The 72,089-nt window shown below is 40.2% G+C and overlaps 1 protein-coding gene across 1 annotated transcript; it reads right to left on the bottom strand.

The window, feature by feature from the left end:
- Window positions 1-21,276: 21,276 nt before the first annotated feature.
- On the bottom strand, window positions 21,277-68,878 carry LOC118808693 (ubiquinol-cytochrome-c reductase complex assembly factor 1). Its single transcript, XM_036571567.1, has 9 exons — window positions 68,651-68,878; window positions 66,053-66,160; window positions 61,559-61,666; window positions 59,833-59,905; window positions 59,333-59,390; window positions 53,241-53,349; window positions 31,803-31,880; window positions 29,401-29,514; window positions 21,277-21,942 (listed from the first exon to the last, which is right to left on the bottom strand). The coding sequence occupies exons 1-9, from the start codon at window positions 68,726-68,728 to the stop codon at window positions 21,808-21,810; spliced, it is 861 nt and encodes a 286-aa protein (XP_036427460.1). The 5' UTR covers window positions 68,729-68,878; the 3' UTR covers window positions 21,277-21,807.
- Between the last annotated feature and the right edge of the window lie 3,211 nt (window positions 68,879-72,089).

The following is a 72,089-nucleotide window of genomic DNA, read 5'->3' as shown; positions in this document are numbered from 1 at the left end:
AAACAGCCTGTTTTGGTGCTTGTTTTCCATACATGGACTGTGTTCACTGCTGAGTCAATGCCACATTTCAGCCCAATCCCATTTCTTATTTTTATCCCTACCCCTTGTATTCGAGTGTCACCCTAACCCCTTTGGAACTGAGTCACAGGGTAGTGGTCTTCCCTCTGAAATGGGACCCTCAAATAAAAAGAGCATCACTTCATTAACAGCTACCAGCGCTGCTCTGTAGGCGACCCTGCCAGTCTGCAGTGACAGCAGAGGAGGGTAAAGTTCAGCTCCTCACTGCTGGGCTTTAGTTACATTTAGGGACTCATATGCCTTCAAAGAGGGGGGCAATTATTTATTATCACCCACCCCTAATTCTTCAGTGATATGAAGCTGAAGTCAGATATTCACCAGCTTCTCAGATTTTCCCGTTCCACCTTAAATGGTGTAGCAGTTACATTCTGGCACTTCAGGCAACAGAACTGCTGGACTATTTAAGGTGGAACGGGAAAGTTAGCTAGCTAGCTACCGAGACATCAGCACTATTAGCTATTTTTTACGCTTGTTATGAAGAAAATGACCACAATACACTGAAATGACATTAAACTAAGATAATACAGTGATTATTGTATTTTTAACAGAGAAAATTCTCACATTTGTGTATTTCTTTGGTCTCTTGTTCTCCATCTTGCTGGTTTTTCTTTTTTTCTCATATCTCTCTGTTTGGAGTCTCTGAAAAACCGCGAGGGGTGAAATGGGACAGGGCCTTACATGCTACTTCAAACTCTTATTTACAAAAAGTGAAGGAAAGTCCATTTTCCCTGATTTTGGTCCTTTAAGCAACAATTCAGGAAATTCTCCTATTATGTTTGATGTCAGTATCAGCTAACTTTGACATGCAAATGAGACCCGTTACATGGAATAAGACATGATAATATACAAACCATTCCTTACTAGTCAAACTCGATTGTATGCAAACATCTCCATATAGTTCCAGTCTCGTCTGCTCCATCTCCTCCCACAGCGCAGCTAAATTAGCATTGCTAACTAAGCTGCTAAGATTTACACCACTGTTCTGTTCTGCACTCTCAGCCTGGCAGGACAGTTTTGCTTCGTGATGATCACAGGATGGTGTGTAGACACATGACTCACTCACCACAGTTGCCTTTTTTAACGCGCTAAAGGATTTCACAACATTGAGAAAGTCATTTGAGGAGCTTATTTTATGAGCTCATTTTTTTCAATACGTTGTTTCTGTCTAAAGACCAGTGTTACTTTCAGCACCTCACTTACCTGCCTTATTACCCCACTGATCTGACTGTTACCTCACTTACCTGTCTTATTACCCCACTTATCTGTCTGTTACCTCACTTACCTGTCTTATTACCCCACTTATCTGACTGTTAGCTCACTTACCTGTCTTATTACCCTACTGATCTGACTGTTACCCCACTTACCTGCCTTATTACCCCACTTATCTGACAGTTACCTCACTTACCTGTCTTATTACCCTACTGATCTGACTGTTACCTCACTCACCTGTCTTATTACCCCACTTATCTGACAGTTACCTCACTTACCTGTCTTATTACCCCACTTATCTGACTGTTACCTCACTTACCTGCCTTATAACCCCACTTATCTGACTGTTACCTCACATACCTGCCTTATTACCCCACTTATCTGACTGTTACCCCACTTACCTGCCTTATTACTCCACTTATCTGACTGTTACCTCACTTACCTGCCTTATTACTCCACTTATCTGACTGTTACCTCACTTACCTGCCTTATTACTCCACTTATCTGACTGTTACCTCACTTACCTGCCTTATTACCCCACTTATCTGTCTGTTAGCTCACTTACCTGCCTTATTACTCCACGTATCTGATTGTTACCCCACTTATCTGACTGTTACCTCACTTACCTGCCTTATTACCCCACTTATCTGACTGTTACCTCACTTACCTGCCTTATTACCCCACTTATCTGACTGTTACCTCACTTACCTGCCTTATTACCCCACTTATCTGTCTGTTACCTCACTTACCTGCCTTATTACCCCACTTATCTGACTGTTAGCTCACTTACCTGCCTTATTACCCCACTTATCTGTCTGTTACCTCACTTACCTGCCTTATTACCCCACTTATCTGTCTGTTACCTCACTTACCTGCCTTATTACCCCACTTATCTGTCTGTTACCTCACTTACCTGCCTTATTACCCCACTTATCTGACTGTTAGCTCACTTACCTGCCTTATTACTCCACTTACCTGTCTGGTACCTCACTTACCTGCCTTATTACTCCACTTACCTGTCTGTTACCTCACTTACCTGCCTTATTACCCCACTGATCTGTCTGTTACCTCACTTACCTGCCTTATTACCCCACTGATCTGTCTGTTACCTCACTTACCTGCCTTATTACCCCACTTATCTGACTGTTAGCTCACTTACCTGCCTTATTACCCCACTTATCTGACTGTTAGCTCACTTACCTGCCTTATTACTCCACTTACCTGTCTGTTACCTTACTTACCTGCCTTATTACCCCACTTATCTGTCTGTTACCTTACTTACCTGCCTTATTACCCCACTTATCTGACTGTTACCCCACTTACCTGCCTTATTACCCTACTTATCTGTTACCTCACTTACCTGCCTTATTACCCCACTTACCTGTCTGTTACCTCACTCATCCCTCTTTTTGCCACTATATACACTTTAACTGCTGCTGCACTCAGCACTTTAATATAAGACACATTCTTTGCACATTGTAAGGTTTACATGTATGACTGTGTGTGTGTGTGTGTGTGTGTGTGTGTGTGTGTGTGTGTATGAGTGAGTGATGGTAGGAATGCATGTTTTATTTAATTTAATTTAATTTTATTCACTACATGTAATTGTTTGTCTGGTACTCTGCACTGTGAGCTCCTGTATCCAAAACCAAATTCCTTGTTTGTGTAAGCAAACCTGGCCAATAAAGCTTGATTCTCCATCAATCTGAAGAACACTTTCACGCAAAGTGTTCTTTGAGTGGTAAAACTGGCTCAGAAGAGTACACACTTAAAAATGATGGCACTCCAAGGGTTCTTTAGTAAAGAAAGGGTTCTATATAGAACCATGAACACTCAAAGAACCCTTTGCATGGTTAAACGGTTCTTTTCATCGTGAAATGGTTCTTCATATTGATGGTGAATGTACTATAGATGATTCCGTATATGATGTCAGGCTTGTTACAATAGATGAACTCTTTTTGGTGCTATATAGAACCCTTTTCAAAAAGGTGCCAAGTAGAACCATTTCATGATGTAAAGAACTCTTTAATCATGCAAAGGGCTCTTTGAGTGTTCATGGTTCTACTGTTAGTATTTTTTGGACAAATAAATACTGACTTTCAGGAGCCTCAGCAGCTAAAAGCAATGTCACATGTCTGAGTATCACTCTCTCCCTTTATTCCAGCTTCGACTCTCTTCAGGAGCCTCACTTTCAGCTCCTCAAAGAATCTGCAGACACACCTCCAAAGTTCAGTCTTAGAAGCTGGTTATACTTCATGTTTCTCATGGTCTTTGTAATCCAAGACTCTGTATTTTGGACTCATTCTGACGTTACTGTTGTTTTTAAATGAATAAATATTTACCACCCAGAAAAGCAGCTTTACGGATCATTTTCTCAGACGGCTCAAGACTTTGCCTCAGCCACACAGTGCCAGCTCTGCCAGCTTCAGCGCTGCCAGCAACTCAGAGTCTCTGAGCCGCTGACAATACAGCAGCCGCGCTGTCGGTTCCACATGACTAAAGCTAAAGTACGGCCATCAAAGAGACTGTGGTCAGTGAGGCGTACTGTCCAGCAGCTCGTCCTCTATAGAGCAGGGCCGTTCTGAAACAATACTGTCTTTTACAGGAGTTCATTGCAGTGTCAGCCTCATCAGCTAAAGTTCAGAAGCACAGGCCTGGTGCACGTTCTCACTCGTTCACTTTCAGAGGAAGAAGAGGAGGAACACTGTGGAATACGCGCTCAGCACGGCTCTGCATGTTACAGTGGCCTGAATCCCTTCCAGTAATATTGGGCCTCATTCAATAACCGTTCTTCCTAAAGAAGAAACTCCTTCTTAAACCCACTCATGAAGAGTCTGATTCACCAGTGTTCTCTTATCTGGGATTCGTTCTCAGGTGAGAACAGAATCTACACACACTCAAGAGCACAAAGGTGAGAACAGTTCTGCGCTTTAAGAACACGGCATGAATCTGATGTTGACTTTTTCTTAGAACCTTTCTCGAGAACGCACTTTAAGAACAGACTTATCATCACAAAACAAAAGACAAGTATCATCTTTTGAGCCCAAGAGAAAAGTAATACATTCTAAAGTATAGTTTAGTAATACACACTTAAAAATGATGGTTCTTCAAGGGTTCTTCAGTAAAGAAAATGGTTCCATATAGAACCAGGAACACCCAAAGAAGCCTTTGCATGATTAAAGCGTTCTTCGCACCGTGAAATGGTTCTTCAGATTGATGGAGAATGTGCTGTAGATGGTTCTATATAGAACCTTTTTGAAAAGGGTTCTATGTAGCACCAAAAAGGGTTCTTCTATTGTAACAAGCTTGGCATCGTAACAATAGAAGAACCCCTTTTGGTGCTATACAGACCCCTTTTCAAAAAGGTTCTATATAGAACCAGGAACACCCAAAGAAGCCTTTGCATGATTAAAGCGTTCTTCGCATCGTGAAATGGTTCTTCAGATTGATGGAGAATGTGCTGTAAGATGGTTCTATATAGAACCTTTTTGAAAAGGGCTCTATATAGCACCAAAGGCTTCTTTGGGTGTTCCTGGTTCTATATAGAACCTTTTTGAAAAGGGGTCTGTATAGCACCAAAAGGGGTTCTTCTATTGTAACAAGCCTGGTATCGTAATGATAGAAGAACCTTTTTGGTGCTATACTCATACCTTTTCAAAAAGGTACTATATAGAACCATCTACAACACACTCTCCATCAATCTGTAGAACGCTTTCACGATGCAAAGATTTGAGTGTTCATGGCTCTATATAGAACCATTTTTTTTTACTAAAGAACCCTTGAAGAACCATAATTTTTGTGTGTATTAATAAACTATACTTTAGGCTCTTGGAGTACTACTTTCTCTTGGACTCAAAATATTATATTTGACATGTGATGATAAGTTTGTTCTTAAATGGGTTCTTAAGAAAAAGTTCTAAGAAAAAGTTCACATCAGATTCATGACGTGTTCTTAAAGCGCAGAACCGTTCTCACCTTTGTGCTCTTGACTGTAGTCTTCCGTGACGATTTCATCCACAAAAATTCTGCACTAGAAATAATGATCAATAACTGAAAATACAGGCAAACCATTTCAGGTTGTCAAAAAATGAATGTCCAAATCTGAAACGTTCAACTTCCATATGTTTTCTGAGCTTTGAGCTTTGAGCATTAAACCAGCTGAGCACTAAACCACATGGCTGAAAAGTGAACTATCATCTCATTTGTCATATTACCCATCTTTTGGCCACACAGATTGATTTTTCTTTTTAAATATTAATTTTATTGAACTTTTGAAGTTAATTCAAAAGACAATTAAAAAAGGGCGAAAATGACTAAACAGACTGAAAACATACACCGATCCTTGTTTCTACGCTCATTGTCCATTTTATCAGCTCCACTTACTATATAGGTGCACTTTGTAGTTCTACAGTTACAGACTGTAGTCCATCTGTTTCTCTGATACTTTGTTAGCCCCCTTTTACCCTGTTCTTCAGTGGTCAGGACCCCCATGGACCCTCACAGAGCAGGTACTATTTGGGTGGTGGATCATTCTCAGCACTGCAGTAACACTGACGTGGTGGTGGTGTGTTAGTGTGTGTTGTGCTGGTGTGAGTGGATCAGACACAGCAGTGCTGCTGGAGTTTTTAAACACCTCAGTGTCGCTGCTGGACTGAGAATAGTCCACCAACCAAAAACATCCAGCCAACAGCGTCCTCTGACCACTGATGAAGGACTAGAGGATGACCAACACAAACTGTGCAGCAGCAGATGAGCTATCATCTCTGACTTTACATCTACAAAGTGGACCGACAAGGTAGGTGAGGGCAGAGTCTGATGTGTGAATCATGTCGCTGTTTTAACCCTTTGTTGGAATATGAAGGCCAAACGGCAGAGCAATAATATCAGGATTTTAGGTGATGTTCTGAGCTGAATTACTCACTGTTGCTGATGTCATAGATAATGTATATTGATTGGAAATAAAAGTATGACAATCTGTATGTAATAAAAAAAAAATCAAATGGACATCCAAGATGTTCATCCAAACTATAACTATACAAAAGCCTATCACTTTAAACCAATCAGAACAGTTCCTGCAACATTTTCCTCACCACACTAAATTTAGTGGCTGTTGACATGAATGGGTTAAACTGAACGCCCGCCATCCACAGCCAGAGGCGTTTCTGAGGAAACAGCCCAGCAAACAAAAAACTGCGCCGGCCCTGTACACAAGCTTCAAACTTTAACCTTTATACAGCAGATCATGGGCAAAACACTCACAGGCTGAAATCCAAAAGGGCGCCCTCTAGTGTGTCTGCACTGTACTGCAAAAACGTGCACAAGCTTTCCCACTAACGTCCTTTTACACCAACTCTACACCACGTCTACAAGAAAGCTTGACCTCAAATATAAAACCTGTGCCTCTGAATGAGGCCGACTCATTTCAGCACACTGTGAAAATGACTGTTTTAGTGTAAAAAGCAACCAGGCCGCTTTAAAGGGCCCACATCATGGAAAATTTCCATTTTCAAACTTTCATGGGGGCAGTCGTGGGCTGGAGGTTGGGGAACCAGCCTTGTGACCAGAAGGTCGTGGGTTTGATCCCCTGAGCTGACAGTACGTGACTGAAGAGCCCTTGAGCAAGACACCAAACCCCCAACTGCCCCCCAGGTGCCGTAGATAGGGCTGCCCACCGCTCCGGGTGGGTGTGCTCACTGCCCCCTAGTGTGCGTGTTCACTAGTGTGTATGTGGTGTTTCACTGCACGGATGGGTTAAAGGCAGAGGTAAAATTTCCCTGTTGTGGGACTAATAAGGGTCACTTAATCTAAGAAACACGGCTAAAGTCTCAAACTCAACACTATTCACTCCTCAGTCCAGATATAGAAACTAAGCCTGTTCTAAATTCACTGTTTTTGTGATGTCACACAAACCATCACATTTACATAAATCTGCCCATTCACACAGAAGCTTTAAGGAGTGTTTCAGCCTGGACTGCTTATTAAATGAGGTACAATACTTGTTTATTTATTTATTTATTCATTCATTCATTCATTCATTCATTTATTTCATTGGTCAGCAAGGGTATGCCAGTCACAACAGACCTCATTTACATATATCATACGTCTTAAAGGGACAGTAACAAAACCAGTCTGGTTAATTCTAAGGGATAAACTGGTAATGTAAAATGTAAATGGTCATACAAAAATGAATTATGATGTTTGTGGTACACCAACCACTATTCACCAGAGGTGTGTAGAACAGCCCGAACCCATAATGAAATACTGTTACCTCCATGAAATTAATGACTGCAGCAAAAAAAGTACAAAAGTTAAGTCTCAGTAAATTTAATAAATGAACACAACAGCTATCAGTAAATTTAATTATGCAGAAAATTTTGAAGCATCAGTGGAATTTCCCTTTAAAGTCGTATTCAGGTCTATTTTTTTTCTTATTTTTGTGTTATTGTCAGAGCGTGAGGTGTATGTGTGTGTGTGTGGGCAGATAGTACCATTCACTAATGCCACTTCAAACAAACAGTATCACAGCACAGACTGTAGTAATTTATCCTGTTACATTTCTTTTGTATCATAATTGTTTATGAGTCAGTCAGAAAAGCGTCTGGAATGTTGTCGTGTTATGTTCCTTAAGTCTCTTACGCATTTTGCCTCTCGCAGTATCTCAGCGCTGTGTAAAGAAGGAATGTCAGCACATCTAGAACCAGTTCCCACAATGCAAAGCGTATTCCTGGAGAACGTTTTTAGAAATCAAAGTCACTAAATGCTTCCTGGACTGGATCTAAAGCTCTACCTTTAAAGGGGGGGATTCTAATGATTTATCAGTTCAACAGTTGAGATGTAAGCAGAGTCATTCAGAGTGGTTTGGTGTGAAATGGTTCATTCTAGAGCAACTAGAAGAGTCCGAATTGTTCACAGTGGTGGTGATAGGAACCAGACGTCACTTCTAGACGCTCCCTCGGGACTCTCGTGTAGGTTCACTGGTGGTTTTGGATGGTAAATAAAATGTCTATATTTGTGTTGTAGTCATGGCGACCCCTGGTTCCTGAGCCATTTCACACCAAACCACACTGAATCACTCTGTTTACATCTCAAACACTATTAAAAATGATTGGAATGCCTCTGTAATTGGTATAACATATTAATTAGCATGTTATTACAAAGTTTGTTCTTTAAAGAACCACCCATTTAAAGTTTCTGGAGAAGTAAACTTGGTAACTTGGCACTTTTATGAAGAGTTATATCAATATCATGTGAGGGTGGGTGGGGGGGGGGTTCAAAATGATTATGATGTTTGTGGTACACCAACCACGACTCACCAGTAGAACAGCCCGAACTCATAATGAAATATTGTTACACCCATGAAATTAATGACTGCAGCAAAACAAAGTACAAAAGTTAAGTCTCAGTAAACATAACAGCTAAAAATACTTAAGTACTGAGTAACTTAGGCCCAATCCCACTTCACCCCTTGTCCCTACCACTGAGCCCTTAGCCCTCCGTTTTGCATGTTCATGTCTAGGGGTAGGGTGTCCCGATTCTTGTTGAGATAGAGGGGTAGGGTGAAGTGTTAGGACTACATGGCCCTCCAAACGGAGGTTTTTCAGACACTAAAAATATGAGAAATAAAGAAAAACCAGCAAGATGGCCACATGAGTGACCAAAGAAACCCACGAATGTGAATATTTTCCCCATTAAATGTTATGATAACCACTGTATTAACTAAATTTAATGGCATTTCAATGTATTATGATCCTTTTCTTCATAACAGGGATAAAAAAATCGCTGGTAGTGTGCTGATGTCTCGGTAGCTAGCTAGCTGAATTTCCTGTTCCACCTTAAATGGCCTCAGGTGTCAGAACTGCTGCATCATTTAAGGTGGAATGCTAAATTTCAACCAAGAAGCTGGCGAATAGCTGATTCAGCTTCATATCTCTGAAGAACTATTTACCCTCCTCTGCTGTCACTGCAGACTGGCAGGGTCACCTACAGAGCAGCGCTGGTAGCTGTTAATGAAGTGATGCTCTTTTTATTTGAGGGTCCCATTTCAGAGGGAAGATTTCAACCAATACCCCCCATAACTCAGTTCCAAGGGGCAAGGAGACACTCAAAAAACAAGGGGCAGGGGTAAAAATACGATATGCGATTGGGCCTTACTTAAATTAACTGCAGCGGAACATCTTACTGCATCCAGCATCCATCGGCAAAGGGAATGAAGTTTGTTAGACTCCGTTCTTCTCTTTTTGGAAAGCTAAACCAGTACAGCTGCCAAAACTATTGTAACAGAATTAAAGTAAACCCCAAAAACAGAATCAGGAGGTAAATGTTAACGACTGAACTGGAACAGAGTTAAAAACAGATTACTCACTTATATATGTGAGTAGAAGCAGCAGTAGAATATAATGATTTAAAAATGATCAGAAAAGTACAAAATCAATCAGATTATTTCTTAAGTAAAGGTAACGAGTTACTGCCCATCTGAAACATCAATATAGGACTATAAAAAGCTTCTGAAATACAGTTAGTGCTGCTATATGAGGCCTGTTCTGAACTCTGACCTCTCATGTTCCAAACAAATGTTCATACCATCTATCCTGAAAGTCTTCGGACACGCTGTTCTCCGAGTTCAGCCCTCTCATGTGCAGTACGGTTACTAACAGCATGTCCAGACCAGGGATGGATTACTGACCAGGCCAGTGGGGCCAGTGCCTTCTGACTGCCTGGGGCCTTGGGCGGCTGCAGAACACAATGCCCAAGGGCGCCGTCCGCTGCAGATGCAAAAATTAGAATAGCCCTTAAACATATAATGAGTAAATACACCAATCAGGCATAACATTATGACCACCTCCTTGTTTCTACGCTCATTGTCCATTTTATCAGCTCCACTTACTATATAGGTGCACTTTGTAGTTCTACAGTTACAGACTGTAGTCCATCTGTTTCTCTGATACTTTGTTAGCCCCCTTTTACCCTGTTCTTCAGCGGTCAGGACCCCCATGGACCCTCACAGAGCAGGTACTATTTGGGTGGTGGATCATTCTCAGCACTGCAGTAACACTGACGTGGTGGTGGTGTGTTAGTGTGTGTTGCGCTGGTCTGAGTGGATCAGACACAGCAGTGCTGCTGGAGTTTTTAAACACCTCAATGTCACTGCTGGACTGAGAATAGTCCACCTAACAAAAATATCCAGCCAACAGCGTCCTGTGGGCAGCGTCCTGTGACCACTGATGAAGGACTAGAGGATGACCAACACAAACTGTGCAGCAGGAGATGAGCTATCGTCTCTGACTTTACATCTACAAGGTGGACTGACAAGGTAGGAGTGTCTAATAGAGTGGACAGTGGGTGGACACAGTGTTTAAAAACTCCAGCAGCACTGCTGTGTCTGATCCACTTGCACCAGCACAACACAGATAGTACCATTCACTAATACAAACAGTATCACAGCACAGACTGTGGTAATTTATCCTGTTACATTTCTTTTGTATCATAATTGTTTATGAGTCAGTCAGAAAAGCGTCTGGAATGTTGTCGTGTTATGTTCCTTAAGTCTCTTACGCATTTTGCCTCTCGCAGTATCTCAGCGCTCTGTGTAAAGAAGGAATGTCAGCACATCTAGAACAGTTCCCACAATGCAAAGCGTATTCCTGGAGAACGTTTTTAGAAATCAAAGTCACTAAATGCTTCCTGGACTGGATCTAAAGCTCTACCTTTAAAGGGGGGATTCTAATGATTTATCAGTTCAACAGTTGAGATGTAAGCAGAGTCATTCAGAGTGGTTTGGTGTGAAATGGTTCATTCTAGAGCAACTAGAAGAGTCCAAATTGTTCACAGTGGTGCTGATAGGAACCAGACGTCACTTCTAGACGCTCCCTCGGGACTCTCGTGTAGGTTCACTGGTGGTTTTGGATAGTAAATAAAATGTCTCTATTTGTGATGTAGTCATGGTGACCCCTGGTTCCTGAGCCATTTCACACCAAACCACACTGAATCACTCTGTTTACATCTCAAACACTATTAAAAATGATTGGAATGCCTCTGTAATTGGTATAACATATTAATTAGCATGTTATTACAAAGTTTGTTCTTTAAAGAACCACCCATTTAAAGTTTCTGGAGAAGTAAACTTGGTAACTTGGCACCTTACCTAATTGGTATATTTATTAGTATGTTATTACAAAGATTGCTCTTTAAAGCACCACCCAATTTCTGGAGAAGAAAACGTGGTAACTTGGCACCTTTATGTAGAGTTATATCAATATCATGTGAGGGGTGGAGGGGGGGGGCAAAAGCCATCATGTGACAGGATGCACCACTGGATCACCTCCAAGGATGATGACATCTCATAATTCTTATGACAACCGAAAGACTCTCAGGCAAAGTCCAGGTAAACCTAAACGCTCACTGATCTAGGAGTAACTCCTTAAACCTGGAACAACAACAAACAGCACAAGAGCAAATACAGAACTGCTCTCTGATCAGTGAAAAGGGACCCAGTGATCTAAACTAACGCGCTCATCTGCTTGTCTGTACAAAGGAATGATCTGCTGTACAAATCCAAACGTTAAGCTCCGTCAGAGACGACAGAAAAACCCTCCAGTCAGCAGCCAAAGCAAACGAAGCAGCACCATAAAGAGGCACATGACACGAGCCGTCCCGTTCGCCTGTATGTGAACAGTCAACAGTCCTACCTCCTCAGGCTAATGTCAACAGGATCATGATGACAATGCTGCGCCTGTCTAGAAGGTGATACCAAACATCTAGACGTGCAGGACAAGCGCGGCCCGAGACTCGAGACTGATTACACTCTCAGAAAGTACTGACGTTATGTTCCCTTATCGTCTGGAACTTCTGAGTGGAAAACGCTGAACGAGAAGGAGATTCACCTTCCAGTATGCGTGTATCAGTACAGGTGCTTATTGGGTTCTTTCCAGCCAAAGAACCTTACAATAGCCGGTTCTTTCAGGGACTGCTCCAGTGTTCTTTCTCCATTTGTTATCTCCATTTGTGTCATTTTTCAGTTTTTGACATAATTTGAAAATACCTGCTTCCCTTTACACTGTGTGTCATTTTTATAATGAACGGACCAGAAACGGCCCAAAATGACTTCTGGTTCCATTGACTTACAATTAAAGTGAAGTATGTTTTTTCCTTCTCCTGTAAAGTTACCATTTTGGAGATACGAGGTTTTTTTCCGACAGCAGAGATATGGACATTTACAATCAACAACAATGCGGATGTTTTTCCCTGAACAGCAAAACCTGCTGATTTAAAACACCCTGTCCACTGGTTTCTATTCTATTCTACAGCCATATGCAAAAGTTTTAGCACCCCCGTCCTCTACAGGGAACTTAAATATGACACTTTACTGCAAACTTCAGTGCTGTTTCTATTTGCAATGTAGAATCCAAACCCTCTTCAAATCAGGAGTCTGGCCTTGTGTCAGGAGAATCATCCTTTAGAGAGACTCTTTCAGTTATTCTGCTTCTAAACTGTGGAACTCAATTCCACCTTTTATTAGACAGTCAAGCTCAGTGCTCAGTTTTAAGAAGCATCTAAAACCGTATCTCTTTAACTCAGCATTTAATTAAAACTCTACGTCTCGTGGTTTTTATCTTCTAATTTGATCTTTTTCATTTTCTTCTGATTCTAAATAAATACTAATGATTCCTTGTATAACTATGTTTTATCACCTGTCTGTAAAGCACTTTGAGCTGCCATGCAGGGATCTAGACATTTAGCCAGCCTGCTAAGCTTTGGGCTGTCACATTTATATAAGCTGGACTGCTGGACTTGAGGAGGCTATCAATATATCATCTATGTATTTAAGTACCGTACTAGTCATTATAGGAGCTTCAGATGAGGCTGGATGTTTACATAGAGTTTGATAATAAAGAGAGGTACAAGAATTGCATGATGAGCTAGTTACACTGTTGTAAATAAAGGTTCTGTTCAGGTACATTTCTTGTTCATCAAGGTACAAACAATGTAAATGTTCCCTCAAAGGCACAACAGTGGTTTTAAGGTCTGATTGTGAACCTTAAATAAGTGTTTCCAGGTGAAAAGTTCGTATTTGTACCTTTTCATAACCGAATGTTTTAAACAGAACAGTAAAATAAAAGCCTGGAGACGAGACGGGGTGTGTGGAGTCAGTACAGCTTAGAACATATCATTTCAGTGGATTATGGTACAGTTATGTTCCCTGACTAAAGGTACTGAGATGGAGCCTTGAGGGTCCCACCCCAGTGACGAGAGGGGGACTGACCCAGAGACAGTTTAGTACCTTTATTTCTGAGAGTGTGTGGATGAAAATAGTATGTTAGAAGAGCATATGAAACTTTAATTAAAGTCATTGGGTCAGATGATACTTCCTGGTCTATGACAGCTGAGTGTAAACAAGAAAACAGTGAATATGCACCTGCTTATTGTTGCTGTCGGAACAAAACCTTGTCAAAATCTTAACTTTACAGAAAAAGGCAAAAACATGCTTAAGTTTCAATATTACAAAAGTTTTTGTAAGAAATTTTGGTCCATTCTTTGTGGAAATTAAACAAAATATAAAGGGCAGCTGGCATTTTTGAAATTATGTTAAAAAAAGAAAAAAAAAAGAAAAGTGTGAATGCTTTTCATGTTAAAACTTTGTCTTTAATGGATTTCTGTGAAGCTGCTTTGTGACAACATCAGTTGTAAAAAGCGCTATACAAATAAATTTGACTTGACTTATACAGACTGGACTGACGCCAAGATTAGGCCCGGTCTATACAGGACGTGATGTGTTACAGACGTGACAACTTGGTACAACACACAATACTGAATATAATTACACTAAAATTTGAATGAATTTGAAATTGCATTCAGCTGCACTGGAAAAGATAAAATATAAAAATATATAACTTTTGTACAGGCCTCATTATATGACCCCCTCACTTATATGTTAAATACAGCAAATAAACAGTGAGTGTGTATTAAAATGTGCAGAGTGTGTCTCTGTAGAGGACGGCTTCTCTTATTTACACTCAGAAAATCAACACATACACGTCACTTGACCGGGGCGCCCAAACTTTTGCATATGACCGCACACGTTTGTTTGGACTCAGAGGGTTTTCTGTTGTTTTACTACGTTCAGGGAAAAGCGGCTGGGTTGAGCAGAGGTGTGGGAGATAGAGACGAGGCTGATTTCATTTGAAGAACAAGAAGGGAAAACCAAAAACTAGAACCACTCCAAGGAACTCTTTTGGCACGTTTACTTTTAAGAGTTAAACAAGGAGTTCTGCGTTTTTTCAATCTTTCTGCATAATTAAAAGTGAAACGCTGTTCTAGAGAAACTTACCGAGTCACGATTGTCCACAGTGGTGGTGATAGGAACCAGACGTCCACCTCTAAAAGCTCCTTCACAGAAAGTTACTACATGAAATGGTTATGAATTCACTGCCTGATGACTGAGACACTGTTTTATGATAGTTTTGAGAAGATTTTGGCTTTTAAATACGTTCATGGTGGAGGGATACATGGAGGGTGTTATGAGGCAAAATATCCCCCAAAGAAAACTTACATTTTTCACAATTTCCATATTTTCCCATCATCAACATTCCATATAAACTCAGGAGACTCGTGTAGGTTCACTGGTGGTTCTGGATAGTAAATAAAATGTCTATATTTGTGTTGTAGTCATGGCGACCCCTGGTTCCTATCACCACCACTGTAAACACATCTGAGAAAGGCTGAAAAATCAGTGGAGTTCTCCTTTACACAGACACAGTCCCAGAAATTCTAACACGAAGCGAGGAACATGCTGACCACAAAAGGTAGCTACATTTCACATTATGTATTGTCTTAGTGTGCAGCTGTATGTTGCTCATCATGCTGGCTGTCTGTTCCACCAGTTGGTCAGTCATTACTTGCCAGTGTGGCCACAGAACACAGGTAATGCGAGGCTGTTGCTGTAGTATCTCAGATGGTTGTCAAGGTGTTGCTAGGCTGTTGCTCTGTTATACCCAATATCATTCGCCAAGAAACTGAAGTTGGCTTGACAAAACTGTTGCTATGAAATCCCAGGTGGTTGCTAAGGTGTTGCGGGCTGTTGCTATGGTAACCCAAGTGTTTGCTAAGGTGTTGCTAGGCCATTGCTATCATTTCCCAGGGTGGTTGCTAAGGTGTTGTTGGACTGTTGCTATGGTATCCCAGGTGGTTGCTAAGCTGTTGCTAGGCTGTTGCTGTTATCTCAATATCATTTGCCAAGAAACTGAAGCTGGCTTGACAAAACTTGCTATGAAATCCCAGGTGGTTGCTTAGGTGTTGTGGGGCTGTTGCTATGGTAACACAAGTGGCTGCTAAGGTGCTGCTAGGCCACTGCTATCATGTCCCAGGTGCGTGCTAAAGTTGCTGGTGTGTTGCTACGATAACCCAGGTGGTTGCTAAGGTGTTACTTTGCTGTTGCTATGGTATCCCAGGTGGTTGCTAAGGTGTTGCTAGGCCATTGCTATGGCATCCCAGGTGATTGGTAGGGTGTTGCTGGGTCATTGCTATGAAATCGCAGGTGGCTGCAAAGGTGTTGCCAGTGTGGCCACAGAACGCAGTGTAAACAAATTCTATGGTCAAACATACGTCATCTTTTTCCCTACGTATGACGGTCAGTGCCTCTGCGTGACTGTAGAACTACAAGAGTACCTTTCTATGATAGGAAAGCAGGTCTGGCAGCGCGTGGCGGATATGCAAAGCGATATGCACTACATACGCAGCAGAGGCCGCTACCCGACCAGTGGGACTACACCTTAGCTCCTCTTTCACTCGTGCTGCCAAAATCACTCTGCTTCCAAATAACTTCCTCTGTTTGATTATGATGATGCAGTTTACAGCTAAGCATGCAAAGGTCCACTTTATCACTCTGCTGCATCTGTTTATCTCTAATACAAGTGCCTGTTTTAGAACACATCACTGCTCTCTTTACTCTCTGGTCAGTAGACTCTCTCATAAACTCATCACAGCGTACACTGATTTGCACAAACTTGCACTCTGCTGGGTGAATGACCAGACTTACAACTGACACAACCAGTGTCTGAGTAGAGCACCAGGACCTCCTTTCATACTCAATCAAATCTCCCTAAAACAAACACCTCTTTCTGATTCTCATCACTTCAGTCTGCGGCTGCCAGTGACAGGAACACACTAGAGCTAGAAGGCAAAAGTTTGGCTTGACAAAACTGCTGTTGTGGAATTCCAGGTTGCTAAGGTGTTGCTGGGCTGTTGCTATAGTATCTCAGATGGTTGTTAAGGTGTTACTAGGTCATTGCTATGATATTCCAATATCATTCACCAAGAAACTGAAGTTGGCTTGACAAAGCTGTTGCTATAAAATTTCAAGTGGTTGCTAAGGTGTTGCTAGGCTGTCGCTATCGTAACCCAGGTGGCTGCTAAGGTGTTGCTAGGCCACTGCTACGGAATCCCAGGTGTGTACTTAAGTGTTGTTATGATATCCCAGGTGGTTGCTATAGTGTTGCTGGGCTGTTGCTATAGTATCGCAGATGGTTGTTAAGGTGTTACTAGGTCGTTGCTACATTATCCCAATATCATTCACAGATAAACTGAAGTTGGCTTGACAAAGCTTTTGCTATAAAATTCCGGGTGGTGCTAAGGCTGTTGCTATGGTAACCTAGGTGTTTGCTAAAGGTGTTGCTGGGCCGATGCTATGGAATCCCAGCTGGTTTCTAAGGTAATGCTAGGCTGCTGCTATAGTATCTTGGATGGTTGTTAAGGTGTTGCTAGGCTGTTGCTCTGTTATCCCAATATCATTCACCAAGAAACTGAAGTTGGCTTGACAAAGCTGTTGCAGGGCCGTTGCTATGATGTCCCAAGTGTTTGTTAAGGTGTTGCTAGGCTTTTACTACGGTATCCCAGGGGGTTGCTAAAGTGTTTGGTCCAGCTGGAGGTCTGAAGTTTATATAAATATATTATAAATAAGAAACAGATCACAATTTTGTGAAAAGAACACAAATTCTAAAGGATTCTAAAAACAATCTGTACCATTTTTCTTATAAACGCCTTAAACAAAAACAATGGCGAGCTGCATTATTTCAGCTGTAGGTCACAGCAGGTGTTTGTCAGCCTTCCTTGGAATTGAACGCTGTTACAGGCCAGTCTTCTACTGTAAATCATGTGGGCTTCCTGCTTCCTGCTTGTCTCTCTGCATCCTCATCTACGTCCTCCAACACATTTTTTATGCATGAAATTTAAGAAGAAAGAAACGTCACGTACATGATGAAAGACTGGTTGCCAAGTACTGTCAGTTAAAGACGTGGCCTTATTGAAAAAGGATTCCAGCTTTAAGGTGATGAATTGAGTTTACTTGAAAGATCTGTGTTGTACTTTAAAATGGAATTAAAGGCATCTACTCAGTGCCTGGATTACACACGGATAGATGGGATGGATGGACAGATGAATGGACAGATAGATAGATAGACAGATAGACAGACAGATAGACAGACACACAGATAGATAGATAGATAGATAGATAGATAGATAGATGGACAGATAGATAGATAGATAGATGGACACACAGATAGATAGATAGATAGATAGATAGATAGATAGATAGATAGATAGATAGATAGATGGACAGATAGATAGATGGACGATAGATAGACACACAGATAGATAGATAGATAGATAGATAGATAGATAGATAGATAGATAGATAGATGGACAGATAGATAGATGGACAGATAGATAGACACACAGATAGACAGATAGATAGATAGATAGATAGATAGATGGACAGATAGATAGATGGACAGACAGATAGATGGACAGATAGATAGACGAACAGATAGTATAGTATTAGTAAAGTATTGCCGTACACTATTATACAGATGCATAAATAGAAGAAATAAAGATATTTAATAAAATATACTAAAACAACCACAAAATATGATGTGCCGCATGAAAATAAGTAAAATCACAAAAATATTATGCAGGTGACGATGCAGCTGTGCATGTCCCGTCCAGTGAATGAACCGAGTGACTAAACACTGTAAATGATAATAACGTATGTTAACAGTTGTATATGGGTTTATAAACAAGTGGCAGTGCATAGTAAAGAGTAGAGACATATAATGTCCAGCTGGTGCTTATTAGTCTTATTAGTCAGTGGAATATGATGGTCCTCATTTCTTGGAGGACAGTCTGGCTCCACCTGGTGTTCACTCTTAGCAAAAATAATGGTTCTTTGGCTTGTAACAATACATAGAACCATTTTCTTAAGAGTGTTGGTAAAAGAAATGCTTTTTTCTCAACCACATTACTCAGTGGTTGAGATGTAAACAGGGTCATTCAGAGTGGTCTGGTGTCAAATGGTTCATTGTAGAGACTCACCTGCTGAAAACAGGCCATTAGAACCATTAGGGCTGAAACTGTGATATCAACCCATCAGGAAAACACAGAAGAACAGGGTCAGATCTCTTTACAGTGGTGGTGATAGGAACCAGGGGTCGCCATGACTACAACACAAATATAGACATTTTATTTACCATCCAGAACCACCAGTGAACCTACACGAGTCTTCTGAGTTTATACGGAATTGTGACAATTTAATGTAATGACATCATGTGAGATTTAGAGGCTTTTAGAGGCATTAAATGCTAGTTTCTCTAGAACAGAGCATTTCACATCAAACCAACCAATGGTTTTGTTTACATATTAAATATTTCATTATACAGGAATTTGGAAAAAAATGAGGAATTTCCCTTTTGAACTACTTGGACGTCTGGTTCCTATCACCACCACTGTGAACAATTCTGACTCTAAGTTTCTCTAGAATGAGCCATTTCACACTAAACCACTCTGAATGACTCTGTTTACATCTGAACCACTGAATCATACAGCTATTTAGAAAATAATCTCACTTAATTTGACTTAGGAACATCTTAAGTGTGACTAAGATTTAGAGTCTGGGTGAGTGTTCGCTGCAGTTTGTGAAATCTGGCCCTGCAGGCTGAAGTTTCCTGCAGAAGTAGGTTAGTCAGACAGGCCTCAGACAGCTAGTAACTCAACACCTGAAACGCTGGCAGTCTGAGTCAGTCTAACAGTGGAATCAGGGCTGATACTTATTCCTGCAGTTTTAAATTAAAAAAATGACATGTAAAGACTGTAAACCTTGTAGTATCTCAGCTGCTGTGTTGAACGGTGCTTTGGTATGACTCAAGCTTGTCCAAGCGTATCCTGAGAAATAATGGCAAGAAGAGATTTTGTGTGTTGGACTGAGAGAGAAAGTGCATCGATTCCTCTCTTGACCACCGATTTTAAGGACCTATCAGTTCTTTAAAGGCACTTGGAGAAGCGAGAAGAGAGGATATACAAGCGCATCGTATGCAGAACACTTTTAAACTGTAGTGCATGATGGAGAATCACGGCACAAACTCTCCTCCGTTAAAGTACTGGTGGTGAAAACGATGATGAAAGTAAACTTTGTTTTCTAAACAACATTGAGCCACTTTACCTGAAAATATGAACATAAATCATCTAGAAGATGAAGAATATTTAAATCCTTCATTTCGTCAAGCATGTATTTGGTTTCAGCGCCGCTCCAAAAGTGTTTTGCTGCGTCTCTTGGCAGCGCTGCTCGCTTATTTCTGGTATCACCGTCTGTTTTCACACATGCTCAGACTGAAAAATCCGAAAGAAATCAGAGTAAGAGTTTAGATGCGCTAAGAACTACTAAGCTATATTACTGAGCTAAAATCCAGCCTCTTTATCAGATTTCTTAATCAGATTTCAAGACCTTACTGTGATCTAAGAAATCAGTGTGCTGTTTACATACGAATAATCAGATAACTGCATCATCAGATTATGATCGGATTATTGAGTGCATGTAAACGCACTCAGTGACGACTGAGGTAGGGATGTCTCACTGAGTGAGAGAGAGAGAGAGAGAGAGAGAGAGAGAGAGAGAGAGAGAGAGACAGAGACAGAGAGACAGGAAGCGAGTGACAAGGAGAGATACTGAAAGAGACTAATGAGATAGTGACAGATAGTGTGAGATACAGTAAGAGTGACACAGTGAAAGGAAGAAAGAGTGTGAGAGAGATAGTAAGAGAGATGCAGAGATAGTGACAGATAATTAGAGAGATAACGAGAGATATAGAGGGAGAGATAACGACAGAGATAATGCTAAATTTCCTTCTAGATATAGATATCGATCTAATGACAGTGAGAGATGATGAATGAACACAAAAAATTACAACTATATCATTTAAGTTTGTCAATTAGTATAATTATAATGGTATTGTTATTACTGTAATTATAGTAATTAATATGGTTATTATTTGTTATAGATATTGTAGTTATTTTCATTGTTCATTATTACAGTTACAATCCTTTGGCAATACTGCACTTCACACAGTCACGCTAGTAAGGCTATTCTGAACTGAACTGATTTGAAATAGAGAGAGAGAGAGAGAGAGAGAGAGAGAGAGAGAGGAGAGAGAGAGAAAATGAGAGAGGAGCGAGAGAGAGAGAGAGAGAGGAGCGTGAGAGAGAGAGAGAAAATGAGAGAGGAGCGAGAGAGAAAATGAGAGAGGAGTGAGAGAGAGAGAGGAGCGAGCGAGCGAGAGAGAGAGAGAGAGGAGCGCGAGAGAGAGAAAATGAGAGAGGAGTGAGAGAGACAGATAGAGAAAATGAGAAGCGAGAGAGAGATGAGAGAGAAGCGAGAAGCGAGAGACAGGAGAATGAGAGAGGAGCGAGAGAGAGAGAGAGAGAGAATGAGAGGAGTGAGAGAGACAGAGAAAATGAGAAGCGAGAGAGAGATGAGAGAGAAGCGAGAGACAGGAGAATGAGAGAGGAGCGAGAGAGAGAGAGAGAGAGAATGAGAGAGGAGAGAGAGAGAGAGAGAGAGAGAGAGAGAGAGAGAGAGAGAGAGAGAGAGAGAGAGAGAGAGAGAGAGAGAGAGAGTATTAGACGTGTGGTGGCAACTATAATTGTAAAAGACAAAAAAACTCAGAGAAATTCAGAGAAACATCTTTATTTATAATTATTAAAATAAAGCGCCCCCAAAAATTCCATACAGCTTGAAGATCCTAGCAAACACACAAACACTCACATGCAAGCACACACACACAAACACACACACTTCCCCAACACACAGAGCGTGGAGACGCAGAGCGGTCAGCGGTCAGAGAGGGCCAGAGGAAGACACATATAAATATAACGGCAGCACTTCAGAGGGACGTATGTGTATAAATACAGAACTCTAGGGTAGTTATAGAAAAAGAGACTACAAACCATCCTGTTATCGAGTCTCTATACTCTATACTCTCTAACGCGTGAGGTCAATAGTCTGTGTGAACGTGTGTGCACTCCTATCACAGTACGTTGGTTTGTCAGGAAGGGGCCGAGAGAGACAGAGGAGGTAGAGTGAGAGTGAGAGAGAGTGAGAGTGAGAGTGAGAGAGAGTGAGACACTAGTGGTCCCTGACTGTCTGGTCTTCCAGTATCTAGACCGTGGTATTGTGGGTATTGTAGTCTGATGGGGCAGGGTTTATAGGCCTGCGTCGTTGTAGGTCGGGGTGGCCACCTTCAGAATGCTCTGTGCGTTCTCTTCCACCAGGGGGCGCCATTTAACCTCTCCAGTCAGGAGGAGATCCTCGCCGTCCAGAGCGTCAATGAACTGCATCTGTTTGAAAAGAGAGAAAGAGGGAAAACGTCAGGTTTAGACAAAATATGCCTTTCAAAAGTGCTGCGTCACGGGCTCTTTAGTAAAGGCCATGGTCAATTCTGCATGCTTTTACATAAGTGCAAATAAGTTAACACAATGCTGTATTAAAGTTCTGGAACACACACATGTAGGTGCTGCTAACTTTACAGAAGAAGGAAAAAACAATCTTTACTGATGATGCAAGTCAGTAGAACCAGATGTTTTGCCAAGTAATTTTGGGTCATTTCTTTTGGTCAGTTCATCATTAAATTCACACACAATGTAAAGGGCAACAGGCATTTTCAAATGATGTCAAAAACAGAAAAACGACAAAAACAGAGATACGAGGTTTTGTTGTATGCATATATTACACACACAACAAAATTGTGTGGCATGGCATAGAATGGAATGGCATATGGGATATCCATATAGGGTATGTGGGGGTGCATGTATGTTATATGTAAATTTGTTCTATGCAGATGTGTTAAATTTTCACTTAAAAAACAGGTAAAAAAACCTTTGCATACAACTGAATATAAAATGCATTATAGACTACTTTCAAGAATTTTCTGTTTTTCATGATATACACTGGCAAGTATAAGGAATATCAATACCATATATATATATATACACTGCGATGAATACCACCTTGTTTAGAAAAGTAACATTTTGTTATTCTTTTCAAAAACTTGTTATATATTGTCACTGTATAAAAAAATTCTCCATTTTTTCAATTTGATTTTTTCCGCATCAATTGAGCAGCCACTCTTTACTTTGTGTGAAAATTTCATGATGAATAAATCAAGAGAAATGCTTTAAAATCACTTGGAAAAAAATCTCATTACATTAACTTACATCAAAAGTAAAGGAAGTTTTTGGCTTCTTCCAATTAAGAGATCCTGTTTTTGTGAACAGTGACGATGTGCAAAATGTTTACAAATGGATATACAGCATTTTGGAATGAAACTCTTCATACTGTTCTTTATAAAACTGGTATGCTAAAGAATCGTAAGTGAAAATCGTGACCTCAGCCGTCTGCAAGCCAAAAAAAAAAAAATTCTAATGAAGAATCTCATAGCCCCAGTAAAGGTTGCTGCTCAGTTCACTCCTTTGTTGCTGCTGGTGGTGACTGTCCATCATGGAACGCCGGGGGGGTGCACTCTTCGCAGGGGCAGTTTGAATAAACTATGACCAAAACTGACTCACTTTTGATGACTAAAATACATTTGGACATTTTTTTGTTTTGACTAACACCACTGCAGATGGCATGAAGAAAATGCGACATGCCGGAACGTATTCCAGCGAAACGACGGAATCAGAAAGCGAGGTGGAAAAAATGAACACGCCGCACCATGATGTCAGCCCGAGTGTGCGTCCGGAGTAATTAGCGTTAAACAACGACGGTGTCAAACGCGCACAGAAGGGGCCGCAGTAACCATAGTGACCGTTTCCCTCTGCGTGTTCAGTTGTTAGATGCTGCCACACTTTACGTGCTGCACCTGTGCCCCAGAGCATGTTTTTTCCTCTTCTTTTAACTTCCACCCTCCTGCCCTCACTTCTTTTTTACTCTCCATCCAGCACTAATCAGGCCCCAGAAAATCAATCCCTGCGCTTTGTGTTTATTTGTGAGGTTCCCCCCCGCACTCGTTCCTGAATGCCCCTAAGGCCTCCGCGCACACGCACACGCACACGCACCTCATTTGTAATAAATTCCTGCCATCACTTGTAATGGGCCAACACAGCTGGTCAGAGCCTGTGGCCTGAACAGAGACGCAGGACAGCCTGTGAGAGTGTGCGTGTTTTAGTTGGCTTCCCCTTCCGTACACTGCATAGAACGAGGCAGGCAGTGTTAAACAATACTCAGGACCAGTCAAACTCTCTTCTTTACGTTACCAAGCATCAAAGCATCAAGGCTTTGGAAAAAAAGGATGTCATGAATCCTTTTTAAAAAAAATAGCGGATTAAAATTTCTGCTCCAATTGAATGATTCAGTGGTTACTTTGCAAGCTGAAAGATGACCAGGCTCTCCGTAAGTCATTATAAGGCCATGTTCAGCAGTCTGAACATTCGTGCTCTGGGGCTCAGTCATGATGTAACAGAAAAGGTTCTTCCCCAAACCGTTCCACAAAGTTGGAAGTGCACAACTGTCCAAAATGTCTTGGTGCTGAAGCATTAAGATTTCCCTTCACTGGAACTAAGGGTTCTAGACCCACCCCTGAAAAACAGCCCCATATCATCATCCCTCCTCCACCAAACTTTACAGCTGGCACAGTGCAGTCAGGCAGGTAACGTTCTCCTGGCATTCGCCAAACTCAGGTTCGTCCATCAGACTGACAGATAGAGAAGCTGATTCGTCACTCCACAGAACACGTTTCCACTGCTCCAGAGTCCAGTGGTGGCGCTTTACTCCACTCCATCCAACACCTGGCATTGTGCTTGGTGATGTAAGGCCGCATGCAGCTGCTCGGCCATGGAAACCCAGCCGTGAAGCTCGCACAGTTTCTGTGCTGATGTTGATGCCAGAGGAGGTTTGAGCTCTGCAGTTACTGATCAGCAGAGTGTTGGAGACTTTTAAGCTCTATGCTCCTCAGCACTCGGCGTCTTATTGTCATCTTATTACAGAACCACGTTCAAATTCAGAAAGCTTTTTAAAATGACCCATTCTAGGGCTCCTGAGTGGCGCAACCGTCTAAGCGTTGGCCGTGTCATCAGGAGATCGTGAGTTCGATCCCTGGTGATGCTACAGCCATCCGTAGCCGGGAGTCCGAGAGAGCACAATTTGCCTCGCTCTCTCTGGGTGGGTAGGATGGCCCCTCCTTCTCCCCCCATCACTCAGCGCGATGCTAGTCAGCGCAGGCGTCTGTTAGCTGACGTAACAGATCTGGCGGTTGGCGCTTTCCTCCGAGCGCGTTCGGCTGTCCAGTGACGTTGCGTGAGCGGCAGTTCGAAAAGAAGCGGTGGTTGGCTTCACAGGTCTCGGAGGAAGCCTGTGTTAGCCTTCACCCTCCTAGCGCTGATAGCATCGTGTGACTGGGGGAGTCCTAACTAGCGGGTGGAATTGGAGACGACTAAATTGAGGAGGAAATCAGGTAAAAATTTAAAAAAAAAAAATTCTTTTATAAATGTGTGTAAAACGACCCATTCTTTGACTGCATGGCTAGGTGGTTGATTTTATACACCTGCGGCAATGAGACTGAATGAAACCCCTGAAATTAATGACTAAGAGATGTTAAGGCATTCTTCTGTCCATATAGTGTATGTTGTGTACAAACACTGAAACCTCCCACTATTATTAAGAAGATTGACAGGCAGTATATATCACAGTAACCTTTACAACAGTAAATAACCCGATCCAAATATTGGCATTCAAAAGTACAAAATCATCAGCTACTGAGGCACAATGGAGAGTAAACAGTAAACACTGTGTTGTGAAGGTCCAAGGTGTGAGTTGGTGGAAAGTTCCACTGTAATGATCAAATTACATGCTAAGCACAATTAAAATAACAACAGAAGTCTCTGTATGACTGAATTAAGCTTGTGCTCAGGCTATAAAAGTTCTAACACAGCTGGCACCACATTTGTTGGCTGCATGTGTGTGGGTGGGTTTGAATGCATGTGTTCGGGGTTTTGGTGGAGCACTGCTCTTCATTAGCCGCCAGTTAATGTTGCTGGTAAGTGACTATTTGCGTGCGACATGACCCTTACCGCTCTGGGATCATCTGACAATACCAGCTGAAGGGGATAGTGAGAGCGGCAGGCTGGGATGCATGTGCTTGTGGGTACGCGTGTAAACGTACATGTGTTTTGTGGTTGCTGGTGGGATTAGGAGGCAAACAAATTACCAGTACATGCACGTTATATGCACACAACACACAAACAAGCACATGCGAACACAGAAATACATCATATGAGACTAAGAAAGTGCAATTCAATTCAAAGGTTTGGAATAATAATAATAATAATAATATTTTTTATTTATATAGCACTGTTCATGCCAGTGGCAGCTCAAAGTGCTTTACAGACAGGTGATAAAGCTTAGCAGTAATACAAGACATTATAAGTTTTAATTTAAAATCATATAAGAAAATGAAACAGATCAAATTAAAAGATAAACACCTAAGACAGAGTTTTGATTAAATGCTGAGTTAAAGAGATAAATTTTAAGTTGCTTCTTAAAAGTGAGCTCTGAGCTTGACTGTCTAATAAAAGCTGAACTGAGCTCCACAGCTTAGAAGCAGAATAACTGAAAGAGTCTCTCCACGTTTTCTGTATTTTACTGAAGGTGTTCAGAAGGTCAGTATCTGCAGATCTAAGATCATAAACAGACAGACTCTCTGTGATGTAAGCAGTGCTTTCAGGTCATTTAGAGCCTTAAAAACTATTAGCAGAACTTTAAAATCTATCCTGAACGATACAGACAGCCAGTGCAGCTCTTTTAAAGCAGGACTGATCTGATCTCTCTGTTGTTTTTGTTAGGATGCTGCTGCATTTTGTACGAGTTGCAAAGGACGTATTGTTTCCTTAGGAAGTTCAGTAAGAAGATCATTACAGTGATCAACTCTGCTTGTAACAAATGCATGATCAAGTCTCTCTGCGTCGCTATGAGAGAGAAAAGGCTGAATAGTGATATTTTTCAAACGATAAAAAGCTACTTTAGTGACCACTTTAGAGCTCAGAGTCTAAGATAACTGGTCACTTTAAAGACTACTGTTACTGTACTCCATAACAACAAACAGTGTAGACTGAAATATTAAGCTAGGCGTCATAAGGTATTTTAAACATGATATATTTGATACGTCAAAGTTTTTAGGAACATAAAGATAATAAAAATAAGTAGTGTAATTCCTTGATAAGTTTTCTGTCTCAAGATTTGATCACGTTTCAAACATGAGGCATTCTGGAGATTAATTTTCTTAGAACTTCATTATCAATATTCTGCATCATTTATCCATCATTCAGACACATCCAACATTAGTTCATTTTTATAGCAGCAAACGGCACCAAACTTTTAAATGGTGATTACAGATCTTTAAGGAGAATTTGATGTTCTAGTAGGGTTAAGGTCATATTATAGAGGCCAATTATATTATATAGTTAATTTACACAACTTAATATATACAGTTAAGCACCTTAAAGCTTCCAAAATCATGTCCAAGACAAACATTTGTTGGACATTTCCTAGTTTTTTTGTGTCTGGACAGTTCTAAAGGACCCATAAAAAAAGAGTCTCTGGTCAAAACAAGAACAGCCACAGACAGTTGCAGGAACAGCTTTCACCAATTAGTCCTCAAAGAATCAGTGTTTAAATGCCAAGAAAAGATTTCTGTGAATAATTAGGTTATTGTAACAATTTAAGACACTAATATGTTTTGAAAGATTTTTGATTTCCCCAAATTCTCTCCCTAGTCCATATGCACACACTGCAAATATCACTCCAAATCTCTCTCCTCGCTATTGCCAACTGAACACACTGTTCCTTGGCTTTTAGCTCATTAGTCTGCTATGTTACTTTTCTGTTTTTTTAATTGTACACTAACGTTTTTTTAGCTCACATGACTTTCACAATTACAACAAGAGGGAAAACAAAGCAATTACAGCCTCTAAACATGTTTAGGTCCCTGCTTGCTGGTCCCTACATCTGGAACTGTGAATGTGAAAAACTCCAACCTTACAACAAAACAAATGGCAGGTACCGTTTACTGAGAACAGAAGATATTTCCTTCTATGAGGTGATAACCAGAGAAAAGCTCCTACACTCTCAGAAATAAAGGTACTAAACTGTCACTGGGGCAGTGCCCCTCTCGTCACTGGGGTGGTTCCCTCAAGGCTCCATCTCAGTACCTTCAGTCAGGGAACATAACTGAACCATAATCCACTGAAATGATATGTTCTAAGCTGTGCTGACTCCACACACCCCGTCTCGTCTCCAGGCTTTTATTTTACTGTTCTGTTTAAAACATTCGGTTATGAAAAGGTACAAATACAAACTTTTCACCTGGAAAAACTTATTTAAGGTTCACAATCAGACCTTAAAACCACTGTTGTAGCTTTGAGGGAACATTTACACTGTTTGTACCTTGATGAACGAAAAATGTACCTGAACAGAACCTTTATTTCTAACAGTGTATAGATTAAAGCCATTGTGAATGCTAAGTGTTTTCTCTAGATGACACTGGGAACACTGGGATTTAGAAATAAAGGTTCTGTGCAGGTATATTTTTCGTTCATCAAGGCACCAACAATGTAAATGTACCTTCTAATGTACAGCAGTTGTTTTAAGATCCAACCGTGAACCTTAAATAAGGTCCAATTGTGTAACTTAAATAAGTTTTTCCCAGCTTTTTTCCCCAATTTTGGAATTATTTGTCATATTAACAATTGTTACGCAGTAATATGTTACATGGTGTAGACTGAAATGTAAGAAACAAGACACCAAAATAAATCGATTTTGGGAAGAATGAAAACTTTTCACATGGTCAAAAAATAGTAGGTGTTATTAAATAATAAAACGTAATTATCCAGCTATAGCAATTTCTCGACATGCAATTACTATGAATAGCTATATGATTAACATTGGGTCGCTGTTTTGTGAATAAGATGCATTCTGTATATTCATTTTATTATAAGTTCATTCTCAATTATAATGGAATCTTCAGCTCTGCTCAGCATTGGACATTTCTTAATTTTACAGCTTACTACTAATACTAAATCTGAAACTTACAGAATATCATCACCACATTAGAATAATTTTACACAGGTGCAAAAAAACTGCTTCTACTTTACTCAAAACAGTGCTTCCAAAACTCTGAACGGTGTCAACATGCTTGGTTTTTAATGTTTTATCTCAACCTTGGAGCTGGAGATGGTGCTTCAAGTGTTCTTCAGTAAAGAAAATGGTTCTATATAGAACCATTAACACTCAAAGAACCCTTTGCATAACTAAAGGGTTCTTTGCATCATGAAAGGGTTCTGTAGACTGATGGAGAAGGTTCAGTACAGACCCCTCTTTGAAAATGGTTCTATAAAGCACCAAAAGGGTTTGTCAACTGTTATGTTGTAAAGCTTGTAAGAACGGTTATATAGAACCATTTATAGCACATGCATGCACATTTTCCATCAATCTGAAAAACACTTTCATGCAAAGGGTTCTTTGGGTGTTCACAGTTCCATATAGAACCATTTTCTATACTAAAAACCCTTGAAGCACCATCTTTTTTAAGAGTGTAGTTTGTTGTATGAAGATGTTAACACATATCCTGTATGTTGTATTGATAACTGCTGTATTTTGATTTTTTATGTGATATTTAACGATATTAAAATATTACAGTAGTCTCTCTCAGAGCCCAGGGGTGGTGGTGAGGCCAGAATGCCTGGAAGTAATGAGGTGTGGGAAACAAACAATTAAACCCGAATATTTTACACAAACCCCTCACTGACCTGTTTACGGACATATTCTACCATGAGCTCCAGCTGTCGGGGGTCTTCACATTGCCTGTTGAAGAGATTCCTCCAAAGTGCTGCTGCAAGAACGCAGTCGTCTGACAGTATTCCCTGAAAATTAAATAAATAAAGTAAACGACGAACGGCACTCTCTTCCACATTATGAAATCGGTTATGTAACAGACTAACCTCCGTTCTGCACCCTGAACTACATCCTTTCTCGTAATTTTAAATGCAACTTCAGCCTTCGTCACGTCTTCGGCACTAAATAACTTTATGATGCTTGCATAATTTGCCACTTTGTGTGCACTTCCACTCAAGAATTGATGGATGGAAGCTATTAAATCTTGTGCAAGCAGAATTTCAGCAGGGAACTTACAGCCGACTTGTGTGCTTGTTTGAAACTTTTCGTTTCTCGTTTTTCTCCCATTTTAACCCCTGCAGATCCTTCCCTTGTCAATGGCATGTCAAGGGGTTTTACATTTCGTTCTCGTCCAAAGAAAACAGGCATTTAATAAAAAGTTAAGGTTTATCATCTGAACGTAGCAGCTGCCCTTTACATCGTGTGAAAATTTCATGATGAATAGACCAACAGAAAAGCTCCAAAAACAGAATAAAATCGACTAACATTAACCTACAGTAAACATTGTGACAATATAGGTTGAACCATAAAGGAACCACAGAATTTTTTTTATAATTAGTGCCCCAAATCAATGAATCATAAGTAACCAGACAGTTGCTCTGTTGGGTCTTGGCCAGCTACATGTTGTAATAGTTAATGTTTAATAAAGCTAAGAAAACGTCTAGAGTTTATTCTAAAGGCAACATTAAAGTTTGTTTGATGTCTGTTTAAGTCACTGTCATCAAGGCAGGTCATCATCATCAGAAAAACAAAATCAATCTGAGAACAATATATAAATAGTATTTAGTGCATCACTCTTATCACAGCTTCCATTCTTTCTTTCAGTCTTAGAAGCTGGTTGATGATTTTCTGAAGTAATCAAACACATTCAGTGGTGTTGAGGTCTGGACTCTGGGGTGGTCAGTCCATCGTTCAGCTTCTTTGTTTGATGTGTCCGTCTCCTTTTCTCAGTGAGGTTCTTCTTGACAGCTACACATCCTTTCAGACCCACAGCGCTGAGTCGTCTTCTCACAGTGGAAGGATGGACAGAAACACCTGTGGATGTTTTCAGATCTGAAGCAGCTTGATTTTCTCCTCTCTCTCAGAGATGAAAGCTTTAAGTGCTGTTTATCTGTTGGGGGCGGTTTTGGTGTCTACCAGGTCTTCCAGGTGGTTGTTAGGAGCCTCATTTTCTCTGTAGCTTTGAATCAGTTTTTGAACACTTCTGAAGTTCTTGTTTGTTGCATGTATTTTCCTTTGACTTTCTCCTTCCTTATGAAAGTGGATTATCTTATATCTAATCAGAAATACCTCCTGAAAAATGAATAGCTTGTACTGATTTTTTGTTTTTTTTGTACTTATTTCCGTTTTGACTGGAAATCAAATAAATGAAGGGTGGTCAAACCACAGGTAGGCCTAAAGAACAGAAAGGCCAAGTTAGAGTTTACTAAAAAGTACACAAACAGCCTGTAGCGTTCCGGGACAAAGTCTCATAGTCCTTTGGAACAAAGGTAAACGTGCAGAAGAGTGACGGAATGAGGAATGTGTAGAGGAGGAGGGACCGATTATATTCCAAATTTATGACACTAGCAGCTGGATAAATGTGAAGCATACAAAAGCATATTTATGGTTTACATCCAAAAAATGCCTCAAAACTTAAGCGATCATGAAGAATTTGAGGACAAAAAGTGAAATGTTTTTGACAATCACCAGTTCTGAAGCCTGCAATTTGCTTACTAAAGGCAAAAAAGCCCCTAAGCTAAGCCAAAACTGAAAATGGCCACATTTCAAGCCTGCCAGAGCATCAACAGGGAAGTCTGGTGACATCTCTGGGCCAAAGACCCACAAAAAGACTACAAAATATTTGCAGAAAAATACTGACAATTTTATTTGAGCATTATATTCATTTGCCCAGTTGGTCTCCTGAATTGGGGGATAACATATAAAGAAACAGTAATTCCTATATGGTTCCAATATAGATGTAAATACCTTCAAATTAAAGCTGACATTCTGCACTTTAACCTCATAATCATTGTTTCGTTTCATATCTAATGTGATGGAGGACAGAGCCAAAACGACAAAATGCGTCACCTTCCATTTGCTTATGGTCTGCACTGTAACTGGATCTACAACAACAGATTTCCTTCACGTTTCTGAAACAAAGAAAATCCTACAGTGTGTTCGTGTTTAATGGGTGAATGTCATATGGCTTCCATTGTGAGCTTACGCTACATTAGGGCTTTATGTTTGCTTTGCGAGTGGCGTAGAAGTGACTTACCTCATCGTATCCAAAAATAGCAGCGTAGAATGTCTCCGTCATAGCCCTCATACTCTCCTTCCTATGAATGGCGTCAATCTGAGAGAGAGACAGAGACAAAAACAATGAACAACAACAGTTTACAAGAATACAAGGAATAAAAGCAGGTCAGATCAGAAGTGTGTTGTCATAGCTACAATGTTGGCACCTGCTAATATACCAATCACCTGTATCCTGTCCCCCATATAATCATGTAATTCATTTCGGTTTGTGGACTCTGTATTGTCAGTCTCTACAGGATCTTGCCTTTAAAGTGCAATTCCATCAAGTTTTTCAAATTTTTTTTCAAAATTCAGTGATTAAGATATTAAAAGTCACTCAGAATGGTTTGAAGAATCAGAATTGTTATTCTTCAAATAACTTCTTAAAAAATGTCTTATTTTCTTTTCTTAATTATTTTCTTAAGAACAATTCCAAGAACAAGTGGTATTCTTGAAAATGTCAAATTCCAAATGTACCTTATGCCATTTATGGTATTAAAATATTACATTAGTCTCTCAGAGCTCAGGGGGAAGAATGCCTGGAAGTAATGGGGTGTGGGAAACAAACAAACAACAAAACCCAAATATTTTATACAAACCCCTTTCTTAACTATTTTCTTAAGAACAATTCCAAGAACAAGTGGTATTCTTGAAAATGTCCTTAAATGTTTTCTTAACTTTACGGTAGTCTCACACTCATCTTAAGCTGTAAACTTTGACAAAATAAGCATCTGAATTTATCAGTTTATCTGCTCCTGCCCATCCTCGTCTCATGCTTTCTGCCATCACCCCACAATTATTGCATTTTCTAAGGAGGATTTTTTCCTGTTGGCTGTTTCTTCCACCATTACCTCTAGATCTTCTTTGCTTATTTAAATGCTTTTGTTTTCTGTTTAAACACTTGGTTTGATGTTTTTCCTCCATTTTGCTCCTCTGAGTGGATTAAACTAAATAACGGAAATAACAGTTCATACAAATTCAAAACGTATCTTGTGCCATTTATGGTATGCGGTAAAATGCAACATTAGCATTCATACGAAAATCTTAAGAAAACAAGATTATCTTAAGAGAATATCTGAGAACTTCAACATTTTTTGAGGATTGCATTTAAGAACATTCTTATGACCTTCTTAGTGTTCGTCTTAAGAACATTTGCAAGTTTTTTCTTAAATTTTTTTGTGAATCCAGCCCCTGGGGTCACAAATATAACCATTTTATTTACTATCCAAAACAACCAGTGAACATACATTTGTCTTCTGAGTTTTTTTATGTGTTGATGATGGTAAAATTGTGGTAAATCTGAAAATACAAGTTTTGTTTAGGGACTATTTTGCCTCAGTACTCTGTATGTTCCCCTCCACCATGAATTTCTATCGTGAAATAATGGCATCAATGGAATCCATAACAATTTCATGTAATATCTTTGTGTGAGGGAGCTTTTAGATGTGGACCACCACTGTGAACAAGTCTGACTTGTCACATTTCGTAGATGTAAACTTTGTTTACATCCAAAACATTTAATTACACACATTTTAACACATAAGTGGAATTCCCCTTTAATTACAAGCCAAGCAGCTCCAGCAAAGCTCTCAACAAATGCTTGATATAAAGACGCAACAGTATTGATTACCATCCAATAAAGACAAACATTTTTTATTGTTATTTTTTCTAGAACAAATGTGATCAGCAAAGCACTGTTTTGTCCTTTCACTTGTACTTCTTTTTCCAAACACATGGCGGTGCAAAACATCTCCTCTGCATGTCTGCTACATTAATGTTCTTGGTGAGAAATCAATTTTTGACGTGAGCAGAGCTTTTACTGTAGATGGAATCTGACCTCAGAGATTTCATACCTTTTTAAGCATGTGAGTTGCACCTTCGGTGTCAGTATTTACTGAATTTTTGAATTTTTGCTAGCTACGTTCGTTTGCCGTGCAGAAAAAGGGGAAATATGTGTCAACTAACTGGTACAATAATGAGGCGCACATGAAAAAGAAAAGTTGCAGCTACTAAAGCTAAATGTGACACAATAACTACTTATCGACACTTTAATATCACCATTTATGAAATATTCTGTATGCACTCCTGCATGACTTCTCCTTCGTAAATGTTTTAAACAGTGGAATTCCTCGACTTTTCCATAACACATAATGAAATTTCCATACCAAACATTTAGCACACTGCTGGACAATATATCAGTATACCAGCACACCGTGATAATGACATACCATTTCCTGTTTTAGTGATAAGTATTTGATAGATAAGGAGCATTTAATTTTGCGTAGTTTACTCATGGTATGCAGTCCTTGATGGTTTACATTTAAACTCCTTTGCTTAAAATCCATGAAAATAAGGAAACGAAAGGGAAGAAAAGACCTATGTTATCTGAATATTAATTTAATATTTAAATATTATTAGCTATCAAGTCAAAATGCAGTTTAAATAGAAGGACTACAGTGAAATTGAAATTTGACCCATGTACAGATTTCTGCACACTGACCTCAAAGGATCTGTCATTTTGCTCAATACATTAGCGTTTCAGAATTTCAGAGCCTTTACATTTTGCTCGGACCCCTCCGCCATCGCATATTCTCAACTGCAAACATCCATCGGTTTAGTTCGTAAACAGCAGTTTAATGTATTGTCATAAAACAGGTGCACACGCATCGCGATTAGGTGGACATTATTCTCCATTTCATTACATTTAGCTCAAAATCAAATTAGTTAAGAATAACAAAGACACATTTATTTATCCAGCAAAATGAGTTACCTGAAGTTCAATTTGGGAGGGATTCATTTACCTGGTCTGGAGAGGTGATGTATTTTTTAGGCTACCAAAGTTTCCCAGTGATTTTAGTCCCGTCTAAATCTGCAACGTCAGTGACTTGAGGTAACTTTTACAGCATTTATTAGAAGGATGTAATAAGAGTCGGTTCATAACCTTGAGCACTCAGAGTGCATTAAAGACTATATAAAACCAAATTATTCAGAGTTCCTCAGCAGTTTGCTCATCATTTCTTAACGCTGCTGCAGCGGGTGATGTTTGTTTAGCCACTGCGGTGCAGACCGAGCACTGTGACTCACAGTGAAGAAGCTACTCAGCCAGGTCTTGGTGTGAGAAAAGCAGCAGTGGTGGGTTTTTTACTCTTTCACTTGGCTTGTCAATTCATCTTCTCCAGCGTTCGAATGTCAAGACATCTTCCACAACACACACGTCCTGAATGTCACACCTTAGCTAGTTGAGATTCATATTAACATGTTAGTAAAGTGCTTCAAATGTGATGAGATGACAAACCACATGGGGAAACTGTCTGGGAAATTCTATGATTTTTTCAGCACTTATTCTTTTCCATGACTTATCTAAATCTAGCCAAATTTCTATATTCTATGACTTTCCCAAGATTTTCATAACCATATGAACCGATTTCCACCTGTTCAAAAAGTTTGGAATCACTTGTCATATTAACATTTGCTATTATCTGATTCAATCACTAGTAACAGAGTAGTAACTCAAAAAATTACCTCTCTCAGACTGCAATGGAGTTCATTTACTCATTATTTCCAGGGGAAAAAAGAATGTTTGTTATTCATTACTTTACTTCGTCCATTGATAAAGGGATTTAGCAGAGATTAAACCATACAAATAGAATATTTAGCCACATGATGCAGCGCTAAGGTAGGCCAGGGTTTCTCAACCTGTGGGCCGCGGACCACCAGTGGGCCGTGAAGCACCCTCTAGTGGTCCACGGGCCTGTACTCAAGGGGAGGCAGTGGTTCACACTGGGCCGGTAGAGACGTTTAAATAAAAACATCGCAGTCGCAGGCAAAGTAAATGACATCAGTTTGAGACATCGCAGCCACAGGGAGCAGCGCAGACAGTTAGGCCTGAAAACTCACCATGCGTTCTTACGTTGCTGTGGACGTTAAAACACTCAGTACTGAAGGGGGCGACAGAGGACAAATCAGAGAGGGATCTACTGTTATTCCAACAGCCTCAACAGCTAAACACAGGCAGTAGAGGAGAGTGAGCTGCTTCACCTCTTCTCTTGGGTTGGAAATGCGATAATTTATCATATTTTTATGCCGTCTTTAAATGAGACTAAACTGCACGTCTGCTATGGCAGTTGAGAAACATGCTGGCACTACAAGACCGCTTGGTCAGGCTTGGCTGTCGTCATAGCGCCCCTTGCTGTAATGCTCAGAATGCAGCTCGCGCTTGTATTGCATTATGAAATGCGTTGTGACACATTTTTGAACGTAACTACGTGTGAAACCCCGTCTGCGTAGCCCGAAGCGTCTGCGTTCGCATCCTCGCATGAAGTACGTTTCGGGCCTTAGTCAGAGATCGAGAGGTTCCTCAGGGCTCTACCTCGTTCGGTGCAGACCTATCAAACTTTTCTCCTGCGGGTCTCGGCCTTCTTCCAACCGAACCCTGTTCACTTCATCACAGCTGGCGTGAACGCATTTTATGATCAAATGAGGGAGTTCGTCAGTAGAGCCAGCTTTCCTCTTCTTCCAGCAGCACGTCAGCGCTGTACACTGTCAGTTTAATCTGCCTGTTTTAACGTCTGACTCTTTACAGACTCTCATTGCACTTATATCATTCCTGCAGCTCGAGCTGCAGCTGATAAAAATGACAGATGAGTCTGAAAATAATATCTGCGATTGATTTTTGGCCGAGCATCGGCAACCTGAGTAAACTCAAACTAATAAACCAACAACAAAGAAGGTTTATCATTACTGCTGACTCTAGGACGCTGATCCAAAAGCCCACTGAGTGGTGTGAGGTTTATTTCAAATGAGGCGCTAAAACCTTCAAAATTAAAGTGACATCTCGAGACCAAACAGTTACTCCAGTGGCAAAAATAGTAATAAAAAAAAAGGTTGATTTTAGTTCTGTGGGCCGCTACGCTTTATAGTTCCAAACAGGCGGGAAAAGGTTGAGAACCCCTGAGGTACACCTGACTGTTTAAATGTCATGTAAAAAGTCTTTGCTTTTCCTATTACTGTTGGTACATTTCTCCTCAATCAAAGCAAAAGTGCACATATACACACACATAAATGACAGCCACAAGGTGAAGCCCTAGGTGAACAACTCTGTTTATTTTTGAGCCGCCTACGGTGGAGTTTCGGAATGTGCAGAGTGTGCTGGACTTGCATATGTGCGTATGTATATGCAAGAGTGTGCAGTGCAGCAAAGCACCTGTACATAATTACACAGACCTGCTGATAATTACTCTCATCTGGCTGTGGTCAACTTGCCTCGCACTCTTCTGCTCATTCTCTCCGTTTTAGTCGTCCGTGTCTGGCTCCGTTACCCTTCTGTCCACCTCACCTTGCCTCCTAATTCTTCCTCTTTCTTTCTCCTTACAGGGGTATATGTGATTTTTTGAGCAGGTAGTGCTGGTACTAAAAAGCTGCAAGTGCAGCTGCGCAAATTAAAATACTGAAGTACTGAGATAAAACAAAACACGTCTAAAAAGTACTAACTGCAAAACATGAAACAATCTGTCATTTGTGTGCAAAGTTAGCAGGTAAAAGCTTTGATTTTTTAATGCTCATTGTGTGAAATGCACAGAATTTTCTCCACAGTGCTTCAGATTCCAAACAAGTGGGGACTATTAGCACTAAAATCATGTTTTTGTTTTTGCCATCATAGTGAGAGAGGAACCCCACACCAGCAGGAGCTCATAAATATACATATGGATGCAGCCACAAATTTCAAAACAAGAAGCGAAATAGTTCATTACCGAAAGAAAAGCATCACTGTCTGTGTTTACATGCAAAGATTTTTGCCAATCCGACTGAATATATTCTGATTATAGATTAAGACTGAGGTGTTTATTCTCACTCTACTCAACAATCTGATTGAAAATCTCTGTTTACATGCTCACTACAAGTAATCAGATCCAGAATTACACCCTTGCAAAGAGAACTGCTTAGTGTAGATGTTACCATGACAACCAGCATCACGTGAGTCCAGTCAGAGTGAGATGAGCAGCAGTGAGCAGCGCTTGTGTTTTTAATTACTTTAAAATGATGTCAGACTCAGGAAAACGTCCTTCACATGTCCTTATTAAAGAAGGCCGAGAGGAAGACGTCGTGTTCTGAGACACATAAGCTGGACGTCCGTCCCACCGCCGTCTTTTAAAGATCAGAGCATAAACTTCGTCTCCTCTGCAGACCAGTTTCTGCTCCGCCATGTTGAACAGTATAAACTTTCACTATGACGTGACAAACATGATCAGAACGTACCTAAACTTTTTGATAGGGAATGTAATCAGATACAGGCGTTTACACAGATATTCTTCTATTTAACGGATTATTTACAGGATTACCCACCTCGATCAATCAGATAGAAACTGTATTACAAATGGCCTTAATCGGACTAGTCTATTCCGACTGAGGCATTTACTTGGACGTATTCTATTCCGATTGAGCTATTAGTCGGATTATTAGGCTGTGTGTAAACGTGGCCACTTATTTAATGTGTCATTTTCCATTTAATCAGTGAATTCTAAAGACAGCTTCCTAATCCAAAAAAGTCTTTGGAATTATATACAACATTATTTGGATTCGTTCTGTAGTTTTCAGGTTACCTGATGGACTACAACTATCATAAAAAGCAGAATGTAATCCGCAGCATGCATGATGCCGCTCAAGTAGGCTACAGGCCTTAGGTGTATGCTGCAGATATGCCGTTCGATATACCAAGTAGTGAGAACAGTTCATGAATAATTAAACTCTGTATTTCACGCTGCCCTAAGATTTATTACTGGTGACCCCTACAGACCCATCACTGTATACTATATGAAAAGGTTGGCTGGTCATCTCTGTCTGTGTGTTGGGAGACACACTGGCTTCTTTTTATCTATAAAGCGCTTACTGGCCATCGTACATCACAGAAATGCACAGTGTAAATAATGCAGTTTATCAGACTCGCTCCAGTGATTGGATCAGCCTTCAGGTGCTGAGCGCTTTCACAGAGCTGGGAAAATCTGCTTTTAGCTACACCAGCAAGCTCGAATTCATCACAGGACACTCTAAAACTTTGCTCTCTGGTGTCACATGAACATTTAAACTTTTAGTCTCTAACCACCTCCAATCAGCCTGATACTGCTTTATTTGATTTTACTTAACTTTTAATATGACGTTTGGTATTTTTTAACTATGTCTTAGCTATTGTTTTACTTTTTACTTTTACTTTTTTACTTTTATTTCTTCACTTTTTTATCATTCTTTTTATTTCTTTTATTAGTATTCTTTTTACTTATTTTGTTATTGTCAATTTGTCTTACATCTATCTCTTTTATTTCATTAATTTATTTCTTAGTTTTTATTTATTTTATTCTGCTCTGTTACTTGATAAGTTACTATATTGTAATTGTTTATTGATTTAACAGTTCATTGTCACTTTCTTATTATTAAATTTTACTTATGATTTTTTTAATTATAGCATCTATTTTATTTATTTATTTTTATTTATCTTTTATTTATTTACAACTTCTCAATGCCTGATTCCTGTATTACTCTGCTACATTGTAAATGAGGGTCTCCCTCTGAGTTTAAATAAAGGCTGACTGATTGATTTCAACTTCAAAGATCACTAGGAACTGGATTAAGTATCTGAATAAAGGCTTTTGCACACATAACTGTGATCTTTCGGTTTTTGCACAGTACTGATTCCTCCTAGCATGTTTGACAATATTGTCGCTTTGTACAGTCATGTCTGACCTCTACGGCCTTCTCTCTTTCCTTCTTCAGCTCGACTTAACTTGGTAAAGGTAGGCGTGTGACATCTGATGACTCTCACAAATAAGACCGAAAGCCAAGAAAGAGCTGATTATGCACTAGTAAATTAGTGTCCGATCTCAGTTTACTGTTATTACTAGTGCTTAGAAAAACATACATGTACACACCCTTGAAAATAGCATGGAGAGCTTACGCCGGCCAGGTGCTGAGTGTGTGTGCTGGGAACGAAGGAAAATTCACGGGCTGGTCCGACACGGCACAAATGACAAGTGTTTTCCTTCTCTCGGCACAATTAGCACGCGTAACCTTATCGTGGCAAAGCTTGAGCAAGAAGGGGTCTTTCACTTTCCACTGCTGTAACATTACTCCGCTCCCACTGAGCCGAACGGTTACAAACCTGCCAGACACACTGATTACACACCAGGCTTTTACAGGCCTCTTCACCTCTTTATTTTCCCTCCAAACATGTTCAGCTCTCCTCAGTTCCGACCTGGAAACGGCCCTTCGTAATGGGTCAGGATCCAGGCGAGCCTCCTCTGCCTTTACACTGCTAACGTTAATCTTATCTTCGAACCTGGCAGGTGCTCTCGACATCCCTTACAGCATATGATGTAAGAATGAAGTGGAAAATGAGGTCATCCTTCTGCTGTGCCACTCCACTGCTGCTGCTGCCAGGGCCAAGAGGTCAGCAGCAATTAAGATTCGGGGGGTAGGTGGGGGGCAAGGAACAGTCTCGGCTCCAAATGGAACACCGCACCTCATTTACCTCATTCAGATCTGTGTCAGGCTAATGTCCCGAATTCATCAACAAAAAAAGAAAATATATCCTCCTGCCAGAGCTCTGATGGTGGAACAGCTACAGACCAATAGAACCTGATGTTGGAAAACTCAAAGAAATGTTTTTCCACTTCAGCCACATTTAAAAATCACAGAATGACTAATTACTGGTGTTGCACTGTTTGAGTATCACTGCCATTACCGGCACTTAAACACAGTCCAGATATCAGCAATAGAGGATCCGACTCGCACACCAGGGACTCAAGACCTGACTCGGACTCGCACACCAGAGACTCGAGACCCGACTTGGACTCGCACCCCAGACATTCGAGACCCAACTAGGATTTGCAAATCAGAGACTCGAGACCCGACTCGGACTCGCACACCAGAGACTGGAGACCCGACTAGGATTCGCACATCAGAGACTCGAGACCCAACTCTGACTCACACCTCAGAGATTCCAGACTCAACTCAGACTCACACTTCAGAGACTCCAGACTAGACTCACGTCTTGTACCTCAGAGACTCCAGACCCGACTCGGACTCGCACACCAGAGACTTGAGACCCAACTAGGATTTGCACATCAGAGACTCGAGACCCGACTCGGACTCGCACACCAGAGACTCAAGACCTGACTCGGACTCGCACACCAGAGACTCAAGACCCGACTCGGACTCGCACACCAGAGACTCGAGACCCAACTAGGACTCGCACATCAGAGACTCGAGACCCGACTCGGACTCGCACACCAGAGACTCAAGACCCGACTCGGACTCGCACACCAGAGACCCGAGACCCAACTAGGACTTGCACAACAGAGACTTGAAATTTGAATCGGGCTCACACCTCAAAGACTCAAGACTTGACTCATACTCGCAACCCAGAGAGTGGAAGACTCAACTCTGACTCACACCTCAGAGACTCCAGACTCACCTCAGAGACTTGAAGACTCAACTCTGACTCGCACAAGTGCTCTCGACATCCCTTACATCATATGATGTAAGAATGAAGTGGAAAATGAGGTCATCCTTCTGCTGTGCCACTCCACTGCTGCTGCTGCCAGGGCCAAGAGGTCAGCAGCAATTAAGATTCGGGGGGTAGGTGGGGGGCAAGGAACAGTCTCGGCTCCAAATGGAACACCGCACCTCATTTACCTCATTCAGATCTGTGTCAGGCTAATGTCCCGAATTCATCAACAAAAAAAGAAAATATATCCTCCTGCCAGAGCTCTGATGGTGGAACAGCTACAGACCAACAGAACCTGATGTTGGAAAACGCAAAGAAATGTTTTTCCACTTCAGCCACATTTAAAAATCACAGAATGACTAATTACTGGTGTTGCACTGTTTGAGTATCACTGCCATTACCGGCACTTAAACACAGTCCAGATATCAGCAACAGAGGATCCGACTCGCACACCAGAGACTCAAGACCCGACTCGGACTCGCACACGAGAGACTCGACTTGGACATCAGAGACTTGACTGGGACTCACACACCAGAGACTCGACTCGGACATCGGAGACTCGACTAGGACTCGCACACCAGGCTCTCGAGACTCAACTCGAACTCACACCGCAGAGATCCGACACACGACTCTGACTGGCACCTCAGAGGCTTGAGACTAGACTCCAGACTCGAACTGGACTCGCACCTCAAAGATCCGACACTCAACTCAGACTGGCACCTCAGAGATTTGACTCTGACTTGCACCCCAGAGACTCGAGACTCAGATTCGCACCCTAGAGACTCTAGACTCGACTCTGATTCGCACCCCGGAGACCCGAGACTCAGATTCGCACCCCAGAGACTCGAGACTCGACTCGGACTCACACCCCAGAGATTTGAGACTCGACTAGGACTCGCACCCTAGAGACTCCAGACTCGACTCGGACTCACACCCCAGAGATTTGAGACTCGACTAGGACGCGCACCCCAGAGACTCCAGACTCAACTCAGACTCACACCCCAGAGATTTGAGACTCGACAAGGACTCGCACCCCAGAAACTCCAGACTCGACTCGGACTCACACCTCTGTGACTGAAATCTTGAATCAGATTCATGAAATGACTTGCGAACATCTCTGGTACACATTCTTTAAGCTACATGCTGTTAACAAAGCTAAATACTACAACTTAGTTAACTGTCCAACAAATCTAGTCTGTCATTTAATTCTAGGATATAATGAACAACCACTGCCAATGAGCGACACCATTTGTTAAGCACCAAAACTGGAGGATTTAACTTTCAAGTGAGAAAAGAAAAGCTTGTGAACCCTTTGGAATTCCCTGGATTTCTGCATGGATCTGTAGCTGTTTGCTCCTGCTGATTTACTCTTTTGTTTTGGATCACCATCTGGTTGCATGGCCCAACCTGTTCTGAGTTTTTGACCTTAGACCGACACCCAGACATTCTGCCAGAGAATTTGCTGATTGAAATTGGAATTCTTTGGTCCTTCATCATGTCTGCAGCCCCACACCATTACACTGGAACTCGACCAATCTCTTGGCAGTACTGATAGTACTGACTGATACTGATGCTTTGCAGTTTTATTAGTGAAATTATTACGGACAATGCGACAATAATTACCGACGTCTGGTCACGTCATTTACAGATTTCAAACTTACGATCTCCCAACAACATGGCAAAACCCACTGCACCCCTGTGTACTGAGTCACAGTTGCACAGGCCGATAACATTTCCAATAATGATGACAGTTTTAATGCTATAGGTGAAAACATCAATGATAATACACCAATAATTAGTGACTTCACGTCATTTCCAGGATTCAAACTTATTATTATCTCCATAACAGTGCCTGTTTTTCCACTGTGGAGCCGTTGTTTGGCTACTTCGCAGCAATGCAGGCTGAACTGCTGAACCTCAACACAACACCAACATGGGTAACATAATGAAAGCATGTAATGTATCCTAACCCAAATCAACACCAGCCACATTTTATACCCTGCATTACACTCCCTCCACCATGCTTCACAGCTGGGATGCAACAAACATAACAGTGTGTTCCAGTAGTACTGCTGAACAAAAGGGTTTTTTTGGAGAGTGAGGGTTTACTCCATGTTAACCTTCTATGAACACCACTCTTGGACAATGTTGTACTCATCATAGACTCATGAACACATTTTTGAGTGCCCGAAGACTCTTAACTGGCATCTTTTTGATCCCACAGCATCAAGTACCTTTAAATAATTGTGTAATAAAAAATAAATAAAATCTTTATTCCTTTACGGCCAATGCAACAAACTGGCTATTTCTGCCTTTTTTCTACAGTCTCTTTAATAACGCGATTTCTGAATGCAGTCGTGTTTAATTGACATTTAAAAAACATGCTGTAACAAAGACAAAAATTCAGGTATCTTTATTCAGTTTATGTTACAAACTGCTGTTTTGAACAAGCAAACACATGAATAAGACTGTAAGTCACACTTCTGTCACACTTTATCGCGGCTCTGATTAAACACATCAATACTGGCTCTTACCGAGCTGAACTGGGCTTTGAACGAACTCGCACACTCGTCTGGAAAAAACACAGTGCATTAAACAATAAAGGAAGCCATGTCCATCTTTCATATAGTGACACGAAACACGGAAGCCCACAGAAAACTGATTCTACACGCTACAACTGATCAAATGATTTTACTGTTGCCAACACTGACACACACACAGTGTAGCTCTTCTGGTGGCAGACTTAAAATTATATTTAAATATAATTTCAATGATCAAATATCAATAAAAATTGCACCTCAAACTGAAATACTTCACTTAATATAATTTGTATATCTGACTATTTTTGCACATTTTATTCTTTTAACCATATCGGCTGCTATAATACTGCATCAACCAAATGCTGTATTCCATTGCTGTTGTTCTGGTTGCTACCTCAGTGACCGCTATACTCATATATGTTAGGCCATCTGCTAATATGTCATAGTATGTTACATCCTGCTTTGCACAACTCCACATATTCTCAGTATCGTGTACTGTATGTGTTCTGTTTCTGCATTTATCATAAGTCTTTTGTATTTAATGCAGTGTGGATATCGTATTGTTTTGCACTTGTGTTCCTGTGTTGGTCCTGGAGGAATGTTGTTTCGTTTCACTGTGTACTTGTATACAGCTGGAATGACAAAGCCTGTTGAACCTGAAACTACTGCCTTTTTTGGGCCAGTACCAGACTTGTAGGGTTCAAGTAGTTCAACGTATGTGAAGTTGAGGGACAGATCAATTAAGACTCTACTAAAAACCATTAGTCTCTCAGTACACAGCAAATAGTGACTTTAAGAGACCAAACAAAACCAGGCCTTTTAATTCAGGGTCACTGCAACTTGGCAAAAATGCAGGCCAGTTCTATATGGGATAAAACTGGCATTAAAGCTTTTGTGTGTTTAATAGCTTGTCTATAATGTGACTGCAATTTCTAGAGCCTGAGCAGAAAATTGGAGACTTCTGATTTATGTGAACATGAACAGGAAGATGGTGATATTATGGAAAGACTGTAGCATAGAGTTGCTTCAAAGAGGTACTGATTTTGTTATATACATACATGCATATGCACACACACGTGCAAAGACATGTGTGTGAGCGTCATTACAACCCAGATTTAATTCTACACCCCTTCAAATGGATGTATGTATGCATGTGCACATTTCAGGCCCAAATGTAAAAGACACGGTATTACAAAACTCTGAAAACACACAATGTCAGTCAGCACAGATGCAAAAACAAAGCAGGGAAAAATAAAGCTCACTTGCTTTTTAGACTTTACAAAATAAAAACAAAAAACAATGAATGAATGAATATTTTTCTCAAACCCTTAACCTTCTATTGCATGAATTATTACTTAAACATGACAAAAATGTTTTGTGTTTTTGTTATTTAGAATTGTTTAAATAATGGAAATATTTGAAAACAAAATTATTTATTTCTAAAAAATTAAGTGGAGTATTCGGTAAATTGTTGCCATATGGTAACAATACGCAATCATACCACGGCACCATAAAATCTAAAGAAAAAAAAAGGCACCACAAAATCTAATTTTTCTCTAAAAACAAGAACAAACAAATTCAGCTTATACTTAGTGAAATGTATGACCCAATATTTACAAATATTGGAAATTAATACAATTTCAATTGGTATTTGGAATGTATGGTAATATCATCATAATAAGAATTCCTGGTCATGTGATGTCATGAAGTATTTGTCCTTTCAAAGACAATTAAATAGGAAAACACAGATTTTATATTACTGCTTTTTAGTGAAGTTGAAATAAAGTAAGTGTTGCCATATGGTAAAACCGCGCAATAGAGAGTTAAAGGGCTCACACCCTATTTTTTATATATATTTAATTTTATATTTACATATGACATTTATGTGATATCATGTACCAAAAACAGCCATAATTAATTTTTATATGACCTTCTTAAACCTCTCTTTATTACTTAAATACACTGTCTGTGGGCAACTGAACACCTGTGTCAGCAATGGCTGCACCTTAAAGAGGAATTACACAAGTTTTACAAAATTTCAGTGGGTGAGATGTAAACAAAGTCATTCCGAGTGGTCTGACGTGAAATGGTTCAATGCAGAGAAACTTGCTGATTCAGTTTTTTGTAGTAGTAGTGATGGGAACCATGTGTTGCAATGTCTAAAACACAAATATAAGCATTTTATTTACTGTCCAAAAACGAACTGCCATCTGGGTTTTTCTATGCAATTAAACAATTTTTTTTTCATTGTAGGCCAAATAAAACACTCTAAAAGCTTTCTTTAAATGTGTAAAGCCTAATAAAAATGTGTGATAACATACTAATATATACAATATACAGATTAAAGAGGAGTCCCAATATTTTTTAACAGTGTGTGAGATGTAAACAAAGTGATTCAGAGTGGTTTGGTGTGAAATGGTTCTTTACAGTGGTGGTGATAGGAACCAGGGGTCACCATGACTACAACACAAATATAGACATTTTATTTACTATCCAGAACCACCAGAGAACCTACACGTGCCGTCTGAGGGAACTTTAAGAAGTGACGTCTGGTTCCTATCACCACCGTTGTAAACAATTCAGACTTATATAGGCATATATAACATCAAACCACCCTGAATGACTTACATCTCAACCATTTAATTTTTCAAAAATTGGTGGAGTTCCCCTTCAAAGTAACTGAATTCACTCACTACAAGGGCTGTCTGGATACTACTGGACATACACTGTACCTGTTAGCAAAAATGCTAAAAATCAGGACCCTGTTTTATGCCACCTTCATAACTGCGCTACTGAATTTCTGTGCTTGAGTTACACCAAAAAGAAAAGTGTGTGAGAGAGACGTCTGTTTTCACAGCTGGGCAGAAGACTGTTCCCACCCTCTCTGACAGCAACTCCCCTAAAGCCCCCACTGGCCTCATCACACACACTTTCACACCCACTCACTCTCCCTCTCTTACACACACACCCACACGTTTTACAGACTCGGGTACATTAAAGAACACAATCTTTTTCTAAGACTTCTTAAAGTGTCCATGTCATCAAAAACTATACTTTCCTGACTGTATTTGAATAGAAGGGTTTTATGTACTATTAACACTGTCTCAGATTCAAAACACACTGTTCCCTCCCCAGTCCATACAGTCGTGTGCAATAGTTTATATTATAATGGTCTTAGAGGCACAGTAACAAAAACAGCCTGTCTAATTCTAAGGGATAAAGAGAGGTTGGAAAATGGTTATGTAGAAATGAATAACGACCACTTTTGGTGCATAAAACCACACAAATGTTACATGTGGACCCAAAGAGAAAAATAAAATACAAGAGAAATATAAGATTTGGGCTGTTTAACAATGTTTAAACCTTTTTATTTTAAAAAAGTGAGGTAAATTCAGTTTTCCATGATAAGGGCCCTTTAAAAAATGTTACTGATCAGGCTACAGCGAACAGTGGGATTACTTTCTTCCCCAAATAAGATAGAAGGTAACAGTTCCTGGCCTGTATTACAGACGCTTCTTAACTATGAAATCTGATCTGTTTAGTCTCCATGACGACTTCAGTACGGACTGAATTTCGACAGTAGCTGTTACAGAATAACAGTTCCTTCATAATCTCATCATGAACTCCAGATAAGAAAACAGCATCACACAAACATCCTAACTAGACTAAACCTCCTAAATCCTGTCCTAACTTTAGGATGAACCCCAACAGGGTCCTCACTTCTGTTTAAGGTCCGTTTGGTTTTTAGGCAGCTGAGTCAGCAGCATAGTTCACTACCAGCATAATGAGCTCCATTTATTTCTACTGTAAAACGCTGCTTTCACTGTGAGATGATTTTCTTTTCTAACTCTGCGTTTTAAAGATCTCAGACACTGCAGACTCGATCTCCACCGCCCCTCTGATCACCTTCGTGTGTTAATGTTGATGATGAAATATTACAGTGATGGTGGTGAATAATGAGGAGACGGAGCTGAACGTGTGTCTGTTTATTAGGAGGAGTAACGTTAGCGCGCTCGGCTAAAGCGTTTGGGAAATGGAGACTGAAACTGGGGAGCGGCGATGCTCTGATAAACAGCAGGGGGCGCTTTCACTATATTCTTAACTTCAGGTTTATTGCATATTAGTTTTGTTTTGATCTTTTTTACACTGGCAACAGTAGCTGTCTAGATAACTAACCTACATTAACATTTTGATTATGTGTTCATGTTTTAGGTCAGTTTCTATGTTACAGACATGACAGTTAATTGTCATCTTTCATTAAGCAGGTTAGGCTTTCCAAACCTGAGATAACCCAGATAGCGAGTATATATCGGTCCACTGGCTTGATAAGGTGGCAACCCGCTGACTGTTTGCCACTGCTGGTCCACCCTCGGACCACCCAGATTACCGTCCTAGTTTGTAATCTCTCCAAACAGATTTTAAATGCACAGAGACTTTTATTTTAGAAATCAAACTTACACAACATGACAAACACTCACCAAACAGTGGAACATTTCACATTTTTCGTTGCCTGGGAATGCACTAATACTAAAATATGACTGAGCGCTGTAACAGTGCTGTAGTTGTGAGAAGCAGACATGATTTAACGCTGCTAAAGCTGGTTAGGATGTAGGGAAAGAGGTGAGTTCACTGTAGGACGGTACAGTTACACCACTGACCTCGTCACTCATCACTCGGTCACAGGAGAGCAGATCACCGGTCGCTCCACTCAAACAGGGAATACATAACTCCACGTTTCAGATGTTGCTAAAGTATATTTGACGTCTTACTCGTCGCCCCCTCCCTCTCTAATCATGTCGAAAAACTCGGAAGTGCGCCCTCTCCTGGCGACAGCAGAGTAGTGTCGCAGTAGAAAACACCACGTCTGACGCTAGAACATGGAAATGTGAGAATGCTCTATTATATCGAACAACTCTTATAACTTTCCTCAATAGAGCTATATCGCGATAATTATAGTTATCGTTTCATCACCCAGCCCTAACTGTGAGTGGAAAATGAGTGATGATAAGTGAAATTTTGCCCATCATTTGGTTTAACCACCGGTGGACCACCTGAAAAATGCTGAGCAAAACGCCAGTGGACCGCCAGTTCTGCCATCAGCAGGCCGACAGTGGTCCACTATCCTCTTGCTATCAGGGAACATGCTGTAAGATAGGCTAAAATTCCTAAATTAAGATAAGATTTGCATCTGTAATACCAATTTGTGAAAAATCTCATTAAGTTTGTCAGATCTTAACTTAGGACATAAGATAGGAAGTTTCTGTAGTACGGACCCCGGCACAGAACTGACAAAGTGGGTTCAGGATGGAGTCACTTCAAATATTTCTGCAACTGCATCAGGCAGCAGCATGTCATCGGCAAGGACCCTGCGGAGGTTTAAACACTCAGGCTGCTCTACTGGACTCTACTCAACATTTTCACAGCGTATAAAATACAGTTGTTACATCCTGAAGGTTAATGAGGAGTTTTCGGAGCGCATATTTCACCGCGTACACTTTGATTACACGTCCCAGCTGCAGAGCGCTGCCTCACAATCTTTACTTCGCAGGATTAACTTACACCTTTCAAAGAAACTGCAAAATTGTTCATGCTGACTTCTTCTCACAACAGACCTAAATAATTACGACAAAAAAGAACTGTGATTAGTCAGACTGATTGCAATTATTAGGTGTGAACAGAGACTGTACTGTATTTCTCAGTACACAGTCACGGTAAACTCCACAGAAGTACCTGCGATTTGTCAAACCTCATGAAAGACTCCGCTCACATTACACTCAGCTGGAATACGGTGCACTCAAGATGTCTAATGGAAACCTCTGTGATTTATTAGTGTGCTGTTTATAGCCACATGCTTGATTCTGATATTATTTGCTATTTTATGGCTATATGTCTTCATTCAAATCTGTTGTGATTAGCCAAATCTGTAAAACTGTAATAGTATTAAGTCCCCAGGCTATTTTCAAATGCTTCTGTCTACAGCAATACAAGGTTTCGAGTGGATGAATGCACGCAATGACGAAGGTGAAATGCATATACAACTTTATCACTATATTCAATCTGAAATTGAATATTTGATCTGAAAAAATTACAGCACCTGGAATGCTGCAGGACTGGTATGCTGTCCAAAAGTAACCAGACAGCTACTTTTAGGTGCACCCACTGCCGACACGGGAGTTCAATGCCAAGAGTTTGCTAGAGGGGTATTATTTCATATCTCAACAATCTAAAAATAATAAAACCTGAAGACGTGTTACACTTTAAAGGGGAAGTCCATCCAATTTCCAAAATATCTACATAATTAAATGGTTAAGATGTAAACAGAGTCATTCAGAGTGGTTTGGTGTGAAACAATCTGTTCTAGAGAAACTTACTGAGTCAGAACTGTTTTACAATAGTTTTGAGTTATCATCAACATTACATATAAAAACTCACAGTAAATAAAATGGCTATATTTGTGTTGTAGTCATGGCGACCCCTGGTTCCTATCACCACCACTTTTAAGAAATCTGAGTCTCTACAATCAATCATTTCACACCAAACCACTCTGAAAGACTCCGTTTACATCTCAATGTGGTGGTGATAGGAACCAGACGTCCACCTCTAAAAGCTCCCTCAGAGAAAGTTATTACATGAAATGGTTATGAATTCACTGCCTGATGTCTGAGACACTGTTTTATGATAGTTTTGAGAAAGTCTGGCCTAAAACTCTCTTGCTGTCATCAACATTACATTTTAAAACTCACAGAAAACAAAAGGGCTACACTGGTGTTGAAGACACTGTACCCCCTGGTTCCTATCACCCCCACTGTAAAGAAATCTGAGTCTCTACAATCAACCATTTCACGCCGAACCGCTCTGACTGACTCGGTTTACATCTCAATGACTGAATTATACAGAAATTTTGAAAACTGGTGGAACTCCCCTTTAAAACCTATACTGATGCCTCAAATTGCAAGAGTCTCGCAAACTGCGCTACACTGCAAGTGCAATGAGTCCTGTGTGCAGAGCTTGCAACTGCGTGCTACTGGTGACAAGCTAGAATTTAGCTTGATTAGGAAACAGCTGTTCCCCACAGAAGTGTGTGGGTTCATAAAAGTAGTAAACGTGTCAGCTATTCAAACAGTTTTTTCTTTTTTCTTCCATTACTGAATTCATCTAATATTACTGAATACTTGCTGCAGTTCTAGATCTCACCAAAGCTCTTCTGAATTCAATCAAATCCTCACAGCAATGTTCCAACATCTAGTGTAAAGCCTTCCCAGAAGAGTAGAGGCTGCAGCACAAACTCACTATTAACACCCTTCATTTCATTGGAGGAGCAGGAGTCTAGAAATGACATATACAATTGTATGCAAAAGTTTTGGCACCCCTTTTGCTGATTTTCTAAACACATCCTCTACAGAGAACACATTTCTGCATGTGTTAATGCACAATTACTTAATTTGCTGAATTTAACAAATTTGGGGAAAAAAAAAAAGTAAAAATGTGTAGTAAAATCTACAGAAAAGCAGGGGCGTCAAACTCAACCCCTAAAGGGACCATATTAAAAAATCTCAACAAATCTGTAATAAAAAAAATGTTTTTATTGCATTTTCATTAAATGCTGTGCTGTAACCTGAACTGGCCACTGTTTATTCAAAATACGCAAAAACTTCAGCAGTAAAATACAGACAGTTGTAGTAAACCTTGAAATATTACGTAAACGTCCCCAGGAACTCAGTCTTTTAAACCTACCTAGACACCTGGCATCCTTTCTTTGCTGCAAGTTCATTAACACTTAGGCTCGATTTCTGAGCTGATGTTAAGTGTTTATACTGGTTGAACTGCAGCTGAAATGCAGCTAGCATTTGGGGACTGTGGTGCAGTGCACTGTGAAACGGGCTAATATTAACAGAAAATTAAAATACTTCTGCGGGCTGGACAGGATTGTGTCGTGGGCCTGATCTGGCCTGTGGGCCTTGTGTTCGACACATGGACTGCAGAGGATGCCTTAACTTATTTTCACTTAGAAAATCAACAAAACATGTAATTTGAACAAGAGTGTTCAAACCTTTACGTATGACTGTAGTGTGCTAGTACGCATGCAGTGGTGGACAGTAACTAAGTAAATGTAATTCTTTACTGTATTATCTGTACTTTACTGAAGTATTTCCATTTTTGGCGACTTTTTACTTTCACTCTACTACATTTCAAAGTCGCATATCTCACTTTTTACTCCACTATATTATGCAAAATCTGTCGTTCCTTTTGGCTTTTGTGTGTATAAAAATGTAACATGTCAAAACGAAAGAAGCGCAAAGCAAGAACACCAATCAGGGCACAGCGCGCACTTAGTTTTGAGCTTGTTTTGACCTGTTGGTCATACCGACCCAGTGCAGCACACGGTTCAACGTCAGCATAAAATTTTGGGAGTGTCTATTCCAACATAAATGATGAACTAACCTAACTTTGTGTAAACAGACCACAATATAGAAATATGTACACATATGCAGTTGTGACTGACGTGTCTTTTTTCTGAATTTATACAAACACATTTCATTTTATAGTAAATTTGTTTTGGCTAGTTTATGTTTATGAACAGAGACCTACAGATGCAGTTTAGTAAAGGAAACTCATCTGTATTATATTTAATCTGAGATTAAAGTTTTTATTAAACTTAAACTTGTAACTAAGTTACAAATAAATCTTAAACCGAAACTTTGCTTGTTTGTAAAAGTGATTTCAGAGCCACTCAGTTCTACCTGATGGAAACTGTTTGCCTTCAGTGTTTTGAGCTTATGATCATTTTAATAGACGTCAGCGTCACTAATTAATGACCTTCTATTAAAATATTGGTTTACCAAGAGAGACACTGGAGTATTTTCACCTAAAATGAGTTAATGAAGCGAGTCTCATTAGAAAAATAGTAATTGAACATTAGAGTCATAATTAATCTCTTAGTACTTTTACTTTCGATACTTAAATACATTTGAAGGCAAATACTTTTTACTTTTACTCAAGTGGAGGTCTAAAGGGAGGAACTTCTACTTTTACTGGAGTAATATTTTACCTTGGGTATCTCTACTTTAACTCAAGTACATGATTTGTGTACTTTGTCCACCACTGTATGCATGCCACTGATAATTCTGCCCTGCTGCTGACATGCTACAGGAATTCATATCCAAGATTGGAGTATGGACAGTTTAAGCGCCAGATGTTCAAATGCACATAGAATTCGGCGCTCGCCATTTTTGTGAGATGATGTTTAGATTACAGCAAATTCCACCTATAAACAACAGACACAGGCGTGTAAAAGCGAGCGCAAGTGGAAGAACCCCAAGGCCGAGGCCAGTGAGGATGAACAGATCGTATTGGAACCAGGTGAGCGTCTGGCTGAACTCACCCCCATGATCTTGCTCCTCTGCTCCACGTCCTCCCACATGGAATGGACGATGTAACGGCACATGTACTTCCCTTCTCTGCCCTCCTGGCGCATCCGAACCAAACACATCCTGCACAGGAGGAGCAAAAAATGTGTCTTGACCACAGATTCCACAGGCAGGAATGCTTCTGCTGCTGACCTAAAAGCAGGCTGGGTCCTTTTATTATGACTAATTTTCACGGTACTGGATCAGCACGTGAGTGTTTTTAAGGGGAATTACACTAATCTTTCAAAATGTCTGCACAATTACATGGTTAAGATGTAAACAAACTTTGCTTGAAGAAATTTACTGAGTCAGAACTGTGGTGGTGAGTGGAACCAGACGTCCACCTCTAAAAGCTCCCGCACAGAAAGTTACGATAGTTTTGAGGAGTTTTATGCCTAAAACACATTGCTAAAATCCATTTATGGTGGAGGGCTACATGGAGGGTGTTATGAGGAAAAATAGTCCCCCCAAAAAACATATTTTTTCAGATTTACCACAATTTTACCAACATCAACATTCCATATAAAAGACTCGTGTAGGTTCACTGGTGGTTTTGGATAGTAAATAAAATGTCTATATTTGTGTTGTAGTCATGGCGACCCCTGGTTCCTATCACCACCACTGTAAAGACATCAGTCAGTAGGTTTCTCTACGATGAACCATTTCTCTGATTACCTTTGTTTACATACATGAATCATGAAAAAATATAGAAAAATTGGTGGAGTTTCCTCTTTAAGAACATACACGTTTATGAGGTGCACCGTCTTTCAGGGAGTGTATCTTTAGACATATTTATCAGATAGAACAGTATTTACAGAATTTTGTGTAGATTATCTGTCTGTTGCTTAAATAATTAGCAAAACAGCCTACAGAAAGAGAGTGCTTACATAAAAACAGGGGTTATGGAAAATAAAAGCAATAACAGTAATATCAGTGCACATTTACATATGCTGAAAACAGCTATGCTGGTTTTAATGCACTTCACTAGAAACACCTACCTTATAGGTATTTATCCCATAATCACAGACAACAGAACTGTTCTTAGATAATTCTGTGTTTGAGAATATTCTCAATCTAGTAGCTGCAACAGTAAAGAAGGGGTGCTCAAACTAAAATACTATTTTACAAGGAAAACAAGAACTTAAGCTATATATACAAACTCAATTTCAAAAAAGTTGGGACTGTGTAAGAAATGCTAATAAAAACAGAAGGAAGTGATTAGTACATTCTGTTTGACTAGCACTGAACTGAAAACAGTAGAAAAACAGGTTATTTGATGCTTTACCTTATGAACTTCATTGAAAACTTCATTCATTCATTGAAAACTTCATTCATTCATTGAAAACTTCATTCATTCATTGAAAACTTCACTGCTTTTGTAAATGTATGTTTATTCCAAATTTAATGCCTGCAACACATTCCAAAAAAAGTTGGGAATGGAGGATGTTTACCACTGTGTTACCTCACCTTTTCTTTTAACAACACTTAATAACCATTTGGGGACTGAACACAAAAACGGAACCGGTTTTAAAAGTAGAGCTTCTCACCAATCTTCTGTTACACAAGTGTTCAGCTGTGCGTACAGGGCCTTCATTATTGCACTTCATAATGCACCACACGTTTTCAAGGGATGTCAGGCCGGCACATCAGGCAGGCCAGCAATCTCTGATTTTGCAGCCATGCTGAAAAAGATGGTGCTAGAAGGAACTTTATGCAGCCAACGATCTGAGTCGCCCTTTGTTCTTTAGCTCAGAGAACACAATGTCCAATATGTCCATAAATAATTTAAAAGGTTGACTCGTCAGACCACAATACGTTTCCAATGAGCATCAGTCCATTTCAGATGAGCTCGAGCCCAGAGAAGTCGGCAGCGTTTCTGGACATTGTTGATCTTTGGCTTCACTGTACATAGTACAGTCTTAACCTGCATTTGTGGATGCAGCAAGGAACAGTATTTAATTATATCGATTTGCCAAAGTATTCAGGAGCCCATGTGGCCATTTCATCAAAGAAGCATGCTGGATTTTAATGTAGTGCCGTCTAAGGAGTCAAAGGTCACAGGGTTTTGGCTGTGGATTTCCAGCCTTGTCCTTTACAAAGCGAGATTTCTCTGGATTCCCTTAATCTTGAGATGTTCTTACGCACTGTTTAGAGTGAAATACTTAAAATCCTCACAAACAATCGTTGAGGAACACTGTTCCTAAACAGCTGAACTATTTGCTGATGCATTTTTTGGAAAAGTGGCCTCGACCCATCCTAGCTTATAAAGGACTCAGCCTAGATGCTCCTTTTGTACCCAAACATGACCACATCTTTTACTAATTTCTTCAAATTGCTCCTGTCTCAATTGTTTTTTGGAACATGCTGCAGGCATCAATTTCAGAATGAGCAGATATTTACAAACAACTACAAAGTTGACTACATAAAACAATGCATTCTGTCTTCTCGTTTAAATACAGGTGAAAGTAGATTTACAAATCATTGCTTTTTGTTTTTATTTGCATTTTTCACAATCTACTAAGTCTTTCAGAACTGAGTTTGCAGTATAGACCTAAGTGTGTTGTGGGGTAAAATCAAACACTCTCACAGACGAACTTTGGGCAGCCCTGGTTGAAAGAGTAGGTGAATGTTTGATATAATTCCTAGGAAGTTCATCACAGTTTACACTTTTACATGAAATCTAACAAGCTGTCTCAAGATACTTTGTATGGGAGTCAATGTAGCTGAAATGTACACTGATCAGGCATAACATTATGACCACCTCCTTGTTTCTACGCTCATTGTCCATTTTATCAGCTCCACTTACTATATAGGTGCACTTTGTAGTTCTACAGTTACAGACTGTAGTCCATCTGTTTCTCTGATACTTTGTTAGCCCCCTTTTACCCTGTTCTTCAGTGGTCAGGACCCCCATGGACCCTCACAGAGCAGGTACTATTTGGGTGGTGGATCATTCTCAGCACTGCAGTAACACTGACGAGGTGGTGGTGTGTTAGTGTGTGTTGTGCTGGTACGAGTGGATCAGACACAGCAGGGAGTTTTTAAACCCCTCAGTGTCACTGCTGGACTGAACAGTCCACCAACCAAAAATATCCAGCCAACAGCGTCCTGTGGGCAGCGTCCTGTGACCACTGATGAAGGACTAGAGGATGACCAACACAAACTGTGCAGCAGCAGATGAGCTATCGTCTCTGACTTTACATCTACAAGGTGGACTGACAAGGTAGGAGTGTCTAATAGAGTGGACAGTGAGTGGACACAGTGTTTAAAAACTCCAGCAGCACTGCTGTGTCTGATCCACTCAGACCAGCACAACACACACTAACACACCACCACCAGGTCAGTCTTACTGCAGTGCTGAGAATGATCCACCACCCAAATAGTACCTGCTCTGTGAGGGTCCACGGGGGTCCTGACCACTGAAGAACAGGGTAAAAGGGGGCTAACAAAGTATGCAGAGAAACAGATGGACTACAGTCTGTAACTGTAGAACTACAAAGTGCACCTATATAGTAAGTGGAGCTGATAAAATGGACAATGAGTGTAGAAACAAGGAGGTGGTCAGAATGTTATGCCTGATCAGTATAACTGCAATGGGATCAATACAACTGTATTCCCAACCTAAAGGTACTGACGATCTACCATTGAAGGTACCAGCCCAGTGACAAATCAGTGTTGTTTTTGCCAGATCCACACACTTAGTAGGGGTTCTCTGAGGGGATTTTTGAGCCATGCTAACTTACATTACATCCGTGTGCTAACGAAAGGCCAGTTGTCCATTAGTGTTAATGAAAGCATCAGCGCCCCCTACGGTGAGCTCCTCATTTACGGGGCACTGGATGGGTTTACAAGTTTCACACTCAGTTTGTTCCCACCGTAATAAGTCTACATCCCCTTTCACATTTAGCCCAGAATTTCCAGTGGTTGTCCCAAGACATTCTAGTTACGAGGTCACGTCTGGCATGCGAGACTATGAAGTTTTGTGTTTTCATGTCTTCCACAGAATCGACTTAGCATCTGAAACCAAAAGAGTGGTGCCTAAACTTTACCACAGTCTTAATGGGGAATAATGAATTAAATAAATGAGTGCCAGGCGCAGGGAGGTGTGCAGTGTGCTGTGGGTGAGTTTGACTAAATACAGACTGAGCTTTTCCATTCAGTGTCACTCTGCACAGTGTTAGTCATAGAAACAGCACACACACACACACACACATACACACACACATACACACACACACACACACACACACACACGTGCGCGCTGGCTCTCAGTCACAATCATTAATCATTTGCCTCCTTCTGATGACATCACACATTCCGTGAAGGTCTCTTTTCATAAACACGGCCAAAAGCAGTCACCTGTGCGTTAACATTACGCATGCAAATGGCAGCGAGGATGATGAAAGGCGAAAAAGAGGAATGAAACGCCGTGATGACTGAGAGCAGCGACAAACCGCAGAATAATTTAACAGATCTGTCATTTCTGAGCATTTTAAACTCTATAGATTCTAAAAGCGTTTCGCTTTTAATTCACATAAGGAACATTAATCAAAGCACAGCAGGTTTGTTTGAGGTGTCTAAGAATAAAGTAGTCATAATCCATAGTCATTGCAATAACAGTAGGATTAATAAAATATAACCCCGCTCCAGAAGCGCTGACTGTGTTCATGAAAACAAACAGATACAGTGAGTGCGTTTACATGCACTCAATAATCAGAATTATCAGAATTCTGCTGTTATCTGATTATTTAAATGGTCATGTAAACAGCACACTCTGATTTCTTAGATCAGAGTAAGGTCTAAAAATCTGATTAAGGAATCTGATAAAGAGGCTGGATTTTAGCTCAGTAATCAGATGTCTTTACGCTGATTTCTTTCGGATTTCTCAGTCTGCGCATGCGTGAAAACAGACGGCGGTACCGGAAATAAGCGAGCAGCCGAAGTGAGAAACCAAATACATGCTTGAGGAAATGAAGGATTTAAATATTCTTCATCTTCTAGATGATGTATGTTTATTTTTTCAACCGCGGCATGAAGTTCCGAGTTTTCCGTTACGTTTACGTCACGTCTTATTCAGTGAGTTTACTGGCCGGTTGCAAAGCAGAAATCCGATTACTGTCTGACTCATGTAGACCCGGAGTTTCCCCATTATCTGATTACTCAAGTGCATGTAAATGCATTGATCACATTATTGACAAAATCTGATTTTCTGCAGATATTAGATTATTAAGTGCACGTAAAGGCAATCAGTGATATGTAATTTGACATGCGTGATGCATCTAAATCAGGGGTGCCTATATATTTCGTCTCAGGATGCTCAGGGGTCAAAAAGACAAAACAGTGTACATAATAAAATTTTAAAATGTATTTTTGTAACAGTAGCCTATATTTTGTGACTAAAATACAAAAAAAACCTATATTAAAAGCAGATAAAAAAATTTCATTAATATACTATAAATTATGTTTGTTCGCTCATTGGGTGAGGGGGCAGGGTTAGGGTAATCTTAGGGAGCCAGAAGTAATCTTGCACTGAGAAACACATCTGAAGACAACCTGTTAAACTTCTGGTGCCGGAACAAGGCGTAACTCACTCAACAATACACTGGCTTAGCCCAGCAAACAGTGAGTACATATTTCAATAGTCCTGGAAATTAGAAAAAAAGGAAAAAAAAAAATGTACAGGAACGTAAAACTGCAACACTGACATGTCTCTCATTCTCTTCTGAGGATCTGGTCTAATACTACTTTAACAGCATGTTTAATTTTCAGTTTTAGGGGTTGAAAATGGAGATTATATAATCCAATGTAAGGTTTCATATGAGGCAGTTTGGATGTTTGCATTGTTTATAGCTCAGGTGCACTATTTTATGAGAGCACATGCTGTTTTACAATCTTTTTCGTTTTGAAATGAAATTTTCCTGAGCTAAACTATTCTGTGTAGTACATCATTAGGGCTCTAAAGACTCAAGACATATTTAACACAAAATACTAAAAATCGAATGAAATTAAAATAGTATCAAACCTAAAATTATGTCTATCAGTACAGCCCTGGAGCCCAAACACTCACCAAACATGGAGCTGTGCCACCAAAAACCAGGAGTTGAGTGTGTCGGGGAGGGAGCACTCTGAGAAAGAGAGAGGAGAAAGCAAAGGAGGGTGAGTGAGAGAGAGAGAGAGAGAGAGAGAGTGAGAGAGAGAGAAACAGGAACACAACATTAAACCAAACTAAACAGTTCCAAAACCTCTACTGGGTTTTACACCTGCTTTTTTTCCCCCTTGGTAAAGAAAACAACATAATGCGGCCGTAAAGTGCCACATAAATCTTTCAGATGGCGATGAAAAGGTCCCTTTACGCTCATTTCAGCATTTCTGGTGAAGTGAGGGGTGCCTGGGTCCTTTTTTCAAAAACTCTAAATGAGCATGACTCAAGACTCATAAGGTCATAGTGCCATATTACTCCCAGGGACTAGAAAACTCTGTCGCACTCTCTCTCTCGCTCTCTCTCTTTCAAAACTATAGTAAAACACATAAATAAACACGTTTAAAATTGAGTAAAATAGTACTTACTTTCAAAAAACTCATCATAGTTGATTCTCTCCACACAGCAAGTGTACATACGCAGAGCAGCTATCTTAATTTTCTGCAACAGAAGAACCGTTTGGAAAGTGAATATACACTCATACACACACTGATCAGGCATAACATTATGACCACCTCCTTGTTTCTACGCTCACTGTCCATTTTATCAGCTCCACTTACTATATAGGTGCACTTTGTAGTTCTACAGTTACAGACTGTAGTCCATCTGTTTCTCTGCATACTTTGTTAGCCCCCTTTTACCCTGTTCTTCAGTGGTCAGGACCCCCGTGGACCCTCACAGAGCAGGTACTATTTGGGTGATGGATCATTCTCAGCACTGCAGTAACACTGATGTGGTCGTGGTGTGTTAGTGTGTGTTGTGCTGGTCTGAGTGGATCAGACACAGCATCATCAATGCACCATACATCACCAAAACTGACGAATCAATACTGTGGACACGTTCTCTCTAGTCAGCAACAGGGGATAGGCAAGTATTGGCTGTTTTCAAACACCCAGAGCTTTACAACACTTGGCACAAAGGTAACTAACCGAAGGTGAAAAAGAGGATTTCAATTTTTTTTTTTCTTTAAAGCCAGTTTCAAAATGTTTATCACTGGTTTTCAATTACATTATGTGATGCTGTTTAGTTGTGCAGTTGTTTATATATTGTCTTTGCTTTATTTTTGATGTGTGTATTCCTAAAATGTACGTCACCGTCCTGCCTTCCCCTCCCCCTTACCTCTCCCCACCCTTGTTGTAAAGCATGATGAAAAACGCAATAACAAGTTGATCACAAAAAAAAAATGTATATCACTTGTTTTGGCCTTTTGTTCTCTCAAATCTCTTTCTACTTCAATCAAATGCATTAACTCACCCTCTTAAAGAGCATATCCTTTCCCCCCCATAACTTGTCTATACGTCATTGGCTCCATACCTTACTGGATATCCTATATCTGGAACTGTCATCGGCACGAATTGGCAATGCTGGATACATGGATTCACGGAATTTCTAAAGTTAGGACCTTTGTGCTTGCTTAGCTATATGCTGCGTTTAAGTTGTGAATGATGTAATTCTCCCGTGTCCTATGTTGTAGCTATATTTTGTTTGTGGTCCCCACCTCTTGTAAGTCCCATGTGTGTGTGGTTCAGGGCTGGAATGGGGGTGTTGTTCTTTAAATGGAAAATAATAAAAAATGAATCACAAAAAAAAGCGTATCCTGCTTTGTTAAGCATGAGACCAGACATACCTCACATTTCAAAAGGCATCTGTCTTTAAAAGGCACCTTCTAAAAGGTGTTTACACTCAACTGGGGGGTCCTGCAAATATTTTAAACATTTTATTCGGTGTTTCCTGGGATTTTAAGCAAATAATATCAATATTTGTGGATGCGAGTTGACATGAGCGGTTCACTTCTCCTACAGTTTGTTCAACTTTGAGGCGAGGACATAAGCCCCGCCCCACGCTTTCTCCTATTGGTGAATGTCAAACTTCAACAAACAATTTTCGCTAACCATCATGCCACGTCTGCTGCCTGTCAGAGCATCGTTCTCGCTGGATTCAATGGCAAGAGGTGCTTTTTTAACAGATACCAAAACGTCCTTGTGAAAGCAGTTGGATTCTGAAACAATCAGTGCTGAAGCTGAATGACAGCATGCTGGAGGCTCTGTGACTGAGGTACAGCAGAGTGTAGGGGTGGAGACGGCTTAATTTTACCCATTTGTTGTATTTGAGGGGCCCAGTGAAGCCCATGGCCTCGATGAGTTTGGTGAAAGCGCCCACTTCTTCCTCTGAAGCCTGGGGGGTCTGCTTTACAGTACAGAGCTGTGGGGAAGAACAGGAGGAGAGAAGAGTGACAGAGCTGACATTAGTGCTAAATCTACACCTACAAACAAGGGCACAGTGAAGGCATGTAAAAATGAACACAGACACAGTGAACAGCAGTTATTATCAGTAACGAAAACTATTATGAAAACTAGCAGTGAAAAATGTGCTTGTTAATAAGAATTACGGTATTGCAAAAAGAAACTTTCTAATTCTTTCTAATTTTCTGATTGTAGTTTGTGAAGGACGGTCCAGACGTGGATTATTTTCATGTCAAATCTTGAACACTAAGGAAATGGCAATATCTCTGATTAAACCTAGTTAGGGCTGGGCGATAAAACGATAACGATAATTATCGCGCTTTAACGTTTCGTCGATAAAGCGATACGACATGTTCGATAAATGTTCGATATAATACACCATTCTCACACTTCCACGTTCAGCGAAAGCCTTGGTGGCGTTTTCTCCTGCAAGGAAAGCGACACTACTCTGCTGTCGCCAGGAGAGGGCGCACTTCTGAGGTTTTCTACATGATTAGAGAGGGAGGGGCCACAAATAAGATGAATCTTTAGCGCTGAAACGCAGAGTTAGACATTCCCTGTTTGAGTGGAGCGACCGGCGATCTGCTCTCCTGTGACCGAGTGTGAGTGACGAGGTCAGTGGTGTAACTGTACTGTCCTACAGTGAACTCACCTCTTTACTAACATCCTAACCAGCTTTAGCAGCGTTAAATCACAATCACAATCCTCACAACTACAGCGCTGTTACAGCGCTCAGTCATATTTAAGTATTGGTGCGTTCACCAGCAACGAAAGTGAAAGAAAGAAGTGGGTTCATGTAAATTACAGCCCTGATTTAAACGAAAGTAAACTGAGGAAGCTGTGAGGCATCGGGAAGCGGGAGAGCGCTGTCTTTCCAGGCTAGCGGTTTTTAGCAGCTGGCTAACTTGAAGCAGCGCTCCGTCACTCCAAACAAGACACAAAAGCACAGCTTTCAGTTTAAACGTACCTAAAAGGAGGACTCTGTTTGTCTGGTGTTGATATTTTGCGGTTCACCACCAGCTAAAAATAATCGGTTTTCTTTCTTAAATTATGACTATTACAAAACAGCTTTTCCAGCTGGTAAAAACAGCTCAGCAGACACTCTCTCCCACTCTCCCATGACAGATTTGTGAAATGTTCCACTGTTTGAGTGTTCGTCGTGTTCCGACCATAAAGGACAGTTTAAAACAGCAATTAACCGCCCAGGACCAAAAATCAGCCTTCAAACTTGAAAGAAATAATGATTTGACATTTATCGCGATATGTATCGATATCGAACGATATGAATTTTGTTTATCGTGATAACATTTTTGCCCTTATTGCCCAGCTCTAAACCTAGTTAAAACTATCTGTCTACTGTCTGACAATAACAATTAGTGCTGTCAAAGTTTACCTATTAGTAACAGATTACCGATCAAAATTATTAATAACACAAATTTTTTTTAATACTGTTAGCTTCAGCCCATCTGCAGCAGTGCAGGCTGAAGCCCAGCTGCAGTGCGCTGTATGCTGTTGTAGAATCCATGACTGTAGCGCTCTCGTTCAAATACAGCTTTAAATGTCTTTTAAAGCAAAACCTTAAGCACCTTCAGCACCTTCAGCAGACGATGCTGGACAGATGCTCACAGAGAAAACTATGGATAAATCAACAAGCAGCAAACTAACAAAAGCCACAGGTTGGTGGAGCTCCAGTTCCCCTCAAGATCCTCCACTGTAACAAGAACCCACCAGCTGAACGAGAGCGAGAGGCTACAATCACAGAGGAGCTGAACCACTGACTGTATATGATATATATGATATACACACTCATTGACTATATATGGTAAATATGATACATACACTCATTGTATATATGACATACACAATACATACACTCATTCACTGTATATATGACATGTGATGTATGCACTCATTGACTGTATATATATTATATACAACATATACACTCAGATTGCATATATATGATATATACTCACCGACTGTACATATGAAATTTATGATATATATACACTCCTTGACTGTATAAATGGTGCATATGATACTCATTAACTGCATATATAACATATGATATATATACCCTCATCGACTGTATACAGCATATATGATACATACACTCATTGTATATATGATATATGATATACACTCGTTGCTTGGAACATGCAAACACTGTTGCTCTTGCTGGACGTCTGTGATGAAAACCGAAAACTGTTCACTCTCTGATGGAAATCAGGTGATTTTCACGTTTTTAAGATCTATGTTGAAAATAATGTTGCTGAATTATTGAAATAATTAATAAATAAATAATACATTCTGTTGAAGCTTATTTTGTCCACTCATACAGCTATAAAACAATGCTCTGCTTTTAAATGGAAAAAAGTGGATGAAATTAGATCTAACAAGACAAAAGCAACTAAAGGCAAATAACTATTTTAAATCATTTGAGAGCCCTAGCCATAATACTAAAAACAAAACTAAAACTGAATATGAATAACACATTAATTTTCTTTATTTAAAAAAAAAAAACACTTTAAATGTACTCTTTAAAACTAACTAGAACAGAAAACCACAATAAATAAACAGAAAAAAAAAACAAAAACTAATGAGAATGTCAAACTATAATAACTCTGGTGCAAACTTGCAAGACATCCAACAAAGTCTTGACCAAAGATTACTGTCAGACACAACAGAGAAGAGGTAAACAGCCAGAGTCGTCCATCATATCAGGTCTCATTTGTCACAGCAACTGACCAGCAATTATGTGGGATTTGGCAGGTTGCGGTGAACAGATTGCCAAGTGACACAGACATGAAGATAGCATCCCTGAGAAAGTCAGCGTGGCCATTACTTCTCAATTAAGGCCACATTATCTGAGTACGTTCCACAGAGAACAGCAACAAGCTGAGATTGAGAACTATCATTAAAACTTTCAGTTCAAAATTGCCTCGGATTTGTGAATGATAAGTGTGATTCCGGAGCACGTCACTGAAGGTCTGCTAGAACAGAACCAATTTCTAGAAATATTAAAACGTTACTACCACAGGTTGCAAAACATTGTACCACAGGTAGAAAATTATGCAATTTTACAATGCAATTCCTAGTTTAATTATACCTAATTATTCCTATATTAGTTATACCAAAAGTTACCATAAAAAGTAGTCTGTAAAGGGAAATTCCACCATTTTTTCAGAATTTCTGCATAATTGTTGAAGTGTAAAAGTCATTCATACCAGTGTGACGTGAAAAGATTCACTGAAGAAACGTTATAGTGGTGGTGATAGGAACCAGGGGTTTCAATGTCAACAATGCAAATATAGCCATTTTATTTACTATCCAAAACCACCAGTGGACCTACACGAGTCTTCAGAGTTATATATGGAATGTTGATGATGGGAAAATAGTGGAAAATCTGTAATAATATGTTTTCTTTGGGGACTATTTTGCCTCACAGCGCCCTGCATGTATCCCTCCATTACTATAAAAAATATTAATATAAACCCTTTAATATAAAAATAACACTAATATAAAAAAAATGAAAAATATATTTCAAACCAAAATCTTCTCAAACTATCATAAAACAGTGTCTCAGTCATCAGACAGTGAATTCATAATCATTTCATGTAGGAACTTTCTGTGAGGGAGCTTTTAGAGGTGGACGTCTGGCTCCTATCACCACCACTGTGAACTTCGTAAGTTTCTCTATGATGAACCATTTAACATCAAACCAGTCTGAATGATTTAGTTTACATCCCCAACATTGAGTAATAAAGAAATTTGGGGAAAAAAAGGTGCCGTTCTGCTATAATCAAGAGGTCGTAAAGGACACTTCGGCCAAAATAAAAATATGTAATCATTAATACACCTGTTGTAAACACTCCTACTGTAATAGTGCTGTAATAGACACAGGAACTTCAAAGACTAGGATAACCTCCTTCTGAGGATGCATCTTGAAGGTGGGAGGAACCACTGGAAAACTATAACTGCTTTGGCATGGATTTTTTCATGAACTGTCAAAGCAATAAGGCTGCTGCACCGCAGAATACTACAAAACATGTCAAATAACTTATTAAATGCCCCCAATTTACTAGATTTACTACCCTGAAAAAATGACAAAGGCTTGTTCTGCAGAAACACTGTGACACTGGAAAAAAAGGCTGCAGTGCCTCAAAAGATCCTCATAATTAATCAAGAAGTTTTAAATCCTACTCCACAGCTAATATGTCACTTAAATCATTAAGGTGTCAAGGAGTTGTTGACGGCTCTGCTGATTATGTGGATCCTACACAATGTGGATCCTTCTCAAAACACCTCAGTCAGAGCTGTTTGATGTGAGGGTGATGGAACTCACCTCTCTTGTGCTATGAAGAGCTCGACTTTGTGTCTGAGTGGGAACTTCTGCTCCTGTAACACGACAGGCCACCAAAGCCTTGGTGAGACAAGCATCCTGCTCTGTGACCTGAAGGAGAAAAGACAACAAAACACGAGATTAAAGTCAACATGACATCAAAATGGACCTTTCTTTACCTTGTTAGTTCATGTCTCTGGTCATACAAGCACAATTCATCATAACAGATCATTTCAAAGACCTCTAAAATGTCTGACTGAAACAATTCTAAGAACTATTAAACGTAATAGTGCCAAAAAGGGTTCTTTAGAGGGATGTCATACAGGAACTACCTATAGTTCCCTACAGCACCAGTTCTCAAACTGGTCCTCAGGGACCCCCAGAAGGCCCATATTTTTGTTCTAGCCTTTTGTGTGTTGTGAGCCAAGTTGGAAGAAAAATGTGGAACATCTGGGGGTCTCTGATGACCAGTTTAAGACCCACTGCCCTAAAGAACCTTTCAATGGGTGTTTTTTTTTTTAAAGAACTGTTTATTATAAATGAGATTTATTAGTGTAAAGACCCTTTTTAAAGTTTAAAGAACCGCCAGGTTATATATATATGGTACTGATCTGATAACAGCTTGTATAAACAATATTATACGCTATATTGCCAGAAATATGTGGACACCTGACCATCACATCTATATAAGCTTGTCGGACATCCCACTCCAAAACCTTTGGCATTAATATGAAGTTGCAATCCTTTGCAGTTATAACAGTTTTCACTCTTCTGGATAAGCTTTCCACAAGATTTTGGAGACTGTCTGTAGGGATTTTTGGCCATTCATCCAGAAGAGCATTTGCGAGGTCAGACACTGATGTTTGACAAGAGGGCCTGACTCGCAATCGAGATTTCAGCTCATCTCAAACGTGTTCAGTGGGGTTAAGGTCAGGGCTCTGTGAGGGCCACCCTGAAAAACAGCCCCAGCCCATCATCCCTCCTCCACCAAACCTTAGCATCGGCACTATGCATTCTGGTAGGTAGCGTTCTCCTGGCAACCACCAAACCCAGATTCATCCATCAGACTGACAGACAGTAAAGCTGATTCATCACTCCAGAGAACACGTTTCCACTGCTCCAGAGTCCAGTGGTGGCGCTTTACACCACTCCAGCCAACACCTTGCATTGCGCATAGTGATCTTAGGCTTGTGTGCAGCTGTCCAGTGATGGAAACTATTTCATGAAGCTCCATAAGTAGATCCTTTTTCTGATGTTGCTTCCAGAGGCAGCTTGGAACTCTGTAGTGAGTGATGCAATGGAGGATATGATTGCATAGTCATCTGCTTTGTAGTTGAGTTGTTGTTGCTCCTAGATGCTTGTACTTTTGGCCACACAGTGCATCTGTATATGGAGGTACAAAGCCCTTCAGCATTGGTTCTCTGGAGTGATGGAGCTCCATTTGGAGTGATCCAGAACTAATCATCCAACATCAGCACCTGACCTCTCTAATGCACCTTTGTCTGACTGCAATCAAATCCTCATACCAAATGTTCCAACTTCCAGTGTAAAGCATCCCCAGAAAAGCAGAGGCTGTTACTGCAGTAAAGGGAGACAAACCTTGTTAATATCCTTCATTTCAGAAAAACTTAAGAATTTTTTCCCCCGAGATTTTCCACTATTTAACCATCAACAACATTCTAGATATAAACTCAGAAGACTCGTGTAGGTTCACTGGTGGTTCTGGATAGTAAATAAAATGTCTATATTTGTGTTGTAGTCATGGCGACCCCTGGTTCCTATCACCACCACTGTAAAGTCATCCGAGTCTGTAAGATTCCCTATATTGAACCATTCCACACCAAACCACTCTGAATGACTTTGTCTGCACCTCAACTTTTGAATTATGCAAGAAAATAAATTAATAAATCAATAAAAATCTGTGTAAGTCCCCTTTAAGTTATGATGATTGTGTATGACAAGTTCATTTTACAAATAAATGAAATTAAAAATAAAAAAAACAACAACATTTGACACGACCCTGCTGAAAAACATTAGACGTTTCTGTTGGTTCCTGGTGGTGCCCCATAGCCAGTAATGGTATTCTGTGTTTTCCAGATGGGCTGATATCACAGAGCAAAGGACCCTAATGGTTTAAAAGGTGTTGTGGGATTATTAATTAGAGAGCAAAACCATCAGGTTTTAATCCAAATGGTTTTAATGGTCTTTTTTTCAGCAGGGCAGCAATGTTATTTAATGGCACTACACAATCCACATTATATGACATTAGCATTAACTGAATAGGGGCACAGGGAAACACTTTCCTCTTATGTGTACCAAAAATATGTTCTTGAAAAATTAATTTCTTTAAAAAGCTTCAAACACGTGAGGCTCCAGGTAGCCAAAGGTAGCTTCCAAGCCAAGTTCATGACGAGTTAGCCTCAACTAAAGCCACAGAAAAGGCTTTTATTTCGTGCTACTTGGAGAATTTTGGCCCTTTACGTGAAGACGAACATTAAAACAAGCTGAATTAATAAACTGAGCCACAAAATAGAGGAGTAAACAAGCAGAGCGGCTCTAACCGGAGCGATGCTGTTAGCATTAGCACGTAGCCCTGTTTACCTTCCCCAGCGCGGTCCGGCCGCCCGAACAGGCGCTTATAACGCTTCTGAAGGCGGATTGCAAAGGGCGCCGATACATGATTCCGCCAGAAGTCACAATAAAGGATTATTGCAGCTCCTCCAGTAGGAATCAAAGAGTTTTACTGCTCCTCTTCACACCTTCTATACCTCTCCTCCTCCTCCTCCTCTCCAGCAATGTCAAAGGAATCTGCTTCACAGCCTAACAGGTCCGGCTACAACACAGGCTGCTGCACTGTTCATTCCGCTAGTGTCTCTGTTTTGTTTGGTGCTTTAAACCTTATTTAAACTATCATATACATATGATACACACACACACACACCACACACACACCACACACACACACACACACACACACACACACCGAGCAGGCAGAACATTATCCTTGTTTCTATGCTTAATGTCTATTTTATCAGCTCAGGACCCCCATGGACCCTCACAGAGCAGGTACTGTTTGGGTGGTGGATCATTCTCAGCACTGCAGTAACACTGACGTGGTGGTGGTGTGTTAGTGTGTGTTGCTCTGGTACGAGTGGATCAGACACAGCAGTGCTGCTGGAGTTTTTAAACACTGTGTCCACTCACTGTCCACTCTATTAGACACTCCTACCTTGTCAGTCCACCTTGTAGATGTAAAGTCAGAGACGATAGCTCATCTGCTGCTGCGCAGTTTGTGTTGGTCATCCTCTAGTCCTTCATCAGTGGTCACAGGACGCTGCCCACAGGACGCTGTTGGCTGGATATTTTTGGTTGGTGGACTATTCTCAGTCCAGCAGTGACACTGAGGTGTTTAAAAACTCCAGCAGCACTGCTGTGTCTGATCCACTCAGACCAGCACAACACACACTAACACACCACCACCACGTCAGTGTTACTGCAGGGCTGAGAATGATCCAGCACCCAAATAGTACCTGCTCTGTGAGGGTCCATGGGGGTCCTGACCACTGAAGAACAGGGTAAAAGGGGGCTAACAAAGTATGCAGAGAAACAGATGGACTACAGTCTGTAACTGTAGAACTACAAAGTGCACCTATATAGTAAGTGGAGCTGATAAAATGGACAATGAGTGTAGAAACAAGTCAGACATGTATAATGCTAATAAATACCTCAAATCTCTTTATTTATTTATTTTTTCACATTATTTAAACATGCCTGTTGCCCTTTACACTGTGTGCACATTTTATGATGAATGGACAAAAATAAATAAATAAAGTCCAGTTACATTGACTTACAGTAAAAGTAAAATATGTTTTTTCCTCACCTGCTTCACCTGTAAAGGGATTATTCTGTCCATTTTGGGGATACAAGGTTTTGCTCTGACTGTGATGATATGATCTTTGTTACTAGGTGCAATGCTTTAATAATTTCATTTAACAGAAGGGATTTTATTTTTTTTTTTCACATGCATTTACGAATAGAAAGTGATGAGGTGATGCAGTGAGGTTGGAAAAGGGTCATATAAAAATAAATTATGGTTTTTTTGTTATATCAACCCACACAAATGTTACACGTTGACCTCAGAGGAAAACATAAGGCGTATAAAGCCATTTTTATTTGTACTTAGCACATTTAAATCGCTGTTGTCGGAAGAAAACCTCATATCTCGAAAATGATAACTTAACAGTAGAACGAAAAAAACATACTTCAGTTTTAATGTAGGTCAATGGAACCAGAATTTTTTCCAAGTCATTTTAGGTCATTTCTTTTAGTCCATTCATCATGAAATTTACATACAATGTAAAGGGTAACATGTTCGTTCTACCTGCCTTCAGAACCATTTTAAGTAGCGATTTCACACATGAGCCTGACTGGAAGATGAATGTGAATATGTGTTATGCAGCATATTAGTTCCCAGTGTAGTTCCATTGGTGCTGGCTGTTATTGTTGCTATATGCCAGGGGTGCACAACTCCGGTCCTGGAGGGCCGGTGTCCAGCACACTAAACCTAACAATTAACAGATGAGTGTAATCAGGTGTATTTGAGCAGGTAAATCACCAAACTGCGCTGGACGCTGGCCCAACAGGACCGGGGTTGTGCACCTCTGCTGTATGGTAACATAGTGTGAAGTCCTCCAATTATTTATTTATTACTTTTTTTTACTAAAAGTATTTTATGAGCTCATTTGATTGACACTTTTTAACAACCGTGTGCATCTGTTGTTTCTGCTAATCTATGATCAACTGATATCCAAATACACTAAAGCTGTTAGAACAGAGAAACGTATCGCTGCTGTTGGAAACAAAACCTCGCACTGCAAAAATTTGTATTTTGTAAACTAAAACTTATTTCCAAATTTTTTACTTGTTTTAAGAAGTTTTGTGAAGTAGAATTATCTCACTATGTTGGCAGATAATTTTGCTTGTTTTATGAAATGTGTTTGAAACAAGCTAAATTATCTGGTACTATAGTGAGATAATTTTGCTCATTAAAATTACTTAAAACTGGGAAAAAAATGTGTAGAAATAAGCAAAATGATCCTATAATAAGAGCACAACCATCAGAATAAAAATCTTGGATATATTGACTAGAATTAAGGTACTTTTACTTGACATGATGCTATTTTTGCAGTGCATATCTCTATTTTTCAGATTTTGACATAATTTGAACATGGCTGTTACCCTTTACTGTGTGTGTAAATTTCTTAATGAATGGACCAAAAGAAATGACTCAAAATGACTTGGAAAAACCTCTGGTTCCATTGACTTACATTAAAAGTGATGCGTGTTTTTTCCTTCTCCTGTAAAGTTTCCATTTTGGATATTTTGTTCCGACAGCTGGTTTATGCTGGTCTAGCACTGGTCTGGTGCTGGTTTAGTTGGTCACTCAGCGTAGTCAAGCTGGTTGGCCAGCATACCAGCACCCAAAACACAACATATGCTGATTTTGCTGGCGACCTGTTATGCTGGTCTATGCTGCCCCTGATATTACTCACAGTGTACATCAAAACTGATATGTGTTTAATACTCTGCCAATGGTAGTGCATATGTAGCACATACTGGGTTAGTTATGCAGAGCTTTACAAGGCCAAGGCCAGAACTGATACTTCTATGAAAATAAAAGAGGTCAAATCGGCCAAAATGACAAATGATAGGTCTGAGTCTAGTGAAAAGATTAATGGCAGATAAGTACCTGATTTCACAGCTCCCAGGCCATTGAGTAAACAAAGCCACGCATCACTGCGTCCACAAATTGTTCAAAGGTATCCAAGCGCTGGGCAGGCTTCCTGCCGAACTGCATCCAAAAATCACATAATATGTAATGCCCTTGCCCTTATGCATGAAAGATTGAGAAAAATAATACATGTGTCCCCACCCCCCCCCACCTCCTCGCCAGGGCGCACACGCTGAAGTACCGAAAACACTCAGGCGCTTTGAAGTGGGGATGTTTTCACAGCAGGGAGTGGATGAGGTAATGTTTTAG

Source organism: Colossoma macropomum, unplaced genomic scaffold (assembly GCF_904425465.1).
Source record: "Colossoma macropomum unplaced genomic scaffold, Colossoma_macropomum, whole genome shotgun sequence".
NCBI classification, from domain to species: Eukaryota; Metazoa; Chordata; class Actinopteri; order Characiformes; family Serrasalmidae; genus Colossoma; species Colossoma macropomum.
Note: the sequence above shows the minus strand (reverse complement) of the source record. Positions and strands in the feature narration are given on the sequence as shown.

Bases quoted from the DNA above. Each gene is read 5' to 3' on its own strand.
- LOC118808693 (XM_036571567.1), bottom strand. From the start codon at position 68,728: ATGTATCGGCGCCCTTTGCAATCCGCCTTCAGAAGCGTTATAAGCGCC. The intron at 59,391-59,832 runs GTAAGTACTATT...TCTCTTTCTCAG, and splicing joins CTATGATGAGTTTTTTGAAA to AGTGCTCCCTCCCCGACACA. The intron at 31,881-53,240 runs GTGAGTTCAGCC...TCTCTCTCTCAG, and splicing joins AGAGGAGCAAGATCATGGGG to ATTGACGCCATTCATAGGAA.